At 57.9% G+C, this 60948-nt stretch overlaps 1 protein-coding gene and 1 pseudogene across 9 annotated transcripts; both read right to left on the bottom strand.

Moving 5' to 3' along the window:
- Positions 1–6240: 6240 nt before the first annotated feature.
- LOC122234592 lies at positions 6241–6841 on the bottom strand (annotated as a pseudogene).
- Positions 6241–37648, bottom strand: ELN (elastin). 9 transcript variants are annotated; one of them, XM_042971627.1, is made up of 33 exons: positions 37478–37648; positions 31760–31810; positions 30345–30374; positions 29827–29859; positions 28124–28153; positions 26129–26224; positions 25795–25854; positions 25643–25711; positions 24909–24956; positions 23889–23960; positions 23530–23559; positions 23022–23093; positions 22481–22522; positions 22011–22070; positions 21672–21719; positions 20045–20122; positions 19899–19961; positions 19148–19327; positions 18143–18196; positions 17479–17607; positions 17220–17282; positions 16760–16846; positions 15842–15898; positions 14711–14830; positions 14568–14627; positions 13906–14031; positions 13208–13246; positions 11735–11788; positions 11328–11387; positions 10995–11072; positions 10367–10405; positions 9698–9742; positions 6241–7278 (listed from the first exon to the last, which is right to left on the bottom strand). In XM_042971627.1, exons 1-33 carry the CDS (start codon positions 37557–37559, stop codon positions 7235–7237), a joined length of 2199 nt encoding a protein of 732 aa, XP_042827561.1. In that variant the 5' UTR covers positions 37560–37648; the 3' UTR covers positions 6241–7234. The 9 variants fall into 9 exon arrangements, with proteins under 9 accessions (XP_042827561.1, XP_042827562.1, XP_042827565.1 ...); XM_042971628.1 differs by having other exon boundaries at positions 17220–17279; XM_042971631.1 differs by lacking the exon at positions 9698–9742.
- Between the last annotated feature and the right edge of the window lie 23300 nt (positions 37649–60948).

Raw genomic sequence — 60948 nt, 5'->3', positions numbered from 1 at the left:
CAGATGCCCCTGTTTATCTCATCTTTAGATGAGTTTAGATAACTCTGCTTTTGCATGGTTATGTAATGAACATAGGTTATTTGGGAACAAATTAAGAGCTCTGGCTCGGATGTGTTATGTTTTAGGTGCCTGTTTGCCATCCGAGTGGCAAATATATATGTGATGTTTGCTCAAAAATATGTTACTTATGGGGTTCATGATAAAGATTTTCTAGATGAGGTGTCAGGAGCCCAGTGGGAAAGGCATATTTACTCCAGGGCAGTGATTAGGATTTGTCCAAACTTGCTAAATTGGTGCCTGGCTGAACACAAGCTGACGACAAACAAGAGACTCCATGGAGACACTGTCACAGGATGAGCCCAAGACTGTCACCCAGGGCAGGGGCCAGAGCTTGGACTGTCCTAGCTTGGGGACAAAAAGAGCTGGCATCACGGGATCCCTGTGGTCAGACACAGTCTGTCCCCTTCTCACCCACTCTGGGTGACCTCACCCAGACACGTGGCTTGGTGACTCCCTGTCCTGTCTTTGAACCGCGAGACATAAGGACCCAAGCGTCAGCCCAAAGTGGCACCTCCACTTTGACGGTAAATGGGCACCTCACACTTCATGTGTCCAGGCCAGAGCTCTTGATTTGTGCCTGGATCTGCTTTTCTGTGGGTGTTTCTCATCTCAGTAAGTGACACTGCCATCATCTAGCCGTTCAGGCCAAAATTTGCGGGTGGCTTTCTCTCACTCTGTCCTCCTGTTCCATGCACCTGATCCATCAGCAAATGCTCTTGACTTTCTGCACAAAATATGTCCAGAATTCCACCACTGCTCCCTCCCCCCTGGTCTAGCTGGGTGCAATAGCCCCTTCACCTTCAGAGCCTCCGAACATATTGCTTTTAAACCCAAAGCCCTTACTTCCGCCTTCACAGGACTTAGCCCCTGGCTACTTCTTTGCTTTTATTTCTTCTCCCCTTGCTCACTTTTTTTTAACCACAGGCACCTCTTCTGCAGTCCTAACTTCCCAAGCATGTGCTTACAAATCACGGGGACTTTGGAGGTCAGGTGTCCCCAGCCATCCCGAACCTAACATTCTTTGTCAGTATCTTCTCTCTCGGCTTTTATTAAAAAAAAATTTTTTTTTTTAATGTTTGTTTATTTTTGAGAGCGAGAGAGACAGAGGGCAAGCAGGGGCAGACAGAGAGAGAAGGAGACACAGAATCTGAAGCAGTCTCCAGGCTCTGAGCTGTCAGCACAGAGCCTGATGCGGGGCCTGAACTCACAAAACCGTGAGATCATGATCTGAGCCGATGTCAGATGCTCAACCAACTGAGTCACCCAGGTGCCCCTAAAAAAAGTTTTAAGAAAAAATTTTTAAAGTTTATTATTTTTTTTACTAATCTCTACACCCAACGTGGAGCTCGAACTCACAACCCTGAAATCAAGAGTCACATGCTCTTTGTGCTAAGCCAGCCAGGCACCCCCCTGTCCTGGCCTTTAATCCTCATGGCAGGGATTCACCCGACATTAGAATTAATCCTTTATTTCCAGTTGCCTGGGGCCGCCAGTAGCAAATTACCACAAACTCGGTGGCTTAAAACAACAGAAGTTAATGTTCTCACAGTGCTGGAGACCAGAAGTCCGAAACCAGTTTCACTGAGCCCAAAGCAAAGGCTGCATTCCCTCTGGAGGCTCTAGAGGAGAATCAGTTCCCTTCCTCTTCCAGCTTCTTCTGTTCTAAATTGCAGCAAGAACCCCCACATAATATAAATTTACCGTCCTCGCCATTTTTAAGTGTGCCTTTCAGTAGTGCTAAGTTAGTCAAGCTGTTGCGAAACAGATCTCCAAAACTTTTATAAATCTGAAACTCTGTAACCGTTAAACAGCAGCATGGTGGGGGCGGGGTCCTCTCCCTCTCGCCGAGTCCCCGGGGACCACCATTCTACCTTCTGTTTCTAGGAATTAGACCGCTTTAGATACCTCGTGTGAGTGGAATCATACAGTATTTGTCTTGTGACAGGCTTATTTCATGTAGCATCATGCTCTCCAGGCTCATCCATGTTGCAGACTGAATAATATTCCGTTGTATAGATATACACGTGTTTTTATCCACTCATCCGTCGATGGATTTCAGGGTTGCTTCCGCCTCTTGGCTGTTGTGAATAATGCGGCCATGACCATGGGTGTGCAATATCTCAGTCCCTGATTTCAGTTCTTTTGGATCTATATCCAGAGGTGGGAATGCTGGATCCTATGGTAGTTCTAATTTAAAAAATTTTTTTTTTAATGTTTATTTATTTTTGAGAGAGGGAGAGACAGAGAGCAAGCAGGGGAGGGGCAGAGCGAGAGGGAGACACAGAATCAGAAGTGGACTCCAGGGACGCCTGGGTGGCTCAGTCAGTTGAGCGTCTGACTTCGGCTCAGTTCATGGTCTCATGGTTTGTGAGTTCGAGCCCCGCGTCGGGCTCTGGGCTGACAGCTCAGAGCCTGGAGCCTGCTTCGGATTCTGTGTCTCCCTCTCTCTCTGCCCCTCCCCCACTCATTCTCTGTCTCTCTCTGTCTCAGAAATAAATAAACATAAAAAAAAAAAAAAAAAAAGAGGCGGGCTTCAGGCTCCAAGCTGTCTGCTCAGAGCCCAACCTGGGGCTTGAACCCACAAACTGTGAGATCATGACCTGAGCCGAAGTCGGATGCTTAACTGACTGAGCCACCCAGGCGCCCTTAGGATACTAGTGATGGCATTTAGGGCCAACCAGGGTAATCTGTCCACTTCATGACCCTTAACTGAATCACATCTGCAAAGACTCTTTTTTGCATATAAGGTAAATGTCATGGGCTGAATTATATCTCTGCAAAATTCATATGTTGAAGTCCTACCCCCAGTACCTCAGAATGTGACTGCATTTGGAGATAGAGCCTTTCAAGAGGCAATTAGGTTGAAATGAGGTTATTAGAATGGGCTCTGATCCAATCTGACTGGTGTCCTTATGAGAAGAGGCGATCACGAACACATAGGCCCAGAGCGAACACCGTGTGAAGACACAGGGAGGAGAACAAACAAAGAGAGAGGTCTCAGAAGAAGCCAGCCCTGCCGGCACCTTGATCTTGGACTTCCGGTCTCCAGAACCGTGAGAAAATACATTTCTGCTGTTTAGGCCACTTAGTCTGCAGTACTTGGCCATGGCAGCTTGAGCAGAGGAGGGCGGTGATATTCACAAGGGTCCAGGGATTAGGACCTGGATGTCTTTGGGGCTATGATCAGCCCGACACCTTCACTTGCCATCTCTCTACCTGGGTGTATAACTAATGAAAGCAAGGAGTTTATGTATTTTGTTCTTTTTTAAGTTTATGGATTTATTTTTTGACGAAGAGCGCAAGCGGGGGAGGGACAGAGAGAGGGGGAGAGACAGAATCCCAAGCAGGCTCCATGGTGTCAGTGCAGAGCCCCATGCAGGGGCTCGACCTCATGAACCATGAGATCATGACCTGAGCTGAAATCAAGAGTCGGTCGCTTAACTGACTGAGTCACCCGGGTGCTCCTGTATTTTGTTCTGAAAACAGTGTTTAAGGGGCGCCTGGGTGGCTCGGTCTGTTGAGCGTCCGACTTCGGCTCAGGTCATGATCTCACAGTTCTAGGATTCAAGCCCCGCGTCCGGGGCTGTGCCGACGGCTCAGAGCCTGGAGCCTGCTTCGGATTCTGTGTCTCCCTCTCTCTCTGCCCCTCCCCTGCTCGTGCTCTGGCTTTCTCTGTCTCTCAAACATAAATAAATAAACGTTAAAAGAAAAACCAGTGTGTATCCTCAGGGAGTTAACACGCTGGTGTGCGGAGTCAGGTAGTGAACAAAAGAAGTCAAATACATGGTCTGTCACACGGCGACGGGTGCTCTGGAGAAAAGGCAGGGACAGGTGAGGGAGGAGGATACCGTTTGTAATGTTAGAAACGGAGACTGAGGAGGACCTTCTGAGAAGGTGACACTGGGGTCACTGAGGGAGGCGAGGGAGCCAAGCACGTTGACAGCAGAGGGAAGAACGCTCCGGGCAGGAGAGACAGCAGATGTAGAGGCCTGCGGGGTGGGGGTGGGGGGGCGGGGGGCTGCTCCCTACAAGGGAGAGAGAGAGCCAGGGTAAGTGCATGGCCTGGCAGAGGGCCAGGTAGCAGGGCGCGTGGTCAGAACAGCCGGGACACTCCTGTGGGGACTCCTCGGCCATCAAAAGGTCTCTGGCTTTGGCCCTGCGTAAGCCGGGAGCCATGGCAGGGTTTTGAGCAGGTGCTTGACTTGTCTTGACGTATGTTTTAAAAGGATTGTTTTGGCTGCTGCGTGGAGAGAAGGCTGGGGGGGCGTCAGGGAGCTCAGTTAGGAAGCTGTGTCCAGGACGCCACCCCTGGAGGCCGTGAGAAGTGGCTGGAACCTGGGGTCTTCTGGCGGTCGTGCTGCAGGATCTGCTGGCCAGTCTGCTGTGGGGTGTGAGGAGAGAGGGGTCCCGGATGGCTGCGAAGCTGCTGGCCTGACTACCAGAGAGCCACCCGAGCTGCCATCTAGGTGGGCAAGGCGGGAGGGGGCAGGCTTTGGAAGGTGGGGGGGGGACTGGGCTCCAGCGGGGTGTCCATGGGACTCCCAGGTGGACGTGTTAAGAGTTGGATGTGTCAGCCCGGAGCCCAGGGGAGAGATCTGTGCTGAAGGTGTCACTCTGGGAGTCACCAGTGCACGGGTGGTGTTTAAAGCCATCAACTATGAGAAACCAAAGCAGGGAGACTGATGGGCTGAATGCTGGGACTGGCAGACTTTCAGAGGCCAGAGAGTGGAGAGGGGACCGGCAAGGGATATTGAGATTTTTTTGTTTTAAAGTTATTTATTTGTGTGTTTATTGGGATGGGGGGAGAGGGAAATCCCAAGCAGGCTCCACACCCAGCGCAGAGTCTGATACGGGGCTTGAACCCACAAATCACGAGACCATGACCTGAGGCCAGTGGGACGGCTAGTCAACTGAGCTACCCAGGCACCCCAGCAAGGGATATTTTTGTTGAACGAGTAAGTGAGTGAGTGAGTGAGTCTCCTTTGTCGCCACTCTTGGGTGAGCTGTGTCATCCCTCACGGACTGTCACAGCGGTCCCCTTGTGGGTCTCCATGAACCCACCCCTCCCCCCTTCTTCCCCCTCCCCGCTCCCTCCAGGCACTCCAGCTGTCCTGACCCTCCTCCCTGCTCTGCCTGCTGAATTGCTTTTTGCGCTCCTCTGTCCTCTGGGACATCCTCCCAGAGCATCACCCCACCGCCTTCTCTTTCCATCCGACCTCCTCCTGGCACTGCTGGCACAGACAACCACACCCCCAACAGACAGCTCCCTCGCCACCCTTCTGACCTAGGGGTATGCCCACCGGCCAGGGGGTTGGCTCTAGGACGGACGGAGGGAGGCCTGAAGCCACGTGGGCCCTGGGACGTGGAATTGGTGGTTTGGGGCGGAGATTCTGGAATCTGACACGCAGGGCGTGCTCCAAAGGGGAGTTGTGGGCTCCACGTGGGCGTGTTCCCGTGGGCCGTGTGGGTGAATGGCTCTTCCTTTGAGGGGATGTTTCAGAGGGAAACGCTTCTGGTTTTTCTTAGGTGGGGCCGTATCTCCCTTGTCTGCATGGCTGTTCACCAAGGCCGAGGGTTTGGTCTGGACACAGGGTCATTTTTGTTTTCTCCACCCCTTCGGCTGCACCCTCAGCATCTGGAGGCCACCCACTAGGCCCTGTGCTCCAGCTCTTGGGCCTAAGGGGGAGGCCTGGGGAAGGTGTGGCTGGGTGGGTGAGCCACCTCCTCAGGGGAGACCTCCGGGAGTGGGCATGTGTGGGGCCGGCTGGCCATGCTTCCCCTATAAAGGGGCTTTATTATTAAAAGGCAGATTGAAGATGGAGAAGGATGGATCTGCCAGGAGCCAAGGGCAGGTGATTTTGGTAAATAGCACTCCCAAATACACTTCGAAGAGTGGAAGTTCCTTCCGTCCCTGGGGCGGATGAGACCGTACAGAGGAGGCCATGATACCGTTTCCTTCAAAAGGTTTTCACTTATTAGGCTTTTCTGAAGCAGTTAATTCTCTTTTCTTGTTTAAAGGAAAAAAAATATATTTCATCCGGGGTTATACCCAAGTGATTAAAATGAATTTTCTGCTGGGGATATAGCTCCCCAGATCAGGAAAAAAAAAAAAATTGTTTTTTAATTAACCACGCAAATAAAACCAAGAGAGCATCAACAATCAAAAACAGTCCCCAAATATCCAGGACAAAAAATAAAATATTTATTGATCTATCACAGCGAGACACAAAGAGATGGGCGGGGCAGGGGCGGGAAATGCTCTGAAATACAGTGGCTCCAGGGAGGGCTGGGGGTTACAGTACTGCATGGGGGGGACCCAGGTTGGGGAGGAGATTCCTGCTGCCCCAGCTGGCACAGCTCCTCACACCCTGGGTGCTCAGGCCCCATCGTAGGGGGGTGGGGTGGGGAGTGGAGGGGTGGAGGCAGGGCACAGGCCGCCGGGACAGGTTAACCAGGTTGACGGTGGGGGCGCCCAGCCAGCTAGTGGTGCGGGGCGCTCAACTGGGGACAAGGATGGATGGACGGATGGACAGACGGGTGGATGGTTTCCACAAGAGCAAGAGGGCTATTCCCGATGGCGGGGGGCGGGGGCGGGGTGTTCCCATCCGAAGGGGTCCCAGTCACGGGGAATAGGTGGGAGACGAGGGGGCCAAGAGGTGGTATGACCGAATCCAGCTTGAGGCTTTTGGTGCTTGGGTACCAACTGGACCGCAGCCGAGGTGGGGGGAGAGGTTCTGGTGGGCAGGGGGAGATGGGGCTGCCCAGGAAGTGTCTGCACCATCTTCAGAGGAGCCCCGGGGAGTGGGTCCCCGAGGGGCTGCCCTTCCCTCCTCCCTCCCCCCCCAGGAAGATGAGAGCACCAGCACGTAGCACCAAGTTCCCCTGGAGATGGAGAGCGTATGGAGGGGGGAGCTCCTGGGTGGGAAGGGGGTGGGGGCAGGGGGCCGAGCCCACCCGCCCCTGGCCTCTGAAGTAAGGGGCTTCCTGGGGCCCACCTGGCCACCACTCTTGTGTCCTTGCTTTGCGGATTCCCGAGGCCACCCAGCCTGGCCTGTCCCCTCCCGGGGCGGGGACTGGGGAAGGGGAGTGGGGGAGGGATCACGAGGGGTTTACATTCTCCACCAAGCAGTAGCACCAACGTTGATGAGGTCGCGAGTCAGCGGTCCTGGGAAGCTCACTTTCTCTTCCGGCCACAGGATTTCCCCAGGCAGGCCCCACCTGGGTGGGAGGAGGCACGCGTGACCGTCCGGCCCCCTCTGGGTCCCGCTCAAGCCCCTGCCCGCTCGGACCAGCTCCGAGCTGTTCTTACACCCACATCACCGAAATGGGGAACAGAGGCTCCAAAGCCATGAGCAGCCTGGCCGCCACCTCCCGCCAGACTCTGAGCCGTCACATTGCACAAACTCCTTGTGGGCAGCTGGGTGGGAGCAGGGATAGTGATGCAATCAAGACTCAGAGAGGGGAAGGGACCTGGCCCGGACCAGGTCTCTATCTTCTGAGTCTACTGTATTTGAGAAGCCTTTAGCCAGCAGCTCTGAGCAGTCCCCATAAGGGAAAGGAGGGGAAGGGACAGCTGACAGAGTCTGGAGGAGACGGTCCTCCTAAACATGAAGGTGCAATCAGATGAACAGGCTCAGAGAAAGGGAGAACTCGTAGCGGCTGAGCTGGGACACACACTCAGGACTCCTGCCCCCTCCAGGGGACCGACTGATGGGCAAGCCTTGTTTTAAGCCACTGAGGCACCCACGGTCTGCCAGTAGGGCCTGGAGCTCGACGTGGCTCCTACCGCCACCTGGTGGCAGCGGGCAGCCGAGCGGGACCAGGACAGGCTTCCCTCTGTGAAGCTCACGCTGGGGGCTTAGAAAACGGTGTGACAGGGCCACAGGCATCAAATAGTGCCTGACGGAGAGCTGGGTACCCTGGACAGGGTCAGGCTGGTCTTGCCTCTGCCTCTTCCTGCCCTGGCCTCAGCTGCCTCCTCTGTGTAGGTGGGGATGCAGGGGAATGTGCAGCCTGAACGAACACGGGAGTGGAGCTGGGCTTCTCTGGGTCTCCTTTGGGCACTGCTGGGAGGTGCCTTTGGGGGTGCTGATCATGACCGCCCCCCGCACTCCCAGAGGCACGACTGCATCTTTGAGCGAGGGTGTGGCTCTGGGCCGGGTGATGGCCTCTGTACATCCTGCCCAGCTAGGGGCACCTTGGGTCCCCCACCCACCCCTCAAATTCCCTGACTCTAGGGTCTATTGTCCCGCTTTCTCTCTTTCCTTCCCTGTTCCTCTGAGTTCTTCCCTTCCCCACATCCCTTCTCTTTTCCTTGGCTCCTCCGGGTGGGGGTGGGCAGCAGGGAGCGAAAAACTGCCAGGGCTGGCTTGGGGTGAGCCCGGGGGATCCGGGCCCACTCTTAGCTCTGAGTGTGCATGTCGGAGGTAGACGCAGGGATGGGGGGTGGGCGTCCAGCTCCCCCCAGCCTCTCCATACCCTGCTAGGTCTAGTCCAAATGTGCTCCCCTCTCCTAGGCTGATGGACCCCAGCCCCCTGCCTCTGTCTGCCCCTCCCTACTCTGCCCTGTCCCCAGGGGCTGAGTCTCTACTCACCTTGGTATCCTAGGGCTCCCAGGGCCCCTCCAAAGGGCTTGGGAGGTTTGCCTGTGGAGGGGAGGGTGGGGGTTGGGGAGGGGGCCAGGCTTTCCTGCTTCTCCTAGAACCTTACGTTGTACCAGGCCTCCGCCCTGTCTCAGGAGGTTCTGAAGGCCTTCCTGCCCCCAGCCTGCCCTTCAGTCCCACCAGCCTGACCTGTGCTGTCCAGTTATGCTCCTTGTGGATGGCATCCCACCTGTGGAGGTCTGAGCAGCTAGGAGGGCGCCCCCGCCCTGAGTCAGACCCTGGCCATGCTGACTGCCCCATCTAACATGCCCTGGGCTTTGGCCTCCCTGACCACCTACTTGAACGGACCTTGTTTCTCCCCTTACACACTTCCTTTCCTTTTCTCTGGGACCTTGTCCGTCTCTCCAGTCACACCAGAGACGGGGTGGGGTGGGAGTGGGGGGTTGGCCAGGTCTCTGTCTCCCTCCCGGTGTCCCATCAAATGCCAGGCTGGGAGCCCCAGGAATGGGATCACTGCCCCCATTCTTACATCCCAGGGCTGAATTTTCTTGGCATCAGAGGGCCAGCCCGAGGCCGTGGCCACCATAGTATTGTACCCCGACTCCATGAAAGTAACTAGGGCCCCGCCTGAAGCGGGGCTCCTCCTTATTGCAGACTCACTGCCAATTCCCAGGCCCCCAGCTCCACCACCTGCTTCGGGGGAGCCCGCCAAGCCTTTCCGGACAGTGTGGGCCCCACCCGAGAGGGCCAAGTTCTGAGCCTGGGTGTCAGGAGCCCGGGGCTCTGCCTCCCTCGGTGTGTGACCTTGGACGAGTCCCTCCCACTGTCTGAACCTCAGTTTGCCTCATCTGGGACACGGGGCTTTGGAAAAGCTGATGCTCCCTGGCCCTTGCAAGGGAGGTGGAGAGGACTGAGGGGAGGCCCTGTTTCGTGTGATGGAGGTCATGGGTCTGCCCCCCGGGCCTGGCCCTTCTGAGCAGATGGCGTGGGGGAGTTGACAGGAAGGGGCCCGGGGACAGGGAGGCTGGGTGTACCTGGGTAAATGGGAGACAGTCCAAAGCCCGGTCTTGCCGCAACTCCTGTGGGAGGGGTTTGAGGTTGGTGTAGGGCAGGCCCTGCTCCAGCCGCTTGGCCTACTGCCTCTCTGCCCAGGACCACCCCCTCCCCCTGCGTGCCCCTCACTGGCTGAGCAGCTTTCTTTACAAACCTTGTCTCCAGCCCCGTAGCCCCAGCTCATCAGCCTGGTGTCTGTCACCCACAGTGTACCCCCTGACCCTGAGGCCTGCCCCTTTGCCCAGGATGTTCCCTTTCCTGGACTATCCTCCCTCTCTCTCTCTCCCTCCCCCCCCCCCCACCGTGTCTTTGTCCCCCGGCCGCTATCCAGACAGGCCTCCTCTAGGCCCTGGGCAGAGCTGAGGATTTCACAGAGAGATGGATGGCCCTTGCCTCCAACTGGGAATGGCCTGGTGGCCCCTAGGACACCTCCAAGGCCAGTGGCACCTGCAGGTGGACAGGGGTTAGGACCACACACGATTTAAGGGGTGCCGAGCACCCTCTCTGGGTTCTGGGGGCAAGAACAGGCCTTCAGGGCTATTGTGAGCAGGACTGAGGCCTGAGTTGGGGTGGGGACAGGGGACAGGGGTGGGGTGGGGTGCGAAGCAACCTCACACCTGGGCAGAGGAGAGGGCAGGAGAGAAACTCACCGTATTTGGCCGCTTTAGCAGCTGCAGCTGGGGACACACCTGGGGAGACACGGGGTATGTGGGCTCAGGAACAGCAGGGCACTCCCCGAGTCATGTCCCCTCCTGACCTGCTCGCCCCACTTACCATCTGCCCGCCGACTCATCCGCCCTGCCGCCCTCCCTTATCCATCCCTCTTCCCAAAAGTCTTTAGTAAGTTCTTCCTGTGTGTCCAGGCTGGAGCACGCAGGACGAGATTCAGGCCGGCTCGGATAGGGGGACACAACGGATGACCCACGGAAGAGGGAAATGTCAACACGAGGCCCGCCACGGTGGCAGAGATTTTGGGGAAAAAAAAATTCCCTCCTGACTTTGCTTTCCTTCTCTGGAAAATGGGCACAACCATCATTGTCTTGATGTACTCCCACTTAAAGTGGTCTGGGAGGCTGATGGAAGAGAGGGAGGGGAGGGGGCGCCCAACTGCAAGAGGGTGTTTGCTGAAGGTCCCCCAAATGCTGCAGGCCAGCCTGGGGCAGGTGCGTGGGGTGGGAAAGAAGGTCAGTCTCTGCGTGTCTCTCTCTCATACACACACACACACACACACACACACACACGACCCATGAACGCTCTGATTCCAGAGTAGCCACTCACCTCCAAAGCCCCCAACCCCTGGGATGGCTCCGCCGGCTCCGAGCCCCCCAACTCCCAGGGCTCCGGCTCCCCCGAGGCCTGTGGAGAGAGCCGCGTGTTCAAATCCCGATGGTGGGAATAGCTGGTCTGTCTGCAGACAGTGGGGTTCTCATCCTTGGACCCACGTGGAGCCTGAGCTCCTGGGGCCTCGAAGGGCTGGGCCCTGGGGAGACGATGCCTCTGAGGGCCCCGGGGGCGGGTCGGGGACTATGTGCTCCATGGTGCACGGTCAGAGGCCTCCCCGCCCCAAACCCCAGGGCCTGGGGGCCACCCCCACCTCCAACCAGCACTCACCAAACTGGGCAGCTTTGGCAGCGGCTTTGGCAGCAGCAGCTGAGGCAGCAGGTCCGGCTCCTGGGGACACAGGAGGAGCTCAGAGTGAGGGACGCTCCACTGGTCAGCATTCCTCCCTGCCCAGCCTTTCCTGGGCTTTATTTATTTATTTATTTATTTATTTTTTAATGTTTCTATTTAGTTTTGAAGGAGAGAGAGAGAGAGAGACAGACAGAGCATGAGTGGGGGAAGAGCAGAGAGAGAGGGAGACACAGAATTCGAAGCAGGCTCCAGGCTCTAAGCTGTCGGCACAGAGCCCGACGCGGGGCTCGAACTCACAAATGGTGAGATCATGACCTGAGCCGAAGTCGGACACTTAACCGACTGAGCCACCCAGGCGTCCCACCTGTCCTGGGCTTTTGACTCACCTACCACACCGCCTGGGACACCTACTCCACCAAGAGCCCCCACCCCTGCAGCTCCTGTGGAGAGATGATGGAAAGTCAGCACCCCAATTTCTGCAGGACGAGGTCTCCCTGCCCCGGGGATGCTAGGCAGAGCAGACGGGTGGCCAAAGTCACGTGACCCAGCGGAAGGAGCCTCGGTATGGGTCCTGGCTCTGTCCTGACCAATCGGGCAAGGGGGGGGACCCCTTTGAGCCTTGGCCCACCCATTTTGTCTCCTCCCCAGACAGCTGGTGTTGGGAGCCACAGGTGGCCACAGCGGTGGCTACGAGCTGCGGAGGGCAGAAGACGCGTCTCGGGTCCTGCCGATCCTGTGTTCAAATTCTGCTTTCTCACTATAGCTGTCGCCTCTCTGACCCCCAGAGCCCCATCTCCCTAACAGGGATGATGATCCTTACCCCACTCACACTACAGGTGTTTGGGGAGCGGACGTACTCTGAGTTCTGAACCTCCGTCCAGTACGGAGCTGCTGCGTATGGCCAGGGAACGCCTTATGCAACAGTCACGGTTCTCTGTGCTTTGCATGCGGTGGCCCGCTTATTATTCATTGCGACAGGGCAGGCAGGCACTATTATCGTCCCCATTGTGCAGATGAGAAAATTGAGGCCCGGCAGAGGCTACGCGGCGTCCTCAAGTTTCCGCGGGCAAGAAATGGGAGCCAGTGCCCTTAACTGCTTTGTTTCCCTGGCAACGTCTGTTAGACTCAGGCAGGCCAGCAGCCGGCAAGGAACAGGAGAGGGGCCTGTGGGCCACCAGGCCCGTGGGGGGTGGGGTGGGGGCCAAGGAAGCCGGGATTTTCCGAAGTGGAAACGGGCCCCAAGCGGACTGGCCGGGGCCGGTTGGCGGTTCCCTGGCAGAGGCCGAGTCCGGCTCCTAGGAGGCCAGGAATGCGGGGGCCACAGACAGTGTGGGTCTGTCCAGGCGGGCTGCCACGTCCTCCAGGCTCGTGGCAGGCACAGTCATGCTGACAGCGAGGCAGGCGGGAGGTGAGCCTAGACGAGGTGTCCTGGCTGTGCTGGAGAGGAGGCAGGAGCTGCCCGGCCGACAGTAGGCGGGGCCCCTGGCCTCGGGTCCCATGAAACTGTCAGGGCCAGAAGGGCCTTAGGGACCATGGTCCTCATCAAGGAACCGCCACCGGCGGGGGGGGGGGGGGCGGGGAGGAGGAGGGGGTTTGGAAATGTGAGGGGCGTTTCAAGTCGTCCCGGAGCTGGAAGCATGATAGGCATTTAGGGGGCAGGAGCCAGGTCTACTGAACCATCATTAATGTGTCCTAGAAACTGCCTTTTTCCACCCTGACCATCCCAGCCGTGCGCTGCAAGCTCCGGGCCCCGGGCCCTGGCCCCGTGGAGGAGCGAGGGGTGACCAGGTGTTCTCAGGGCTGATAGGGCGGCTAGCAAGCCACCCAAGGGGGGTGGGCAGTGGGCAGGGCGCACTCACCATATTTGGCTGCTTTAGCGGCAGCCAGGGGTCCAGGGACTGGGGGAAAAGGAAAAGAGGGCTGGTCAGCAGCTGAGCTCTGTGCCCAGAAGTTCTGCCTCCTCCAGGCAGCCCTCCCTGACTTCATCAGCCTTCATCGTTCGTCTCAAAGCCCTGGAACAGAGACTCCCGGCCCGGAGCTCACCCTGACAGGTACAGAGCTCCGGGATCTAACCGTGCCACTGCCAGTCTGGTCTGGGGCTGCTTGGAGGCTGAACTGTGCCTCCTTCTTCCAGTGTGATCTGCCTGAGGCTGGACGCAGAGCAGGGGCTAGGTGAAGAACTGGAGGTCCTAGTGGCCCTCTTGCCACAGTGCACTGCTGAATGGGAGCCAGACTGGCCCACTCATGCCCGCCGACCCCAGGGACCTCCACCCTCCTTTCCTGGGTTGTGGGCTCCTTTTCACTTCGGAACCCCGTCACTCCTCTACTGAGCAGGCAGAAACTCTGAAATCTAGCAGCCTGGGGGCACTCCCTTTGCCTGGCCTGCCCCCCATCTGTTACCCTAGTCGTCTCTGACTGCTCAGGAGGACCTGATGGGGAATTTACTACGATCCCCTGAGTAAGGCTCCCGGGAATGTGTGGCCAGGAAGAGAGGTCTCCCTCCTCCGAGCTCAGGGGGCAGTTTCCGCCCAGCCCCTAGAAGGCCCCTCACCCGCACCTGCCCCAAAGCCAGGAACGCCAACGCCAACTCCAAAGCCAGGAACCCCAGCACCAACTCCAAAGCCAGGAACGCCGGCACCAACTCCAAAGCCAGGAACACCAGCAGGAAGCCCAGCTGCAGCCCCTGGGGGAGATGGGCAGGGGTGCGGTGGCAGCAGGTAGGGAGCATGCGCCCCTGGGGGTGTCCCACCCAGGAAGCCGAGTCAGGCCCCAAGGGTGGGGCCCAGACCCATGCAGGGGTCTCCTTGCCCTTGACCTGCCCTCTGTACTCCTACCAGGAATGGTCTTCCTAAAACTCCCACCGACCACCAAGTCCAGCCTCTCCCAGTCTGGCATTCAGGGCCAGACGGTGGCTGTGGACACCACCGTCCTTTCTAGCCTGATTCCCCGCCCCCCTACCGGCTCCTTCCCTCTTGGATTAACTCACTTCTGACAACCATCTGCAACATTTGCCGTCGGCACCCGTGTGTCCCATATAAGGACAGGAAACTCGGGGGTTGCTTCGCTAGTGTGGGACCCAGGGCTTGAACCCAGGTCTCCCTCAGGCCCAGTCTATGCTTCCAACCCCTCTGGTGCTGAGGCTGCATATCGTGGCTTGGGTCACACTGGGCCAGCCCCAGGCTCGCAGGGGTGAGGGGAGAAAGGTGGTAGGGCACTCACGGTACTGGGCTTTGGCGGCCGCTTTAGCAGCGGCTTTGGCTGCAGCTGGGGTCCCCACTCCTGCAGGGGGAGGGAGGGGGGTTCAGAGATGGCACCCATGGAGGATTCAGAGGTCCCTCAGGCCCTCTTACTCAGTAGCTCACCTGTAACATCACCAGGGCCAATGCCAATGCCGGGGCCAATGCCAGGAGCCACGCCGGGAGCCACGCCGGGAGCCACGCCGGGAGCCACGCCGGGAGCCACGCCGATTCCAGGGCCTAAACCTGCAAGAACGGAAGAGCTAATTCTTCACCAGGTCCTGACCAAGGAAGACAGAGCTGCAGGCTGGAAGTCCAGAGCCTTGAGATCTTGTCCCAGCCCAGACACAGACTTGCTATGTGACCTTGGACAAGTTACTCTCCCTTGATGGGCCTGAGTTTCCTCATTCCTAAAATGAGACATGTGTGGGATCAGGAGCTCTTAACCTTTGGAGGACAGGGGCCCCTTTGAGACTTTCGGGGGTGATGGAGGCGGTTACACAGCAAAGGGAACTCTGCAAGACAGGTAGACCCGGGCTCACAGCTCAGCTCCGCCGCCATTTGGCTGTGTGAATGTGGACGTGTCTCTTAAGCTCTCAGAACCTCAGTTTCCCCATCGGTAAAATGGGAACGGTAGTACCAACTTCGCAAAGTCGGTGTAAGGATTGCCTCTGCAAACAGCAGCTTTGTATAAAAGGGGTTGTATGTCATATGTGAGTTTGGGGGTCAGCAGCCCCGACGTTGAGATGTTCTCTGGCCTAGACAGTGCTGAGTTGCGTGGTCTGAACCTTGATATCTGCAGGTCCCCAAATTGCCTCTTTGCCCCCGCCCTGGCCCAGGGCCTGGCTTACAGATGGGAATCTAGAAGGGCTGCTGTGGTTTGGCATATTCAGGAAGGTGCTGGTCAGGGAGCCAGAAATACCGGCCGTAGCTCAAGGAGATGGGAGTCCAGTGAGCCCAGCGTGAGGTGCCGAGGGGGGCAGGCCCCAGCTGGACTCGGAGGCGGCGAGGGATTTGGGAAGGATGGGGAGCCCGGTCCTGGAGGGCTCACCAGGGCCCGCTCTCACTTTGCTTTCCTGATCAGGACTTCACCCACACCCCTAAAAGTGGTCAGATAAGCCAACGATTGTGAGAAAGCCCAGGATGTGACAGCCCGAGGGCACTTGCCTCCTTGGGGGGAGTGGCGCCGCTAGACCCTAGAACAGGGAACATGAGAGAGCCGTGCTCCAGAATGGGGGGTTGGGGGGGGACACTTACCAAACTGGGCGGCTTTGGCAGCGGCTTTGGCGGCTGCGGCGGCCGGGGTCCCCACTCCTGGAGGGGTGAAGAACAGGGATCAGGGGGCAGTCCCTGGCACCCCTCCCCACATCCTCCCTTCCCCTTCCCCGATTTTGGAAAGACCACCCATAGGGAAATGTCCCCTCCCCCAGCAGACCCTCCCCACGCTGCCTCCTTGCCCCTGCAGACAGAGAGGGAAGCACATGGAGTCGGCCTGCGTCCCACTCCGAGGATGGCCCACTAGTCAACCTAGGCACGTCCCTTCCCTGGGAAGCGGCCCTGGGACTGTGACATTTTAGCTCTGGCTACGGCAGACCGGAGCCCAAAGCTGATGAATTGAAGCACAGACCCTCTCCTCATCCTCTAGAAGGCTTGTGCAGCTTTCTGCTGATGGTGGTGTTTATTTAAGAAAAAAAGAAGAAGAAGAAGAAAAAAAAAAGAGAAATTCCTAACAGTGCCCGTATCCCAAATGGGAGGAAACAGCCCATTTCTTAGGGGGAAACTCAGAAGGGAAATTTTCTCCCGGAAAGAAGGCACACAGAAGAGAAATCTGGTGGGGAAAAGCCACCGAGGACGTGAGCCCAACGGTGGTATAGACCTTCCCTCCTGATCAGGAACCAGAAAGGCCCCTGGAGTGAAGGAGGCCATCCAGCCCTGGCAGAGCACAGCTCGGCCATCTAGCTGGATGACGGCTGACTTCCCGAGCCCCCCCCACCCCGGCAAGCTGGGGTCCCCTGGAGGGTCTTCCCTCCAAAGGGGAATTCGCCCTCTCCCCTCCCCACCCCTGGGCTCCGTGAAGTCTTGCCATCTGCAAAGTGATGTACTTGACCCGGTCAACTCCAGGGCTCCTTTCGTGAGACAAAGCCACCCCTCCTCTGGGTTGGGGACGCAGCTCACCTGGCACCCCTCCTACGCCTGGCACGCCTGCTACTCCGTCTCCGATGCCTGGCACCAGCCCGCCCAAGCCTCCGACCCCTCCAGCACCTGGAAGAGGAAAGAGCGTCAGGCTCCTGGGAGAGGGAAGGGGAGATGGTGGAGTGGGGAACAGAATGGCTGCATGGGCACCTCCACCTGGCTGATGTGGGGTACAGCTGAGAAGCGGGGCTGATAACCATAGTGGTGAGCAACTGAAAAGGGCAGAAGAGGTCAGAGTGGCTTCGGAAGATGGGGTCGGGGGACTCCTGACCTTGACCCAGGCCATTCAGCCCCAGGGGCCTGAGGGTGGGGTTGCTCTGCCCTCTCGCTGGAGAACTGCTCTGAGCTTGGAGCCTGGGCCCCAGGGGAGAGCAGGGCTGGGGTGAGCAGGAGGGGAGGGCACCGCCCTGGGTGTGGGGACAGGCAGGGCAGGGGCACTTACCGTACTTGGCTGCCTTGGCGGCTGCTGCTGCCTGAGCTGCGGCTGCTGCCTGGGCAGCGGCTGCTGCGAGGAAAGAGAGAAAGTTTGGGGCATCTCAGTGGGGCTGGGCGAGCAGTGCTCATACCCAAAGTTGCTGGAGGCCGTCCTCGCGCGCGTTGAAGCCCAGTCTACGCTCCCTTGCGCCCCCCTGCCTCTCCCCCGCCCCCCCCTCCGCCAGCCCTACAAAAGAGAAGTTTCCCCAGATGGAACTAAGGCTCACCGGAAAGGTCAGCTCCAGGGACAGCTCCAGGGACAGCGCCCACTCCAGCTCCGACACCGTAACCAGGAAAGCCCCCGGCGCCGATCCCGAAAGTGGGAATGCCTCCAACTCCCACTCCCACTCTGGCCCCTGCAGAGGGAAGAGAGTTGGGTGGAAAAGCATGTCAGTGAGGGAGGCTGGGGAGGGCTCAGGGGGGTGCCGGTCAGCCGGAAAGACGATGCAAACCTCTCCCAAGTCTGATGAATGAAGGACCGGAAACCATAGAATGCACGGGCCTCCTGCCAGCCTCCTGCGGGGAGCATTTACGGACACCCTGCCCCCTCTACTCTCCAACCACTGTCTTCTCTGAAGGGCCCCTTTGTCGGCTATAGAGAGATTGTGGGCAGGTCCCGTATCCCCAGTCAGGCTTGGGCTCCTCTGAGAGGGCCCCGGCCAGGGCAGGGAGGCTCAGGGACGTGGTCTCCACTGGGAAGGCCGTACTGGGACTCTCCCATCACTCAGCCCCATGGCCTCGTGGTGGGAGACGACCAGAGGAGACATTGCCCTGGGGCCCAACAGTTCCAAGTCCCAGCTCTTGTCAGTGGCTTGTGATGTGACCTTGGGTAAGTCACTCCCCTTCTCTGGCCAGAACAGGATGGGGCAGAGCTAGCCACACAGCGCTCACCGTATTTGGCTGCTTTGGCGGCTGCTTTAGCGGCTGCAGCTGGTGACACAGCTCCTGGAGAGGCCAAGGGGGACACAAATGACTCAAAGTTCTACCTATCCGTTCACCCATGCATATCCGCATTTACTCCTCTGACCATCTGTCTACTTAACCACCCGTTCATCCACCCATCGACCTACCCACGTGTCTGTCCATTTGTTTGGCTATCCTTGGACTTCAGTCCACCCGCTCAACGACTTATCTCTCTGTCCCTCTGTGCACCTACCTATCCATCCACTTATTCACTCATCTGCCTATCTGGCCATTCATCGATCCATCCAATCATTCATTTTGCATTTGCCTTCCACACACCCATCTAGTCATTTGCTCACTGAACCATGTGCTTATCCATCCATCATGCATGATCCAGGCACCCATCTATCCAGCCATCCATCTTTCTAGCCACTTATCTAGGGCCCCATCTGCCCTTCCATCTGTCCTTCCATCCCCGCGTCATCTATCCATCCATCATTTTACCCATGTGTCTAGTCATCCATATATCTACATATCCTTGTTCTGTCCCTTCATCTACCCGTTCCCTCATCCATCAACTTGTCTACTCACCTACTCACTTGCCATTCACCTACATACCCAAGTGTCTGTCCATCCATCCATCCATCCATCCATCCACTTACCCACCATTTACTGAGCACTTATTCAGCTAAGGGCTGGGAACACAGAGATGAAAAAGAAAAGGCCACTGCCTCCAGGAGCACACTGACAGCCAGAGGATGAATTAGAGAAGATGACGCTGGCAGTGACTAATTAGGAGGTTGTTACAGCCCAAGGAGGAGAAGGTGAGGCATGGGCAGTCGTATGAAGAGAAGAGGATAGATGCGTGAGGTATTAGGGGGAATCTGAAAGTCTTAGCAACAGTTTCAATATTTCTCTCTTACCTGCGCGCATATGCACGCACACACAGCCCAGCTCACCTAGTCAACCCACAATTCCCCGGGCCCCCAGTACCTGGGACTCCAACACCTGGGACTCCAACACCTGGGACCCCAACACCTGGAACTCCAACACCTGGAACGCCAACACCTGGGACCCCAACACCTGGAACGCCAACACCTGGGACCCCGACACCTGGGACTCCAACTCCCGGGACAAAGCCTGGCCCACCAGGCACCACAGCTCCGGCAGCTCCTGTGGGAGGAAAAGATTGTTTTCCTGGCCGGACCCTGTGGGAATCTCAGAGGGCCCCCAAGGGCATGGCTCTGGTGATCTGTGGGAGAGGCAGGTCCTGAGTGCAGATCCCAGGCAGGCTGGCCTTGCCCCTGCGTGGATCCAACCCATCGGAGAGAAGGGGAGGCAGACGGAACCTGCACAGAGCTCTGCGGGTTTGGATCGGTGGACGGGAAGAGCCCGATCTGTGTCTAAAGTAAAGTCAGGTCTCTCCGCTGGGCGCCCAGGCAGTGGGTGCGGCAGGTGCGGGCAGCCCTGAAGGTAGGAAGGGAGAAGCCAGAGGCTCCGTGGGAGCCCCCTCACCCGCCACCAGCTGGGCCAATCAGTGGAAAGTAATGGCCTTCTGGGCAGAGTGGCCAGAACAGGCAAAGGCAAGGAGGTAGGGCCATCGCATGTTTGGGGCGGGGGCGGGGGTGGGGGCTAGAGGCTGCCATAGATGGATGGAGGTCTTGTAGGGCTGGGCTGTGCAAGGCCCATGCAGATGGAGGGTCTGGGGGCAGGCTGGGGCCCCGGGCCTGCTCAGGGCACTCACCGAATTTAGCTGCCTTAGCGGCGGCTTTAGCAGCAGCAGCAGCAGCAGCAGGAGTCCCTGCCCCTGAGAGACAGTCACAGAGGGTGAGGCCCTTTCCCGGGGACCCTCTCAAGGACACCCCCACCCCCCAGCGGTACAGACGCTACCTGCGATGCCTCCAATCCCAGGAATTGCGCCAGGAATGCCGCCACCTCCAACACCAGGGAGAACCCCGGCTCCAGCACCTGCCGGGATGGGGACAGTGATGTGGCTCCCAGGGCCCCGCCCCCGAGAGGCCCCGGCAGGAAGGCTCCTTGGATGCCGGCATTTTAACCAGCACAATCTCCACTGGGAACGAGGCCCAGGCATCTCCGGATGGGCCTGCTGGAGAAGGCCCCCACCCGACTGTTCCTTGACTCACCCCCAAAGTGTCCATTTCAACACGCTCATTAAGGGACTTGTATGTTTTCAGACAAATCCCATCCTGATCACTGCCACATACTGAGAAACCACAAGCGGCCGCTCCCCGGGCCAGAGGGGCCCCTGTAGGAATGTTCAAGGCTTCCTCTCCCTGTGTTCCAAAGCCTCGGCCAAGTTTGTAATCCAAGCGCCTGGCTGCCTGGCTCTGGCAGCCCCCCTCTGTCCCACTCTCCTGCTCCCACATTCCAGCCATCCCCTCCAGCCTTGGGGGCCTAGAGGGAGGGCCTGCGGGGCCTCCAGGGAGCAGGCCTCCCGCTCAGTACTCTGCCCCTCCCCCCCATCCTCCCACCTTGGGCCAGTGGGGAGATGTCCTCTGTCCCATCTCGGTACAGGAAGGGCTCCCCGGGAACTAGAGATGAAGCCAAGGGCTTCAGTCCCAGTAGACTGATTCTGAACTGGGGGATGATCTGGGGCAGGGGCATAGATGTTCACTCTGCCCACTACACGGGCGCAGGGAAGGCCTTGCCACCTTTGCTAGTCAAAGCATCACTGACTTGAGCGGGTTGGACGTTGTATAGCACACATTAACTTGATAGTGAACAACAACATTGTTTAAATGCTCAAGTATGCACCACCCAAAATGATCATTCCAACCACCATAGAAACCCATCCCCTCTGCCTGGGCTTCTCCTTCCTATATTCACCACATGGTAAACTCCAGAATCACACATGATTTTCCCTGAGAAGCCTTCCTGATTTTCCCCAGGTAGATATAATGTCTCCCTCTTCTTGACTCCCACCACAGTGCCTGCATTTTCCAGCAGGGCTCTTAGTTGACCCTGGTCTCTGAAATAGATGGAGGGAGGGAGAGAAGGGGAGAGGGAGGGATGGATGGATGGATGGGTGGATGGATGGATGGAGAGATGCAGGATGGAGGGATGGGAGAAGGAAGGGATTGGTGGAGACAGGGAGGGATGGATAGATGAAGGAGGGAGGGATGGAGTGAGGAATGGAGGGGAGACAGATGGGGGATGGATGGATGGATGGATGGATGGGTGGATGGATGAAGGGATGGGAAGAAGGAAGGATTGATGGGTAGATGGGAGGAGGAATGGATAGATGGAAGGAGGGATGAATGGATAATGGATGGATGAAGGGATGGAAGGAAGAATGGATAGATGGAAGGATGGAGTGATGGAAAGAAGGAAGGATTGATGGATGGATGGATGGATGGGAGAATGGATGATATTGAAAACACTGGATAAATGGTGGGTCAGAGGCTGCCTTTGTTTGTTCTCTGTGAGGCAGGCTCCCAGTGATAATAGGGCTGGGGGGCTGGACGGCTGGGGGCTGGGGGCTGGCAGGGGCACTCACCAAACTTAGCTGCTTTAGCTGCCGCTGCTGCAGCCTGGGGGCCAACCCCTAGGGAAGGGGAAGGAGAGAGAGACTCTGAAAACTGCCCTTGTGTCTCTGAGCCCACCCGTTCCAGCCCCACGAGAGCCAATCCTTTCGTGTGTGGGTGTGGGTGAGGGACTTCACAGCAAGCAGAGGCTGACGGAACTGCCCCCACCTGAGAATCTTCTCCAGGCTCAGACTGGGGTCTGGATGCACGGTGGGCTGGCCTGCATTCTCGAGAGACCCTGGCCAGCCCTGCGGCTCCGGAGCCTGGGTGACTAGTGCCCCTTGAGCTGACAGTTGGGTGAGATTCCTTACCTGTCCCTGTTGGGTACCCAGCCTTGCCCGCAGCGCCAGCCACTCCTCCTGGCCCATAGCCTGTGAAAGAGAGAGGCTCAGTGGGCATCTGTACAGATCTCACTGTGGCTGCCCTCCCTGCCCTGCCCTGCCCTTCAGGGGTCAGGCTGCCCGGAGTCTCCACCCTATCACTCCCAGCCAGAGTTAAAACAGATTCAAATGCGTGTGGGATGCTTCTTCCCGTTTTACAGATGAAAATACTGAGGCTCAGGGAAGAAACTGGTTTACCCAAGGCCTGGGGCTAAGTGTGAGGACCAGAATTGAGAACCAGGCTGCCTGAGTCCAAGATCTGTGTTCCCTTGTTAGGGAATTCCCTTTCCAAGACTTTGTTCCATCCCCAGGTGGCTGCTCTCCTAGTGGAATAGGTCCTTGCTAAGACCCTGCGGCTGGAAAGCACTACAAGCCCATCCGTTTAGGAGGGTCTTACTCACCATAGGGCAGTTTCCCAGTGCTGTAGGGCAGTCCGTAGCCACCTGAAGAGAGGGCAGGGTGGGCTTAGGGGCTGCTCCATGGCAGTCCTGTGCTGGGCCCCCACTGCCTGGGTAGACGGACCTACCCCCACAGGTACTGAGGCCTGAGACCTCCCTACGCGCACCAAAGGTCCTGCGCAGAGGCTCTCGGGAGTGCAGATGCCCTCGCTGGAGGAGGGAAAGGGATCCCTGCTCCAGGGAATGATGGAACAGCGCTCCCCCCACAGATCCAGGGCCTGCCATGGCCTTAGAATCCTAGTATCTTCCTGATTAGTAACCTCCCAACAGGAACCATCTCATTGTCTGAGCTGATTGCGGGGGCGGGGGCTGACATCGGAGGCGTCTTTCCATCGGAGGCTGTTTCTTTCCATCAACACAGATCGCTTCCCATCAGGGCTATGGGTCTCTGTACCTGTGCCCACGTGTGCACGTGTGTAAACATATGTGTGCATGTGAGTGAGGCCCAGTGAGTGGCACCTCTTGAATCGTCCTTCTGACTTACCTGGCAGCTTGGGAGCCTTGATGGGGTACCCCAGCGGGACTCCAGGCTGCTGGCCCCCAAAGGGTCCAACTCCTGTGGGAACAAGGAGAGCAGACTCAGGTCCCAGCAATGTGGGCCAGCCGGCCTGCTCAGCCCTCAGCCTCACACTTGACTTTCTGCTCCGTGGGAGCAGCTGATCAGTGGTCGGCTTAGTGCTGGGTCACTTCCTCCCGGGAAACTGCCGGGCGCTCTCCCTCCTGGGGCTCGAGCCATGAGTTGGGGCCTGCAGCTCTCACAGCATTTGGCACAGACTGGTGGGGTTTCTGGGCTCATCTGGCTGCTGCTTGGACGGAGGGGTTGGGTGGGGGGAGCAGCGTGCTGTGCCGAAGTTCGTCCGAGGCCTGGGGCAGGAGGCATGAGGGAAAGTGGACAGGCCTCCAGGGGATTCTGGGTGGCCCCGCCCCTCCCTGCCTGGCTGGTTCCTCTGCTGGCCTGCCCGCCCACCTGGGGACACCCAGTTTGGCCTCACCTGGGATTCCAGCAAAAGCTCCGCCTCCGCCTGCAACGACCAATGACAAGGAGCCGTCACTGGGGCCCTGACGCCATGGGGACCAGTAACCGGGGCCAGGAGGCACTGAGGGGCGGGCTGACCAGAGCACGGCCAGTTCTGCCCAGATCCCCCGTTCCAGGCTGCCCTCACACACACTGTGGGATTTCTGAGAGGAGTGCTACCCATCTTGGCCAGTTGTACCAGGACTGGAGCCCAGGAGGTGCCCGTCCAGAGGGCCCTGAGCCCAGGGTCCCCCTCCCCACCCCCACTCCTGGCCGGAGAGGCCTGAGGGTGGGTGGAGATTCCCACCATGGGCTCCCAGACCGCTGGCCGCATACCTGGGGTCTTGGCCTTGACTCCTGTTCCGGTGGGAACCCCGGGGAGCACCCCCACACCCGGGAACCGAGCTCCTATGGGGGCAAAGGGGGGGAGCTGGCGGTGAGGGTGGGAAGGCAGGCCTCGCAGACACCCACACCTCCCTCGGGTCACACAGCTGACCTTCTGTGCTGACTGTCAGCGACAGGCACGGCTCAGGTGGTGATAGGGGCACGTGGGGGTGGTGACTCTCCTTCCCCGTCTGACCCAAGGTCAGAAGACCTGAGTTTGCACCCCATTTCCTAGCCTCTTGAGCCCGCGCCTCAGTTATTGGAGTTAATTTCCAGCCAAGCAGCACATCGTCCCCAGAGAAGGCAGAGAGTTAAACCCTGCTCGAGGCAGCAAGCCTGCGCCCCTCGGGGGCTCTCGCTGGAGGTGCGGCCACACCAAACAGGAAGTGGCCATCTGCCGTGGCTGGGAACTCTCTGTTTGCCAGCATCTGGTGGTTCTACCACTCATGTCTCCACTGGGGCTGGGCCACCTCAGCCGGAGGGACAGGGGGAGGGCCACTCTGTCAGCAAATCCCTCCGAGCAGGCTGAATTTGGGCTTTTGGGGGAATTCAGGAGGTCACATGTTGGGTGGGGTGGCCAGGCCCTGGCAGGGAAAGGAGGGCGAGAGGGCAGCTCTGAGGGGTCTCCGGCGGGGCGGATGTGCTGGGCGGGCCCCCTGGTGACTCACAGCTTTTGGGAAACAGCTGGCCACACTGGGACTTGGTGTGTCCTCGGGGGGCCCTTCTCGGGCCGTGACGAGGGTCTGGGTTTGGGCCGAGGGTCAGGGTTTGGGGCGGGGTGGGGGTGTGTGTGTGACGCTGACCAGACTTTGTGGGGAAAGATGGCCAGGCCTGAGCTTTGACGCTTAGGGAGACAGGGCTGGTCCGGGCCCAGCCGGTGGCCCTGGCTTGTGGGGAGGTGACGGGCCACCTGGGAGGCTGCCAGAGGCTGCTCTCCTTGCTCTAGGGTCCCTTTCTTCGTCTTGCCCTCACCTGTGCCTGGGAGCACTCCACCTGGGTAGACACCTGGCAGGCCCACACCTGCGGCCAGAAGGGAAGGTTTGGGCCATGAGCAGCAGCCTGGCCTCTGGGGACCCCTCCCCGCTCCTTCTCTCCCAAGTGGCTCCGGGGCTCCGGGACCAGCCTCCCAGGGCCCAGAGGGCATAGCCAGGGACACATGTGCAGCGGCCGCAGCTCTCCCACGAGTTTCGGAAATCATCCGCAAACCCTTCTGCGTGTGGATTCATCTTGTCTCCTGGAGCCTGTTTACATGGCCGGCTCAGCCCACCTCCGGGCTAACAGCTTCCAGATGTTCCCTCCCTGCTGTGTGGACTCAGGCAGCCTTTTGTTCAACCTGAAGTCACTTCCTCAAGGGCTTGGGGCAGAGGAACGAGCACCAGATGGGGAGTCCGAGTGCCTGGGGCTCAGCCCTGCTCTGCCGTGACAGGTCCTTCTGAGCGGACTGTCCCTCCTGAGCCCCGGTGCCCCAGCTGTCATCTGAATGCCTGCCACAGAGCCTGTCTCTGAGGTCTCCTGCTCTAAGAGCTGGAAGAACGGCCCGGAAGGCGGGCCAGGGCCCGTCTCCCAGGTTTCGGACGAGGCACCAGACGCGGGCCTAGCTGGTTTCCCCACCTACTGCGGCCCTTCCTGTGCGGTGTGCAGGTGGGGGCCTCTGCCCTCCCCGCCCTCTGCCCCCCCAGGGACAGCCCCGGGGACAGCACACTGACCGGGCACTTTCCCAGGCTTCCCTCCGACTCCGACTCCGACTCCGGCTCCGGGCTGAGGCACCACTGCACCTGGCATGGGACGGGCCGCATCACAGTGGGCTCCCCCCAGGCCTGCGGCCCTCACCTGGCCGACTCAGGGCTCACCGCCATACCTGTAGACACTCCTAAGCCGCCGACCCCGCCGATGCCACCGACGCCGCCAAGCCCAGCGCCTACGGAGCCGGGACAGGGGGAGGCAAGGGGTCATGCAAGGAATAGTGGGACGCGGGAGGGCCCCGGGCTGCCAGCGGAACGCCCCCCATTACGGTCTGGCCCTGCCTCCGCCTCACTTGGGGACTTGGGCACAGCCGGCTGCCTCCCCGAGCCCCAGTGGATTGGAGGTGAGAATTCCGCCCTCCCGCCTGCCTTCCAGGAAAGGTGCTTTGCAAAGTTGTGAGCCCACAGAGGCCAGAGGGCCTGAGGCGCGTCCCCAGGAGTGACACTCACCAGCCTTGGCAGCTGCTTTATAGGCCGCGGCAGCTCCTGCCACTCCGCCTGGCACCAGAGCCCCCGGGTAGGTGCCTGCAGGAAAGGCCCCGAGCCCTGCCGAGGGGAGGACCTGGTGAGGCCCTGAGCCCCAGCGCACCGGGCCCTGTCCCTCCTGGGAGGCACATTTGAGGCGGTTTTCTGCTCTCTGCAGGACTTTCACGCCAAGCGGTGGCCCCTGGGCCAGGACCAGGTTCGGCGTCGGAGAACGACATATGCCCAGGCTGCTCTGCTCAGCCTTGCGAAATTATGGGGATCTTGTTGGGTCAAACCGCCATCCTCCCCTCCTCCAGAAAGCCTTCCTGGAGCCCTTCCGAGTTGAACGACTCCTCTGGGCTCCATTGGCCCCTGGGGCTTCTGTCCTGCTCTCACCCAGCACCCAGCTGTGACCCACTCGTGCCCTGGACAGACGCTCAGCACAGGTGGTCTCACCCTCCCCCCTCATGCTAGCACCCAGGATAGGCCTGGCCTGCGTCCCCGGACCCCAACGGCCCTCCACGCCGAACAGACGCCCTGGGCTTGGCTCTGGCCCCCAGATGCGCACATTGCCTGGATGTCAACGCTCACCTGCCCCGGGGCCAGCTCCCGCAAGCCCGCCAGCCCTTGCAGGGGGAGAAGGAGACAGAGCGAGGTGAGGAGAGGAGAGGCTGGTGTGCGGGCATTCCCGGGCCCGGCGTGGGAAGGGTCTCGTGGAGGGTGATTGGGAACCAGGCAGTGCTGTGGTCAGTGTGGGGCGCTCAGGCCCCTAAGCTGGACCCAAGCAGGGCTTATGACAGGTCCCCCATGGCAAGTACCAAGCGTTGGGACTTGGGGACCGATCCTGATAAAATGGCAGCTACCGTTCAGTGACCAGCTACTATCTGCCATGTAGGCACGATTGTACTGACCCCCCATAACACCCGTAAGCCACACCGTGCTTCCCCTAAAAGGCCTGCCAGATAAAGGGGCGCCCAGCAGGGCTTTTGGGCCGGGGCGGGGGGGCTGGGGCTGAGCAGTCTGCCAGCAGGACCCCACCCGGGCCAGGCCCTGCTCTGTTCCTACCATCAGCCCCCGACCCCAGGCCTGTACTGCTTCCTTGCAGGGAGTCCCCTGGCTCAGCCCAATCGTCCTGCCCTGTATCTGGAACCCCTTCTGTCTCCCACCATCTGTATATCTGTCCATCCAGCCGCCCCTGCTGTCCAGGAGCCTCCTTGCTTGTAGACGGATGCTAAAATGTTTATGAGAAGCCGAATGGGTCCCTTTGGCTCTCTCCTTCCCACATCTGGGCCCAATTGGTCCTTCTCCCCCTCCAGGAGACATTCCATGGCTTTGGCCAGGACCGATGGGCAATCAGGTTGGAGTTCACAACCGTGCCAGGTTTGTTTCCAATTCTGTGAGAATCTTTCCTGCAAGCTCCAGTCTTGGCTATCCTGAGCCCAGGGGCAGCCTTCTCTGGGGACAGACCCCAGACATGGGGGGCTGCTGAGCCCCGGAGGGTCTACCTGGCTTTCATGGGGTGTGGTCTCCCCTTTCCCCCATCTCCTCCTTGTGTGAGCTGACCGTGCCTGAGACGCAGCCGGCCCCTCTGTAAGGTGGGTCTCTAACTGCGGCCCCTCTCCCTTCCGGGCAGGTGCGGTGTGGGTCAGGGCGGGCCTGGGGTGTTCTGGGTTCACTTCCCAGGACTGCAGGCCCTGCCCCTCCCCAGGTCTGTCAGGGGCCTCTCTCAAGCTGGGCCCGTTTCCTGAGCTCCAATAGGGCAGGGAACACGCTCAGGCTTTTCCAGACCACAGAAGGGCTGGGAAGAGAAGATGGGGACCCAACAGGAAGTGGGAAGGAGCTGGGGCCTGTGAGGGTGGCCTGGCAACCTCTGGGCAGCCATCTGTCCTTTTCCCAGGCTCCCCCGCCAGCTGCCTGATCCCAGGGCCACCTCAGCACGACCAGCCCCACCCCTGCTGGCCCTCCTTGCTGTAGACTCACCTGGTCCAAACGCCCCCAGGAGTCCGGCCCCTGGAAAGGAGGAAATTGGTGAGGAGCTGACCGTAGGCGGCAGCCAAGGGGCCTGGCCGGCCCAACCCTGTCTCTTCCAGAGTCAAAGAGCCCCGGCCTCAAACTCTGCTGCCCCCACCTACTCTGTGTGTGAGGAAGCAAGTCACCTCACCTCTCGGAGACTATAGAATGGCCAGTGTGTCCCCGACCTTCCTGGGGCCAGTGGGCTGGTGAGCAGAAAGCACCTAGTGTGTGCAACCTGCCAGGGCACCCAGTGGGTGTCCCCCAGCCCCTTCTCGTCAGAGGGAGATATCCTGACTCCCCTTTTGGTCTTACTCCTTTGCCCTGAGCTGGAGGTTCTTTCAGAGTCCCCACTAAGTCTCATCCATGCCTCACTCCAGCACCCATCCATTATGGGACCCTGTATGCAGCCCCCCCTGTCTTCCCTCTGGTCGTGCTGACACTGGGGTCAGCCCATCCCCCTTGCCCCTCCAGCTTTGCTGTCACGACCCCCACTGCTTGGGTTTTCCGGGCTGAGCCAAGTCCTGCGTCCACGCCTTTGTGTCCTCTCTGCCACCGGAGACCCTGTGAAGGTCGCCCCTCCAAGGGAGACAGGACACGGGTTCTGGCCGGATAAGCAGCGAAGCGCAAAGTCTCCCGGACTCGCAGACCCTTCCAGACCCCAGGACACCCCTTGCCCAAGATTCCTGCTGTCCTGCCTCTCTCTCGCCTGGCCCGGCCCTGGAATTTCACAACCCAGATGGGCTTGCAGGGAAGAGGGATCTGGGTCCCGTAGATTCATTTGCACTTGGATCATTGAGCATCAGGATTTCGTAAGAGTCGTTGGACATCCAAACTGTCCCGGAGCCTCCGGCTTCAGAGCCAGGGAGACGCGGAGCCGGGGGCGCCAAGGCCACATGTGGAGAATCTCATGCCGACGGCGCCACAAATCTGGACCGAGACACCGCTTCCTCCACCTGCTCCTTGTCTAAGGGCTTCCCGGAGGGACCCTCCCTCCCCCTTTCCTGGGGGTGTATTGTTTGAGCTGACGGTGGACCTCGGTGGCAGATCCGGGCCCCCCGGGCAAGGCCTGGACAGATCTGACCAGATCCTCTTACTGGAAACCTCCAAGGTCTAGACACCGCCGGAAGGGGCCTGGTCGGGAAGGGAGCTCATCTGGGGCTTAGGGTCGGGGTTCGGTCTGGGGTTAAGCCCAGACCTCGGTCTCGGGTCAGGGTTCAGCCTGTGGTCAGATAAGGACTCCGATTGTCACGGAGGTCAGAAATGTCTAGGGTCTTGGCCTGGCGTTAGAGAAAGCTCCGTCTGGGGTCAGGGGACCATCCAGATGGAGTCTGGAGCCTACCATTTGTATCTGAGCGCCAGACTGACATTCACAGGCTTGGTGGCCCCTGGAACATCAGTCCCTACCTTTGCCCCTGGGGCTGTTTCTGAGACCCTGTGCCGAGGGGACTCTCCAGGCAGCTGGGCACACAGGCGTTTTGCCGGGTAGATGCGAGGCACTCCTCACACGGGGGAGACCTCGAGCGGCAGCCAGCCGCCTGCTCCTTAGAAGCCCCGGGGGTCTGGCCCCAGCCTGCTTATCTCCCTCCCGCCTCACTGGGTCCACCACTCTGTGGGCCCTCCCCTCCCGTGCTCCCAGCCCTCTCGCCATGCCCCGAGGCCTCGGGTCTTACCTGGCTTGGGTGGTTTGCCTCCTGGCCCCAGAGCTGCAGAGGGAAGAGGTGATAATGTATAGAGAGCCCCACGCCACCATTTATCTACGGTTTATCTTCCCCGGGGCACTGGGGCTTCTCACTCCCCAGGTTCTAGAAGGGCTGCCAGGGGATGGTCCCCCCACCCTTTGGACAGGGAGCTGCTGGGAGCCCGGTGTCTGGATGTGTGGGTAGGAAGCTCACCGGATTCATGGCGTACCCTCTCTCAGACTCAGTTTCTCAGCCCCAGAAGGGAAAGGTGATACCCACCCGGTAGGCCTTGCGGGGGTGTTACGGAAGATCAAAAGAACCAGGAAAGAGGGCGGGGGGGGGGCCCGGGAGGCTGGTGGGCTCTCTCTCCCAACACTGGACACTCCGTCCATAAACTGAGGGGCCCTTGATGCTGAGGCCTTCTGGGGTTCTGGGGCCTGGGGACCCGGTTGGGCCAGAGTCACAGCCAGACCCCATCAGTGAGAACCAAGTTTGGTTTCTGAGCTTACCTCCTCCTCCCAGACCTCCGAGACCAGCCCCTGCATTGAGAGGGGGAGAGAGAGAGAGAGAGAGAGAGAGAGAGAGACAGAACGAACCATCAGAATGCCAACGGCATTCTCACTCATGGAGCGCTCTCTTTTTAGCCAGCCAGAAAGCTGCCCACTGACCCACAGTCAAGTCCCTCGCTGCCTAGCCACACGATGGCGGGCCAGCCTTAAGCTCCGTGAGCCTCAGTTCCCCACTGGGCCAACAGCCTGGTGCCCGCCAGTGTCTGGGAGTGTCCGCGGCTGCCCTCACCTTCATAGCAGTTCTGAGCACTCAACTGCCTTTTTTTTTTTCCCCCACTAGATCTCTAGTTTATTATAAAAGGACGTAACCCAGGAACAGCGAGATGGAAGAGGGCAAGGTGTGGGGGAAGGGTACTGGGCTTCCCCATCCTTTCCGGGCACCTCTCTTCCTACACCTCCAGGCGTGCACCTCCCAGAAGCGCGTCTCAAATTACTTTTTCAGTATTGAAAGCGTTACCTTCGGTTTTTCAATCTACTTTAAAGCATGATGCCTTTTTCCAAATTAAAAGAAAACGCGCCCCCTCACCCCCACCACCCCATGCCACAGCTGCAACACGTTCTGCTCATTATCTTTTGGGGGCGTTCCCAGTCTCCAACGCTGCTTTTCTGTTGTTTGCACTTGAAGAACATTTCGCCGTACGGTTGTGCAGGTAGCGCACTCATACTTTTGAGTAGCTGGGTGTTATTTCAGAGTGTCCTTGATCACTCCCTTCAGTGAGGTGGGCTTATGGTTTTACGTCTTTGCAAATAACCCTCCGATGGACCTTCTTCGGGATCTCTCGCTGCTTTTCAGTTATTTCCCTTGCGTGGCTTCCCAAGACCGGGGTTAAGGGTTTGAAAGGCAGGGGTGCCTGAAGGCGCCCACTTTCCTACAGCCTCGCAAGCATCGTCTTTCAACTTTCAGAAAATTTATGCTCTGAGTGCTTGTGAAAGTGTCACGCGGACTGCTTTTGAAAGTAGGAGGGGGGGGGCGCCTGGGTGGCTCAGTCGGTTGGACGTCCGACTTCAGCTCAGGTCACGATCTCGCGGTCCGTGAGTTCGAGCCCCGCGTCGGGCTCTGGGCTGACGGCTCGGAGCCTGGAGCCTGTTTCCGATTCTGTGTCTCCCTCTCTCTCTGCCCCTCCCCCGTTCATGCTCTGTCTCTCTCTGTCTCCAAAATAAATAAACGTTAAAAAATTAAAAAAAAAAAAAAAAGTATAAACCTCTTTAAAAAAAAAAAAAAGTAGGAGGGGCTTGTGGGTCCACTTTGCTAGGCGTGCCAATGTCTCCCCTTCCACATTGTCACACCGTGCGTTTCTTACGAACTAATCAGGACCTTGCCTTCCCCGAGCGCGCGGAAGTCTCCTGTACGTTACCTGGGTAGAAGACGCCTCCGGGAACTCCTCCGGGAACAGCCCCTGGGACCCCTGGAAGTGAGTAGGTAGAACCCTCCATCAGCCAGAACCAATGAAAGCACAGTAACAATAATAATGCAGATGATAATGATGATGTTGCACATCTACAAAGAAAGATATGCTGGCCGAAGCAATTTATGTTGACAAAGCATTTTCTCATTCATGCTTCTCAGAATGGCCCCCGGGAGGTTGGAAGGGCAGAGATTACGATTTTCATTTCAACAGATGTGCAATCGGGCTCAGAGAGGTTAAGAGGTGCGCCCAGGGACACACAGCTGGGAAGAGTGGCGTCTGGGCTTAAAGCCAGGCCTTCCCTCTGAGCACGGTGTTTTGCACGGGGTCACCTGCTTCTTCTCCCCTCCGCCCCCAGAGAGGGTCCGGCCCGGGGCGGGGGGCTGTCCGCCTTCTGCTGGGCGGTCAACCCTCTCCAGCCGTAAGCAGCTTGAGCAGGGCCCAGAGCTGTGGGAGGGCAGGCTGGGCCACGACAGTGAGCCCTAAGGAGATGTGGCTGCTGCTAGCAAAAAGGCAGCCATTCCCACACTGATAGGATGGCGTGAGGTCAGCGTCCTCAGCCACTGGGCAGCGACGGCTGGGTGGGGTTCTGGCCGTCTGACACCGGGCTGTCTTGGGAGGCGCCGGGGCCCAGAGGGGGACACCATGAATGAGCAAAGTGAATAGTTTCCTAAGGAAAAGTTAATTCACCGGCCAGGCCAGGGGCTGTCTGCCCGGCCAAGATCACGAGTTCACTCCCCACGGACCCGCGAAGCTCTCGCTGGGGAATGCCGTGGCGCTGGGCCCCAGACCGGGCCCGAGCGTGGTCATGGCAACAGACGATCCCGGGGCAGACCGGGCCCTGACTCCACCACCACAGTGGCCTCAGCTTCGTGAGCTGCCTGGCCGATGCCCCAGCCGGGGCCCCGGCACCACCCTGCTGAAAGGGGCACGGGCGGGGTCGGGGGACGGTGTGTCCAGAGGCCTCACGGCAGATGTCTGGCCTCCGTGGCCTGACGATGCTGCACGCTGGGCTTGTTGGCCCCGCAGCCCCGTCACCCCCAGCGACAGCCCAGCAGGGTGGGGGATGCCAGCCTGTCATGGTCATAGGTGCCGAAGCCCCAGAGCCACACCCCTCCCCCTCCTCCCCTTTCTCTCCTTGTCTCTCCCTCCTGACCCTGCCTCTCTCCCTACCTCTTTGCGCTCCAGCTCCAGGACAGAGGGCAGGAGCAGCGTGGGGGTGGGGGGTGGCGGACAGAGCACGGGGCTCGGGACAGACCCATCTGGCCTCGGGCTGTGCCACTGCTTCCCGTCTGTGTGCCCTTGGGCCAGTCACTTAACCCCTCTGAGCCCGAGTTTCCTTTAAAGAAATGAGGGGCTGATAACCTCTGCCCTGCAAGGCTGTTGCAAATTGTCAAATTGTCAAATGTCAAGTGGTTCAAATAAGAGACGTGTCCTGCCCTGGCTCTGGGCTACAGTAATTGCAAAAAAAAAAAAAAAAAAAAAGGAAAAGATGGTCAGCCTTTGTCTCTGCTTTGCTGCACCGTACCTGGCCTGTGGCCAGGTATGCAGTAGGTATTTAATAAAACATGGGGGAATTAGGTTGAGGGGAGGATGCTGCCTGTGGGTTTCAGTCCAGCCTATTCCATCCCCAACCAGCCCGGGAGCCTCCCTACCTCGTCCCGGCTGAACCCCTACTTCCTCTGCCCAGGATCTGCTCCCCCTCCCATCCTCTGCCTCCTCTCTCCCCAGCACCTGCCCGTCTCCCTGCAGCCCTCCTGGCCCTCCCCAGTTCTCCCCCGTCCCCCACCCCCAGGATTCAGATCCCAACAGCGCCAAGCTCTGTGCCTGGACCACGATGGCCTGGAAGGGGCTAGAGATTTGGACCGTCATTTTGAGCTGAGGAAATAGAGAAGGTTCAGGGGGGTGCGAAGGATCCCCACCCTGCCCGCTCCGGGCAAGTGCAGGGGAGGTGAGAACAGATGACGACAGGAGTCGGTCAGGGGCCTTCAAAAAGGCAGTGGCCTCATTTCGTGCTCCAGCTGGTCACCCTCCTTCTTACCTCCTTGGCGAGAGCGCATCCTCCTGCCAGGATGCCTCTCTGCTCCCCAGTCCTGCCCTTCCTCCAAGACTGAGCTCAAATTCTTCCCTTCCTGCCTTCTCTGGGCCTGTGGCTCTCACTGCTCAGCTGGCCCAAAGCAGCTGGCTTGGAGCATATGCTTGTCTTGTTTTATGTGGGTTTGGCTTGTTTCGCGGGCTAGCCCAGGGTGGAACTTGTCTCTTGCGTCTTAGAATCCGGATCCTAGACTCTCCGAGATCGTAACAGTCTTCTTGGCCTGGGTGGAAACTCCTTCCGCAAACATCCCTCCCTCCCCCGCCTCCCGGGCTTCTGCTCACACGCCTCCAGTGACAGGAAAGTCACCCCCTCCCTGCAGAGAGGTCTTCTTTCTGCTGAGATAGAATTTGCCCCTCCGTCTCTCCAATTCTGCCTCTCAGGGCACCCTGGGCCCAGGCTCATCTCTCATCCACAGTCAGCCCCTCAAACACTGACCTTTCTTTCAAGGTCTAACTCAAAGGCCTCTTCTGCTATGAAGCCTTCCTGGATTTCCTGGGACTCTTCCGGGCCTTCCCCGCCCCGTTCCTAGCTGCTTCCTCCATCACTCACCCCTGCTGTGCCCAGGAGACAGAACGTGGGGGTGAGTAGCGAGAGGGAAAGTTAAACCTTAAAACCGGGCACTGATTATAAAAGTCAATCAGCCCGAATAAGTGCGTCCGAACACGAAGATCTATCGTTTTAGCAATTCGCATCCCCACAGTCCCCTTATTTGATGTTTGCAGATGTTCCGTGGCTGACGCCTCCCACTGTGCCTAGGAGATAAATGCAGCAGGAATGTTTTCCCTCATTTTACAGCCAGGGAAATCAAGCGCCAGGGAGATGAGGCGCCTGGCCCGGGACCCACAGCTGACCCCAGTCACACGCAGGGCCTTCTGCCTGGGCCCCCGGGCTTCAGGTTCAGAGATGTGGAGAAGGCTGTTCCGGAATGAGCATGGGGCCAGCAGGCCTTGGCAAGGGGCTCTGCCAAGCCCAAGTCCAGGGGGCTGGCAGGGGAGCGGATCAGTCCGCACGAAGCTGTTTATTGTTTGCGTGGAGAAAGCCTGCCAAGGGCTTTTCAAAAACAATCCGTCCTCTAGTGTGGGACTCTGTCCCCTCCCTTCCCTGGGCACGTCTGACCTCCTGCCTTGGCCCCAGCAAATGCGGAGAGCAGGATTAGCTCAGCCGGAGGTCCTTGGCCCCAGAGGCTCATCGGAGTTACCTGGACAGTTTTTACAAAACCTCCACGTCCAGTTTCCTCCTCAGACCAAAGAAAGCAGGAATTCTTGGGTGGGACCCTGGCATTCGAATTGTTTAAAGTTCCCCAGTTAAGTCTAATATTCAGCCAGGGGCTGACAAGCCCTGTACTAAATCATCCTTAGTTCCGAAATCAGAAAAAGAAAAGGCTGATATTATTTCTGGGTCCTGGGAGACAGAACTCTGTCTGATTTAATTCCTCCCTCTCTCTCTCCGTTTATAAATGGCATAGGGGTTTGGGACAGCTGGTCCTCAAAGCTACTTTGGAGCTATCCTGAGTGCGTCTAGACACCCCTTGCCACCAGTTTTTCTGGGGAGCCCCCTCCTCTGACAATATGGTTCTTTGGGGGCTGGGGAACTCGTGGGGGTGATATCTTCTCAATGGAGGGCGGGGGGAAGCTGGGCTCCCCAGGAGAGCCAGGAGGGCGGTTCTGTGTGTGTGTAGACGTACGGCCCTTTCCACACCCCTTTCCACACCCCGACCTCTTTAGATTTTGGTAGTCCCTGGGCAAAACCCCCAACAGATGGCATGGATTCACGTCCTCCTTCCTGGGACCCAGCTGGTCTACCACGTGGACCAGAGCTGAGACTTATGTGCAAGAAAAGAAGCAGGGCGGTCGAGGCTTGGTAGTGTCACTGAGGGCACCTGCTCTAGGGTGTGCCCACTCTAGAGGACTCAGTCTCGGGCGTGGGCTTTCCTAAGCGTCGCCCGGTGCCCTGCATCCACCCTGTCACCCTTTGGCAGAGAACTGGCTGGTGTTAACCCCCTTTGGCCGGTGTTAACCCCCTCAGAGCTGCCTTTGGCTGTCTGAGCTCCCATTTCCCTATTTGTAAAAGAAGGTCATAGGCTCAACTCTTAGGGTTTTTGAGGGGATTAATTGCCACGCTACATAGCTGGTGGAACTGTCTGGAGAGACGGGTGTTCGGGGGCCACACCTGCGGGAGCCGGGAGGAGGCTCAGGAGGCCCCAGAGCTGCTGCTCTCGGCGCTGGGGTGGCTGGTCCTCTGGGATTGTCTCGCTCCCCCTGCGGGGCCCAACCGATGGTGTGCGTGTTCCCCCCTGCCCGCCTCCCAATCCAGGCCTGGGAGCTGACCTCTGTGCAGGAAGCCTCTGCTCTCTGGGGTCCTGTCTGGCCGGTCAATCTCACGGAAACAGTTCCTGCAGCCCCAGCCCCTTACTCCGGCCCTCTGGCCTGGCCCTGTTCCATCCTGTGCCCCCCGACACCGGCCCCACTGAGGGTCTGGTTCCTAAGGCAAGGAGGACTCCCACGGAAAGCGGACCCCACCCAGGCCACCCCACCACATGGCTTAAGTGTCTGCACTCCTCTCTTCCTGTGGCCAGAAGCACCTTCAGGGGCCCCCTGGGAGCCATTCCCAGGGTCCTTCGAGGTGTGCAGTGGCCCCACAGAGGGCACTCTTGTGGCCTGCAACAGAGAGCACGTACAGGACTGCTCCGAGGTCCCCTCTAGCCTCTGCTACTGGCCACCCTCCCTCTGCCAGGTGAATACCTTCCCCAGCTTCCCTGATCCTCATTTGTGTTCTGTACCACACACACACACACACACACACACACACACACACACACACAGAGTCACATGCACAGTGACAATCCACACCTGGAGACCATATTTCCCACGTGTACATGCCTGTCAGGTGGCAGACTTTTGCACATGCTAACAGGCACTGTCACATACCCTTCAACTCTCACCTCAACACACCACACACACACACACACACACAGATGCTCAGATGTCCCAGCCCTCCTCACCAGGGACAGACCACAGCAGAGGCTTTCCAACTCACAGCCCCGTAATCAACTTGACTCTGACCTTCCTCAGAGGGGGGTCCTGGCTTCCCAGGGGACAAGGAACCTGTTGAGGTCACACAGCTCACTGCGGCTGAGCTGGCCTCCAACCCAGGTCCCCTGCCCTCAGGGCATGTGCGCACCCCCGCTGGGTTCACAGGTGTGCAAATCGCCAGTGCCCCACGACCCACCGGGACCCCCCACTGGCCCTTCCCCAGTGTGTGCTCCAGACCCCCCCACCCCCCCACCCCCCACACTGGCGGAGCTCCCAGGACAGAGCAGGGGGGTCCCCAGCCCTGTCGGAGCGGCAGAACCTGGACACGGTTGGGACCATCCTGAGTCTCGGGGTGTCTGTGTGACAGGTTCCTCCTCTGCACGGGCTGGCTCCCGGGAGGGGCCGTTCTGAGGATCCAGTGGCTGAGGGACCCCCTGGAGGACGGCGGGGTGAAGGGCGCCCTCTGGTCTGTCAGTCCGGCCACCTGGCCGGGAGGCCCTCGGGCTGCCGGCGAGCCCCGGGGGGCAGGGTGAGGCCTACCTCCAGGCTGCGAGGGGTGGACGATGGACAGCAGGAGCAGGAGGACTCCGGGCCGCAGGGCTGCAGTTCTCAGACCCGCCATCTCGGGGAGAAATGCCCCAGCCCGCTCTCTGCGCCTCGTTTTATCCCCAAAGCGTAATTGCTGCCTCGTCGGCTGAGAGGGAAGGAGGGAGGGAGAGAGGGCGGGCGGGAGGGCGGGAGAAGGGGGAGGCCTGGGGGAGGGGGCCGCGGGGAGGGGGGCAATTACGAAAGGCCCGGCTCACAAGCCTCCCAGGCTGGGTCTGACTGGACTGGACTGTGGGCTTTTTTCCTTAAAAACACACTCACGAGCACACACACACACACACACACACACACACACAGAGTTCCTTCATCTCTCTCCTGCTTTCCCTCTGTAGCTGTTCCCTCACTGCTGGCCCTGTTCCCGCCAGAAAGTGCGAGGGGGGCCTCTGCCAGGACAGCCCTCGGGAGAGGAAGCGGGAGGGAGGGCCCTGCAGCCCAGCCAAAAATCCGGCCCCAGCCAAGGCCCGAGTGGCCAGGCCCCCGCCCCTCCGGCTGGGCCCCGGGCCCAGTGTGGGGACACAGGCCAGCTGTCCCGCGCCTCTGTCTCCACCCTGGCCCTCCAGACTCCCCTCAACACCCCCAGGTCTGGTCAGAGACGGTCCCTGCCCAAAGCTGGGGAGGTGGGGTGTTGGGCAGGTCTGGGGTCCGAGGCCTGGGGCCCAGGTCTCCAGAGGTTGAGGGGCTATGAGCACAATGGCCTGGAAGGTGAGATCGCTGTCCCCCCGGGGCATCTGGGGAAAGGAAGGAGGACCCTGACACATTATAGGGCTCCACTCTTATTGGGTAAGGGCACACTCCCCTGCCTGGCCGCTGGGGAAGGGGTGCTGCGCAGGTCCGGGATCCGTATCTACGAGAGCAGATGGGCTGCACCAGGGGAATGGCCGCCCGGGAACGAAGACCATGCTGGTGTTGTCCCCTGGGACATCTGAGGGACATGTGGGGGATCCTGACACACCACAGGGATTCCATTGGTCACAGATCAAGGTCGCAGTCCCACACGCAGGCCTGTGTAGGCCACGGTGTCTGCTGAAGTTCAGGCAGGGTCCCCAGGTGCTCTATGGGGGACCGGGGAGTTGGGGACCTCACCCACACTGACAGGTGGCCCAGCCCCCCTTTTATCACCCAGCCCCTATCTGTCTCAACGCTGAGCGCTGTTAGCATGCAGACCAGACTCAGAGTCCCCAGACTGCCTGTTCTCCCCAGGCCCCGGGGAGAACGCCCGGGGGGCTGACATTCCTCTGGTGGCCAGGAGGGGGCAGCCCTGCGCCAAAACAGCCGCGACCAGCATTTCCAGAAGGACTCAGGTGGTCCCAGCCTGCCTGACACAGGATGAGGACCTCGGGGATTTTTCTGGGGTGGGGTAGGTCATGCCTCCCCAGCCTCTGAAAGTGGGGGATAAATTTGGGAGCTCGGGGATGGAAGAGGGAAACTGACGCTTGCCTTCATCAGAGGCTCCGAGGGGAAAAAGTCGAGGCCACAAGTTCTGTGAGCTTTCCCCTGTTCCCAGATGGGGAGTGAGGGGGAGAGGCCACCCCAGCTCTGAGCAAAAGAGCCAAAGGACCCCACCTCCAGCCAGGAGCACTGTGGCAGCCTGGAGGTCTCGCAAGGCCACGCACTGGCCTCGGGCGAACCTACCGCTGACTTCCAACTCTAGCACTTTCTACTGGGGTAGCCTCTTCACAGATCTTCAGATTCGTCATCCGTCAGAGGGTGATAAATATCCCTGCCTAGGAGGGTTATTGCAAAGATAAATAAAATGTGGTCATATATTTCTGTGCCGTGCCTGCCAGATCCCAAATGCTCTCTCCTCGTTTTCTGCAGGAACCACCACTCTAGTGTTACTCTTGGTATCGCTCATGCTGCAAGCCCACTGCTGTGTTTAGGGTGACTGTTAGGTTTGGCTGTCTGCTGGGCCACCTCGGGACCCTGGGCCATCCCTACCTCTCCCTGGTCTCAGACAGCAGCTGCGCCCGGAGTTTGGAAGAAGGTGGGTGCATGAGGAGAACTGGCTTGAAGCCGTCTACCCAGTAAGTGTGCAAGGCTCTTACTTCCAGTGCGTGTTGTTTGGGGATACTTTGGGGTAGCTGAAAGAGGTCAGGAGCCCGAACTAGCCTTTGCTGGTGGGGGTAGGGGCTGCTCCGGGGCCGGGGTCTTGAGGCTCAGTGCCCAGGATGAGCTAGCACGTGGGTAGGGGAGTCTATGGGGTGCATCTGCGTGCCCCCCCCAACTCCTGGGAAGGGGGAAGGGAGGGGGTGCTGGGGAGGAGATGGGCCCCACTCTTCTCAGGGCAGTGACGTGGGCAGGAACCGGCTTTCAGACTTGCAAACCGCAGTCTGTTCAGAGTCTTTATTAATTCCAGGACTGGAGAGAGGCTGGAGCCAGCAGGAGAGTGCTTGCTGCCTGAGATCCAGGAGAGGTGTGGAGGGGCGCTTGCAGGGATAGACTCGGGGCTGCTGGGCCACACCTCTCCCCGCAGGGCCAGGCCCTGTGCGTCACCCCTACCCGGGGCCCCCTTCTTCTTAGCATCCGGTGCTCACTTATAGCAAGTCCAATAATGTATCCAACGAGGCTCCGTATGCCTCGAAAGGGGCTTCGATCCAGAATCAAACCCATCGGTGCAATTTAGCCCAATGCATCTAGTACATAATGTAAGGACTGGGGGTTACAGTTATTAGCCAACATTCGTTCGTTCATTCACGCATACATTCAAGAAACCTAGCAGTCCTCAGTTGCTCTGTGCCCACCTCCCCGCATAGCTGCATAGATTAAATAAGGTCATGAACGTAGCACTGTCCACAGGGGGCTGCATAGTGTGCTGCGTCCTGGGTGAGCTTGGCTTGGCTGTTAACGTTGACAAGCCTCACCCGCCCGCTCGCTGCTGGGCATCCCGGGGCGGGGAGGGGGGGGCACAGACAGGTCCCCTCTATCTGTCTTCCACGTGCACCCAGTTTAGAAAGGCCAGAGCGGCCAGCCCCACACAGCTCTGAGCCTCTCATTGCTTTGCTCAGAAACCCTCAGCCGCCTTCCGGAGAAAGTCCAGACTTCTGAGTATGGCCTTCAAGGCCCTGCATGACCCAGCTCAACTAGAGAGTCGAGTGACGCTCTCCTTCCTCTTGGCGGGCCTCCCTTCTGGCGCTAGAGCTGGACCCTAGCTCCGAGACTTGTCCTGGAAGGCTGGACGTTGGGCCTTTGTTGGCAAGGCCCCCTAGTCTCAGCTTCTGTCCCTGCGGGTCTGTGCCCTCTGCATCCCCACCCCCAGCCTCTCTGAGGGTCCTTGGTGGGAGCCTTCTTGGTTGGGCTTGGTGCTTCCTCTTATGGCCCCTCTGGTCTGGCTGTCCTTGAAGGTCGTCTGAGGATGGGCCCATTTCTGTCTCCCCTGTCGTCCAAGAGTGGGATAAAAGCACAGTTGTGCCCTCCAGGAGATAGGTGCAGAGGCTGCTGACATGAACTGACCCCCAGAGTCCGGGTGTGGTTTCTATTTTCTCCTTGTCTACACATGGTCCTTTTATCTGTTGACTATAGGATGTGCTGTCTGTGTGGGACCTGGAACCAGAGGGAGAGAAAGAGATAGAGAAAGAGAGAGCATTTGCTGCAGAGCTAGCCCGGGGACAGCTTGGTGTTAGTGGGACCCACAAGCCCTGCTGTGCCCCCTCCTACTGCCTGGGTCCCCTGCTGTCTGTCATTTCCACCTCCCTGTGGGTATGGCTCCTTTCAGCTAATCCCGTGGGTTAAAATAAGGTCAAGGTTACACGGGCAGGGGAGCCTGAATTTCTCATATGGACCCAAGTGAGGTTTGGGAGGGAACAGAATGCTGGCTGGGAGGTTGGGTTCGAGTGTAGGCACTTCTGGAGAGAATCCGCAACAAGGCGGAACGAAACACCCCTTCCCCCGGCCTGATCTATCCCCGCTCATCGGAGAGACCCAGCTGCAGACATTAAGGCCAGAACCTGCCCCTGATTTTAGATTTTCTAATAGCCCCATAAAATAAAGAAAAAGGAAGTAAAAATAGATTTTAATGATACGCTGTATCTCTATATTTTACATTATTTTTTTTTTCTAAGTCTTGAAACTGGGGTGTACAACTCAATTCCACTTCTGGGTGTGTATCCGAAGGAAACAAAGATGTTAATTGTAAAGGACATCTGTTGGGCGCCCGGGTGGCTCAGCTGGTTGGGCATCTGACCCTTGGTCTCAGATCAGGTCATGATCTCGTGGTTCGTGAGATCGAGCCCTGTGTCGGGCTCTGTGCTGACAGCGTGGAGCCTGCTTAAGAGTCTCTCTCTCTCTCTCTCTCTCTCTCTCTCTCTCCCTCTCAAAAATAAGTAAACATTTCAAAAAATTAAAAAAAAAAGACATCTGCACCCCATGTTCATTGAAGCATTATTTACAATCGCTAGAACATGGAAGCAACCTGAGTATCCACCAACGATGAAGGGACAAAGAAAAAAATATATACATACATACAATGGAATGTTATTTGGCCATAAGAAAGAATTTCTGCCATTTACAATAACATATGGACCTTGAGGGTATCATGCTTAGTGTAATAAGTCAGACAGAGAAAGACAAATACTGTATGACCTCACTTATATGAGAAATCTAATAAATAAATAAATAAATAAATAACCCCCAACTCGCAGATACAGGGAATGGGTTGGGGGTTGCAGGGTGGGTGGAATGGGAAAGGTGGTCAAAAGGTATAAACTTACAGTTATAAGATAAATCAGCCCCGTGGCTGTAACGTGCAGAATGGAGACTATAGCTAACAATGTCATATAGGGACGCCTGGGTGGCTCAGTCGTTAAAACGGCCGACTTCCGCTCACGTCATGATCTCACGGCTGGTGAGTTCGAGTCCCTCATCAGGCTCTGTGCTGACCGCTCAGAGCCTGGAGCCTGCTTCAGAGTCTGTGTCTCCCTCTCTCTCTGCCCCTCCCCTGATCATGCTCTGTCCGTCTCTTGCTCAAAAATAAATAAACATTCAAAAATGCTGTATTATATATCTGAGAATGGCTAAGAGAGCAGATCTTAAAAGTTCTCATCCCAAGAAAAATGGTTGTAACTATATCTGGTGATGGATGTTACCCGGACTTATTGTGGTGATCATTTCACAATATATACAAATACGGGGGCTCCTGGGTGGCTCAGCCAGTTAGGCATCCGGCTCTTGATTTCGGCTCAGGTCACGATTTCGCGGTTTGTGAGTTCGCGCTCCGTGTCAGCCTCTGTGCTGACAATGCGGAGCCTGCTTAGGATTCTCTCTCTCCCTGTCTCTCAAAGTAAATAAAATAAACACTAAAAAACCCAAATATATACAAATATCAAGTTATCATGTTGTACCCCTGAAACAAATGTTATACGTCAATTACACTCAACTAAAAAAAAAAAAAAACTGGCGTGGAGGTTACATTTAGAGCATCTCTCAGTTTGGACTAGTTGCATTTAGTTTTATTTATTTATTTTTTTGGAAGACTAGTCGCATTTAAAGCGCTCAGTAGCCATGTGTGGCCAAGGGCCATCGGACTAGGCAACACAGGTGGAGGTCACGAGGGGGACTGGTGAGGATGAGCCTGAGGGGTTCCCGCTATTCAAAGGCTACAGGGCATGATGGGGAGGGCGAGGCCTGGGGCGCAACCTTGGCAGGCAGCCCCAGAGGAGAGGTCCTGCCTCATGCTGGTGACCCAGCCAGAGCAGGTGAGGCACGAGACAGCACCTCGAACTGACACTTTGGCTGGAAAACGAGAAAGGCCTTTGGTGGCCCGTCCCTGCCCAGAGGCAGCCAGGGACCTCTCCGACTATGGGCCAGCAAAGGGAGGGAACTGCCAACGGGGCAGATGTCAGACTTTGCTGGGCATAAAGGGTCTGCAGTTAAAAACGGGGACCCGGGGGTGCGGATCATCACGCAGGATTAGCCTGAGGGAGGAACAGGCGGTTCTCAGAGGCGGTCTGGAAGTTGGGGAGGGGGCTGGGATTCCAGCACAGGGTGTTTCTGCTTCTCTCAGGCTGCAGGCTGCAGGTGCAGAGGGACCCGGTGGTCGTCACTGATAAGCACGTGAGCTTGGACAGATCACCGAGTAATACCCAATAGTGGTGACATCGATGCTAATGAATTAACCCCCAGAAACCCCAGTTTCCTCTTATGGACACAGGGGTCTTCTTTGTAAGCCTTTGAGGTTGAAAACTCATGTCTGTAAGCATCATGTATACAGCAAGTGCTCAGACGCACGATGGGCTCCATGACACCACTGAGGCAACCAGGGCCGATGGCTGAGGTTGGAGGGAGGGGAGGGAGGCCCAGGGAGAGGCCCCCTCCCCACGAGTGCCACCTCCACCCGTCCTACCGCCCCCACGCCCCGGCTCCTGAGCCCCTCATCTCTGATCCAGCAGCCTCTGTGCGACGCCTCGCCTCTGCCCAGGCCTGGGTGTTTGTGTGTCTGAGTCATTTGTCAGTCTGGGTCCTTGGCCGATGCGCGCTGGGGGGTGGGTGTCCCGGACAGGCCGTGCTGTTCTGCCCCGTGCTGTTCCCACATCGCCTCCTGAGCCGTCTGCTGCTGTCTGTGGGGGAACATTGCTGGCTGGGCAGACTCTGCACCCCCCCCACCCCCCCCGCCTCCCCAGGGACCTAGGACGGATGAGTCCAGAACACGCCTTTCGTTTGTTTGACACTTGACAGTTTACAAAGCACATCTCCATTTGCGATTGGGGATATTATTATCCCAAGTATAAACACAGGGGTTAGGAGCCCTGTCTGCGAGCTCGGACAGCCAGGAAGAGCACTCTTTGTATCTCCTTCAGATCTTTTTAATTTTAACTCGGAGCCCCTGTCACATGGCCAGACAGCAGTAAATTCCTTCCCAGTAACTGGGTCTCTCTGTCCCCACCCTCCGTCCCCAACCCAAATCCAGGTGTCTGGTGAATGGCCCCTGGCCTCGCTGATCTTACCGGAGCCTCGGTGCCTTTGCGTACCCCGGGGACTGTGATCGGACTGGGGAACACAGGGCCTGGGCCATCTCTTGGGATGCTTGGCAGTAGTAACATGCTCCTGGACCCCCAGGGGTCTCTCCCATCCCCGGGCTCCAGGCCTCCTGCCCCTCTAGTATACTCACTCCCAGAGAAGAAGTCTTCTGGCCGCTTTGGCTTGCAGCCCGGTGAGCTGCAGGAGGGACGGGACACACGATGGACACACACAGGTATTCCCGGCTCCATAAACCAACCCGCTACCCAGGTGAGGAAACGGAGTCTTTCGGAGGTGCACAAGGTCACCCAAAGGCATTATGGCCTGGAACTGAGGCTTCTGGAGTATTTTACCCTGGCAGCTACCCCCCTCTCTGACGGGGTGATGGCCGTAGCTTTGGGGTACACTCAACATCTGGAGAGCAGGGCCCTCTCTTCCCTGGGCAGGGCACCCCAGTTCTTCCCGTGCTGGCTCTGGGAGCTGGTGGGCAGAGCTGTCTACGCCTTCCCTGCCCGGCCCGTGCTCCCTTTGCCTGGATCAGGGCGATGCTCCCTCCTGCGCGCCCTTATCGGCTCACCTCCTCCAGCCCATCGTGCCCAGGAGCCCTTCCAAGAGCCTGAGCCGGGAACACTGTTGGGCGGGGAGCTCTCTTCCTCCTGGGTTCTGCCGGTCTCCATCCCTACACCACGTTTGGCCACTCCCTGCCTTGGGCAGACCCCTCCACCCATGCCCGGAACCCTCAGCTGGCCTGATCCCTGTGGCGCCAGGCGGGTCCCACGGGGCGGACAGGGCAGCTGCCAGGATGCAGGGTGGGAGGCAAGCGAGGCTGGGCCAGGGGCTCCCGCTGGGCCCGGGTTATCTCCTCCCTCGTTCCTTCTGGTCTCCACATTCCTGAGCTGCCTGCTTTGGCTGGGCCTTGGTCTTGGGAGGGGTGGGGACAGACGGGACACCAGCACCTGCAGTCTTGGGAAAGGAGATGTAATCAGGAAGGCTTCCTGGAGGAGATGATACCAGAGTTGAACCTGTTCCTTTCTCTCCCAGGGAGATGTGTTCCGGGTAGTGTATGCAAAGGCAGGAAGACTGAAGGCCCTGGCCTTTGCCCTTCAGCCCACCCACGGGCTGCCTGCCTGTCTGCCTGCCGGGGAGCTTCCGGAAACACAATCCCAGCTGTCCCGCCCTGGGTAAAACCCGCCAGTAACTGACCTTGGGAGGATGCTGGCCCTTCCTGCTCAGCCTTCACACTCTACCAGCACTTTTCAAATTGTAGGCTGTGACCCCATCGATGGGTGTGAAATTGATTTAGTGGCTCAGAAACGGCATTTTATTTTATTTACTTATTAAAAAAATTGGTTTTCGGGGCACCTGGGTGGCTCAGTCGGTTAAGCGTCCGACTTCAGCTCGGGTCTGATCTCACCGTTTGTGAGTTCGAGCCCCGCATCAGGCTCTGTGCTGACAGCTCGGAGCCTGGAGCCTGTTTCAGATTCTGTGTCTCCCTCTCTCTCTCTGCCCTCCCCTGCTCACCATCTGTCTGTCTCAAAAATAAATAAACATTAAAAAAAATAATAATAATAAAATAAAGAATTTTTTTTCATGTTTATTTTTGAGAGAACTAGAGAGAGAGAGAGAGAGAAAGAGAGAGAGAACATGAGCTGGGGAGGGCCGAGAAGGAGACAGAGAATCGGAAGCAGGCTCCAGGCTCCGAGCTGTCAGCACAGAGCCCGACGCAGGGCTCGAACCCACAAGCCGCGAGATTATGACCTGAGCCGGAGTTGGACGCTTAACTGACTGAGCCACCCAGAAGCCCCCAGGAACAACATTTTAAGATGCAGAGAACAGGGTGGAATGGAATGGATGAAGGGTAATACTTGTGACCGGATCAGCCTTGCTGTCTTCAATCTTTTGTCTGAGTTACATGTGTTTGCGTGCGAGCCCTGGATTCTTGTCCTGCATGTCACGGTCAGAAAGTCTGCAAGATGCTGTTGCAATCCCTATTTACGAGTTGTCCGTGTACATGCGGGGAGACTCTCACAGTAAATGTATCAGTGAACAGGTGGGGGCAGGAAAACCTCCCCCCTTTGACACACCTCGTTGACCCCCATGGCTTGGCTACACATCAGGGTCTTGCCAAGCTGATAAGAACTGGGGTCTTGGCCCCCAAGCTTGGGTCACATTGTTCTTGCGGTGTGGACTATGCGTGCTCCTGGCCCCAAAGCCCTCCAGACTCCTGAGGGTCGCCTCCCCGTGCCGCCCCGGGGAGGACATCATGAGTTAGGACTTCGCTCCCGAAGACAGAGGTGGGGTCGCCGGGTGGGCATGACTCCTGGCCCCACGCAACAAATACCAAGGCAGACACGGTTTTGTGTGGTTTATATACTGGGGCTCTGAGTAACATTTCATTTGAAGGAGGGCTTTGGGGGCGTGGAAATTCTGGAAAAGGCCACTCTGGTGGGAAGGCAGGGTCCCTGCCCATCCATTCCCTGACCCGCCCCAGTTGCTGTGTGACCCTGGGTAACACCTCCCCGCTCAGGCTCGGACCCCCCTCTGAACAATGGCTGTGCAGAGCGGAGAAGGTGCCGTCCTCTAGCTGTACGTCAGAACCCGTGGGGGTTTCTAAGTCTCACTGCCCAGGCCGCACCCCGGATCACAATCTCTGGTCTAGGGCCCGAGTGTTGGGGTTTTCCCAAGACCTTCTGATGCACAGCAGAGCTTGCAAAACATTGGGGCCAGATGGCCCATCTCTGCAAGTGACTCTCCCACAGGGGACTCCGGCTGTCTGGCCCGCGGTTCTCAGGGTTTAACGAGCACGAAAATCGTTGGTTCTCAAAGTGCGGTCCCCGGACCAGCAGTGGCATCAACACCACAGGGTACGAAACTTGTTAGCAACGCAGATTCCCAGGCCCCGCCCCAATCTTCGGACTCGGACACATGGTGGGGGGACCAGCGATCCGTGCTATAATGAGCCCACCAGATGATGTGTGAGCACCTTCAAACATGAGAACCACGGGCCTAACCTTGACCATCAGACCCCTCTGTGTGAAGGTCACCTGTATCTTCCACCCTTCCACAGCTGCTGCTTCTGGAAAGAAGGAAGAGCCACCAGAGGGTGTACTAGTCAGCCATAAACAAAGGACTACAGACTGGGGGGAGGGGGGCTCAGACAGTAGGAACTTATTGTCTCGCTGTTCTGGAGGCTGACACTCGAGATGAAGGGTTGGTTTCTCCCGAGGCCTCTCTCCTTGGCTAGCACATAAGATGGCCGCCTTCTTGCCGTGTCCTGTGTGGTCATCCCTCTGTGTATGTCTGTGGCCTAATCTCCACTTCTTACAAGGGCACCCATTCTCCTTCAATGACCTCATTTTGACTTAATTAGCCTCTGTGAAGACCCTAGTCTCCTCCTTCCTTCCAGGCCCCAAGTGCAGCGAAGGAACATTCTGGAACTAAGCCCTCCGGACGCTCTGATTCCTTCCCTGACCATCCACACGTCCGTTGCACCTTCTCCCGAGAGCAGACCCTTTGGTTCTGATTCTTGCCTAGAAGGACAGAATACCCCGCACCCACTCTGACCTCTCTGAGGGGTCTTTCCCAGTCACACGGTGGCACCAGATGGTCCGAGTATCCAGGCAGGGGGATATCATTGTTTTCATTCATTTCTTTAAAAATACTCTCCGATTCCAGCTGAACTGCCCCCTCTTCTCCCAACGGCCCGGACGAATGAGACCGCTGGCCCCCAGAACCATGCGTGCGAGAGCTCGCTGATGTAGAAAAAGGGCATCTGAGGGTGTTAAGGGGAGGCCTGGGAGGGGGGATCTGGCAGAAGGGGTGCCAGGTGGGGGGCCCGTTGAGGAAGGCTTCCCCGAGGAGGTGAGATGTGGCTTTGGAGGCTAGCCTCTGCCGAGCTTCTGCCACCTGTCAGCGCCATTCTGGGAACTTCCGTGACACTAGCTGGTTTAATGTCTTAACAAAGGTGGGGGCGCTGTTATTCCCTTGTATTAATCATATCTTTTTATTCTGCGGTTTTGGTGCCTTGATGTCTTGGGGCTGCGTTGACCCTGGAGGGGCCACCCCTCCGAGGGCGAGCTAATTCCTGGCGACAGCAAACTGCCTGTCTGGGGCCATGCTTTTCATGGATGAACCAACCCATCCAGAGCCTACACCTCAACCCCCAGCTTTATGGGGCTCTCACTCTCCAGGCCAGTACCCACTGGCCCTAATCACGCCATGGCCAGGCATCAGACAATTGGGGGCCATCTCTACACCCAAAAGCCCACCTAACTTATTCAGAGTAGCCAACTCTGAGTCCGCTTATCCTGACTCACCCGCTCCTTCCCACGGCAACCACAGCAAAGGGTCCTGTCCGCATTCCTTCCCCCATGGCCTTCTGACCAGCCCTGGGGCTTCCCCGTGTGGCTCTGCCTAGCTAGCCCCTCTCTCTTGGGATCTGCGAGTAACAAACTATCTTTCCTTTTCTTTTTTAAGTGTTTATTTATTTTTGAGCAGGGAGGGGCAGAGAGAGAGGGCGAGAGAATCCTAAGCAGGCTCTGAGCTACCGGCACGGAGCCCCATGTGGGGCTCGATCTCATGAACCAGGTGAGATCATGACCTGAGTCGAAATCAAGAGTCGGATGTTTAACCGACTGAGCCCCCCAGGCGCCCCTTGGATCATCTTTTCAATGGCGATCCTCTCCTGATCTGTTGGCCTCACCATACCCGACCTGTATTTTGAAACATTCTCCTGCCATTATCAAAAGAACAAACCGAGGCCCAGGGAGGTTAAGCGACTTGCCCAAGGCCCCACAACCAGTCATGGCAGATGGATCTGAGCCTTCATTCAAGTCCAGCGTCTCTCCCCAGCCCCTGTCCTCAGACAGAGCAAGGCCTGGGAGGGATCGGAGGGGAAGAGCAGGGTGTTGGGAGGGGGGCTGATGCACATCTCCTGGAGCCGGCCCTTTGCCCTGGGGGTCCTCCCCTGCCTGGCCCATGCCCTCCCCAGGCTGGCCTATCACTTACTCTGCTTTTGGGATCCGTCTCATCTCTGGATTCTTGAAGGAGGTGTGGAGAGAGGGGGATGAAACACCGGCTCTCTCGGGAAGAGGGGCAGACCTGACTTAAAGTCTGGCCCCACTCCCTCTGGATGTCAGGAATTTATTTCACCGCCGGGAGCTCCTTGGGAGATGGCTCTAGTCTCGACCCCTCTGCGTCCCCAGCACCCATCTTGACCTGAGCCAGAACTCAGACCCAGAAGGGGGTAAGTAAATGGGTGGATGTCTCCTGCTGTCTGTCCCTTTCTCTCTATCTCTTGATCTGTGTCTCTCTGCCTGCATATCTCTCCTTCCAGTCTCTGTGTTCCTGTGTCTTTCTCTGCCTCTGGGGGCGGGGGTTCACTTCTGCAGGGCCTGAGCATTTCAAGTCCCCGGGTTTGCATTTAAGTAGTTTATGCTATGCAGACTCGGCTGCTTGAACTTTCCTTCCAGGCCCCAGGGGAGGAAGTGTGCCCCGTGGGGTGGTCTCTGTGGCCCTGGGCATGGGTGGTGGCTTTCAGGTTTGGGGCAGATACATCCCGTCTCTGCCTCATGGTCCACTTGAAATCACCAGGGCGGCCTGGTCAGCCCTCTTGCCGACCCCTGCTGATTGTACAGGACGACACCAAGGCCTGGGGGAGGTGTCCATGAGAGTGAGTGGGCCTGCATGTGTCAGTCTTACGTGGGTGTTACCTCAATTCCACAAGAGCATTTCCTTCCTTCTTTCTATCTTTCTTTCTTTCTTTCTTTCTTTCTTTCTTTCTTCCTCTTTCTTTCTTTACCTCTCTTTCTTTCTTTCTTTCTTCCTTTCTCTTTCTTTCTTTACCTCTCTTCTTTCTTTCTTTCTTTCTTTCTTTCTTTCTTTCTCTCTCCTTCCTATTTTTTTTTAATGTTTATTTATTTATATTTGACATACAGAGAGAGACAGCATGAGTAAGGAAGGGGCAGAGAGACAGAAGGAGACAAAGAATCCCAGGCAAGGCTCCACGCTGTCAGTGCAGAGTCCAAAGCGGGGCTCAAACTCGCGAACCGTGAGATCATGACCTGAGCTGAAAGCAAGAGTCCGGCGCTTAAACGGCTGAGCCACCCAGGCTCCCCCCACAAGGGCATTTTAAAGTGGGAATAGCACACGCAAAGTGCACAAAGCTTAGATGGGCAGCTCGAGGAGTTTTGCATGTGTATATACCCTATCACCACCCCCCACATCAACGTACAGACCATTTCCAGCCCAGCAGACTCCTCTATGTCTCTTCCAAGCAGTACCCGCCGGAGATCACCGCTCGAGCTAGTGTCTGTCACCATAGATTAGTGGTGCCTGTTCTTGGACTTTGTAGTGGGGTGAGTTGTGTCCCCCCAAAAGATACATTCAAGTCCTAATCCCTGGTGCCTGTGAATGTGACCTTATTTGGAAATATGGTCTTTGCAGATATAATCAAATTAAGATGAGGTCATACTGGATTAGTGTAGGCCCTAAATACAGTGACTGGTGTTTTCATAAGAAGGCCATCTGAAGACATAAGGACATAGAGACACAGGGGGAAGACGGCCAGGGGAAGACACAGGGACACACAGACACACAGGGAGGAAGACAGGCACGTGAAGACAGAGGCAGAGATGAGAACGGAGCACCTGGAAGCCGAGGAAGGCTGACAGTGGCTATCAATGACCAGAAGCCGGGGACAGGCAAGGAAGTTCTTCCCCAGCGCCTTCCAACACCTTGATTTTGGACTCCTGGCTCCAGAGCTGTGAGAGAACACATTTTCGTTGTTCCAACACACCGCGTTCGTTACGGCAGCCCCAGGAGACTCACGCAGACTTCATATGAAAGGAACGTCACAGTCTGTGTTCGGTGTCTGATTTCCCGCGCTGTTACTGCGTCTGTGGGATTTGTCTGTGTCGTTGTGTGTATAACAATAGCACATTCGTTTTCGTCGCTCGTGGCATTTCATTTTATCAGTTTACCACAGTTTATTTACCCACGCTGATGGCAATGTACAGTTGGGCTGTTCCCACGGTTTTGCTGTCACAAATAATGTCGCCGGGAACATTCTTGACACTTTGCGGAGACATGTCCTCATTTCTCGTGGGTACAGGGCTAGGAGCGCAATTGCTGAAGTTTATGGTGATCGTATGTATAATTTTTGAGGAACTTCCAGACAGCTACAAAGTGGTTGTACGGGGGGCGCCTGGCCGGCTCAGTTGGTGGAGAGTGCAACTCTTGGTCTTGGGGTCATGAGTTCGAGTCTCACCTTAGGTGCAGAGGTTACTTAAAAATAAAATCTAAAAAAAAGGGGGGGTGCAGTGGTTGGCCCATTTAATATTCCCATCAGCAATGTCTGAGTGCCAGTTGTTCCTCATCCTGCCAACACTTAGAATTGTCAACTTTTTAAATTTTAGCCATTCTGGTGGGTGTATAGGGGTATCTCATTGTGATTTTAACTTTTGTTTCCCTGATGAGTAATGATGGCGAACACTTTCCCACATGCCTTTGGGCTTTTGAACATCCTTGTTTGTGAAGTGTCTGTTCAAGTCCTGTCCACTTAAAAAAAATTTTTTTTTTTACATTTACTTATTTTTGATAGAGAGAGACAGAGCACAAGTGGGGGAGGGGCAGAGAGAGAAGGAGACAGAATCGGAAGCAGGCTCCAGGCTCCAAGCTGTTAGCACAGAGCCCGATGCGGGGCTCGAACTCACAGACTGTGAGATCTTGACCTGAGCCGAAGTCGGACACTTAACCGACTGAGCCACCCAGGTGCCTCTCCATTTTTGAAAATTGGGTCATTTACTGTTTTGCTATTGAGTTGTAGGCGTTCTTTTTATATGCTGATATAATTCTGTGATTGGTTATATGTATTTGAAGGATCTTCTCCTACTCTGTGGCTTGCCTTTCTTTTAATGTTGCCTTTTGGTGAGTAGAAGTTCTTGATTTTAACAAAGTCAATTTTATCAATCTTTTCTCTAGTGGTTGATGCTTTTTCTGTCCTGTTGGGAAATCTTTGCTTACCCAAATGTCATGTAGTTATTCTCCTAGGTTTTCTTTTAGAAGCTTTACAGTTTTACCTTTAGCTTTTATTTTTATTGTTATTTTTTTTAATGTTTATTTATTTTTGAGAGAGAGAGAGAGAGAGACAGAGTGTGAGCAAGGGAGGGGCAGCGAGAGAGAGTGAGAGCGAGAGACAGAAGCTGAAGCAGACTCCAGGCTCCAAGATGTCAGCACAGAGCCCAGTGTGGGGCTCGAACCCACGAACCGCAAGATCAAGACCTGAGCCGAAGTTGGACGCTTAACCGACTGAGCCACCCAGGTGCCCCTACCTTTAGCTTTTAACGTTGACCCAGAGAATTTTAAATCTCAGAGAGCCAGGCCTCAGCCTGCCCCCACATCCCCTCCCCGAGCTTGGTGGCCCCGGTGTCTGGGAAAACTCCCTTCCTCCTGGGTCACTGGCCTACTGCCGCTTTCCCTGGCCCCCGTTCTTCCTCCAGGCCCTGGAATTAATAAAAGCTCTGAGCTGCCTGTGGTTTTTGGAATGAGTGTTTGTTCCGTCAGGATTCAGGCAGCGAGTGGGGTCCCCCATCCCCTCTCCATCCGCACTGTTTTTTCCCATCTGGTGCAGGACAGGCTCACCGGTCCACACAGCTCGGTCTGAGGGTCCCCAGACTGAATCTCCAGGAAGCCTCCTCACCTGATCTTTTCTTCCTCTTTCCTAAACCCACCCGACCACCTGGACCTTCCTGGTCACTTCTCTCCACTCGTTCATAGATTCAAGGCCAGGGGAGCTCATCCCCTCTCAGGATGGCAACTAGCTTCCATCACCAACCATGTTTGCCTGGCAACGGTGGCCTGAAATGGGGTTAAGAAGGATTCTGCGGATATCCCGGTTTAGCGGGGGAGAACCATGCAGTTGCTTGGTAATGCCTGCCTGGGAGCAAGCGGCAGGGGTTGTGCTTTTCATGCCTCTGATCTAGTCTGAGTCCCCATTCCCCATTAGGACTAATCCAAAGTAGAGGTCAGATGCTTAACCAACTGAGCCACCCAGTGCTCCCTCCCGCCCTTTTAAAAGTTAATTTATTTATTTTGAGAGAGAGAGAGAGAGAGCATGTGGAGGAGGGGCAGAGAGAGAAGGAGAGAAAGAGAATCCCAAGCAGGCTCTGCCCTGTCAGCACAGAGCTTGATGACGGGCTCGATCCCACGAACCGTGAGATCGTGACCTGAGCTGAAATCAAGAGTCGGATGCTTAACCCACTGAGCCACCCAGGCGCCCCTCCCGTGATTTTCTTGATGCCAATATTCGAGATATAGAATGAATGCATCCGGGGTTTCACGTGATGGTCACCTGCCCACTTCCTCCACCCTCCAGCCCCAGTCATTTTAAAAAGAATGGAACTTGGTGGCTGACTGTGGGTCCCCCTTTGAAATAGTTCTCTCCAGGCGACTTTCAGGAAAGGCATCCACAAACAAGGCGGGTAAACACAAAGGTGTGAAAACCCTAAGTGCTGATGAAAAGCACGGGGGCCTCTGGGGTGTCTAAAATAGTCCTTGGGGACTGCTCCGGCACCTTCTGTGACAAACCCACCCGTCTCGACCTGCTGCACCACCCTTTCCCGCTCTGAGCTGGCCTCGGGATCCTCCACCCTTCTCCAGACGTGATACACACTTAACGGCACGCACACACGCGCGTGCACACACACGTACACACGGGGACGTGAACACAGACAGTGTCTCTCTCTCTTTCTCTTTCCCACTCACATGGCAGTTAAGAGCCAAGGTTCTGGGCTCACGTATCTCAGGTTCAAGTCCCCACCGTCCCATTTTGAGCTGTTTGACTCTGGGTGAGTCACCCTCCCCGAGCCTCAGTTTCCCCTGTGGTGAGGAGTCAAGGAGCACGTTGCACACATCGGCTGTGGGGTAGCCGCTCGGCAGACAGTAGCTGCAGCCTCCTTGCAGCCCTACTGGGATCCCTGGTGCAGGAAACTGGGGCAGTGAGAGGGGTGTGGCCCCCCCAGGGGCTCTGCAGAAAATTCGTCTCCATGCCCCCTGCCCAGAGCTCGGCACTGGACCGGGGACATAGTAGAGGCTCAGTCAAGCCCTGTCGCGGGAGGGAGGGCGGGCAGGAGGACCAGGATTTTGCTCTCAATCTTGGGGTTGTTTTCCCTCCGCGAAAGACTTAATTTGTTTCAGAGGCATAAAGGGGCATAAATTCTGCCTGTTTCTGGACCAGCTAAGCTGGGAGAAGGCCGCTGCGGCCTCCGCTGGACGAGAGGGGCCCCGGGAGGCGAGCCCCACCCTGCTGCTCGGTCTCACTGCCCTCCTGGGCCCCATGTTCTGTGCCTTCTGTCATGTCCGCCACCCCAGCTGGGCCCCGGCCAAGCCCTTGCTCGCTGGTGAGGGCCAAGCCGCGGCCGTGCCAGGCTTAGCGGAGGCCCTTGGCCAAGAACAGCCGAGCCGTTCTCAGGAAAGCTGGGGGATTAAGCCGCGGGCCAGCGGGGACTCAGGTATCCGCCTCTTGCCGCAGCTTGGGGATGAGGGGCACGGCGACCTCCCAGCTGCCAAGGCTGTGAATGCGCGGGGACCGGCGCGAGCCGCCCACCCGGGGACATGGGGACACAGTGCTGCCTGGGCCAGCTCGCTTGGGGACGGCCTTCGGGAAGGAGCCGAGGCCACATGGCTCCTGCCTCCTGTCTCAAATAGTCCTAGGTCCCGGGGCCTGGAGCACTGTCCCCCCCTCCCCGGCCCAGAGCCGGACTGGAGCCTGGATGACAGCAGCCTAGTTCCTGTCCCTGATGCTCCAGACGTGGGCTCTCAACTCCTTGGAGTCTCCTGGGGTTGGGTACGAGGATACGGATGGCTCACGGCAGGTGGTCGCTTCTGCTGGGGCCACCTCTCTGCCCAGCCAGCGTGATGTGGAGTCAACAGCCTGGCCTCGCTGCGGGCGGTGGTGTGACGGGAGGGTTCTCGCACCTGTCCCGGGCTGTGGAGGGGCCCACCTTGCTGGGGTGTGGGTCCGAGCTCTCCTCCTCACCTCCCTTCTAGAGCGTGCCTCTCCAGTCCTGTCCTGTCCAGATCCAACCCATCCTTCCTTCAGGACTTGCTTGCCTCCGGGAGACTTCTTTGACCTCGGGCTGGATTGAGGTCTCCTTTGCCTCCCTCCCTCCCCCGCCCCCCCTCCGCCCCCCGGGGCCCTATGGCGTGACATCAACCACCTGGACTGCCACCACCATCTGCAGTCACCTCTGTCTCCCTTAGACAGGAGGCCCTTAGAGGTCACCCTTCCTGCCTCGACTCCCCGGACTCTCTCTCATGACCCTAATGTTCCCGTTGCCCTCTGGGCTGTGCCTGCCACTGGCTGGGCCCCATCAGAGCAGGTGGCCGCCTGACCTGGCCTGGTCCTCTGTCTGGGCCTCCTCTAAGGCCCCTCCCTGTGGGCTCAGGCGGGTGGGGGTGTCTGCAGGGACGCTGACTCAGATGTTATTTTGGGCTCCCCTTGGGCCCGGCATGCTCTGGGCCCTCAGGCCTGTTTAGACGGCTGGGCCGGATGTGACCAACTCCAGGCACTTGGTTCTCTGCAAGGCTGGGTGAGAGGCAGGCCAAGGCAAATGCCGGCTGGGGGTGGGGGGGGGGGGCGTCGGGCAGGAAGGACAGGCCTGGCAGGTCAAGGGACCCAAGGAGTGACCGAGGCCCTGCTCACCTCAGGCTTTGTTCTTAGCTCCAGGGGTCCTAGCAGAGGCCCTGAGCTGGGGGACAGGTGCACTCGGCCTTGAGAGGTCATTGTCTGGTAGATCCATGGTCTCAGAATCTCAAATTAGAATGCCGGTCAGAGGGGTCAGACCTCAGAGGGCATGGTCTCGACGGCCCTCACACAGACATAACACCTGTGCCCCTGGGGCAGGGGCCTGAGGCCCATCTCGACCTGGGTCTCTGACTGTCCCCCTCTCCCACGCCCCACTTTAGAGCTGTCGTCTCAAAAGTCGCTCAGCCAGAAGCCAAGAGGCAGGTGTCCTGTGGGCCCTGGGCAAGCTTCTTCTCCCGGTGGGCCTCAGATTCTTTGCCTGTGGAAAGAGGTATTTGGTTCCAACACCCTTTGGACCCTGGTGCCCTGTTCACCTGTGGGCCAGGACAACCCCGGTTCTGCTGTTCTGATGTGGCCCTTCCAGATGGGGGCTGGTCGTGCCTGACTCTCTCTCCCTGAAGTCGTGTGTCCTGAGCCTCTGCCCCAGGCCCTAGCCAGGAAGAGTCTAAGGAAATGTGAACATCTTTGCGCTCTGTCCACCACGTCCAAATTGAAAGCAGAAGAGGCCAGAGCCTTTGCTGTTAGCTCCTGCAGAGCAGGTGACCAGCCTAGGGCTGCGGCCGGACGCCCAGGTGCACCCCGGGGGCTGACGCCTGTGCAGGGTCCGTCACCGCCACCAGCTACCTCGGTGGGAGGTCTTTCTGAGGGAGGGTGGGGCTGGGGCACTGACACTCTCTCCAGCCGCCCTGGGGGACCAGGGAAGCACACCCATCCCAGAAATGTTCCGGAGCCACCTGAGTGCTGTGCGTGTGGACAGCACTCCCCACCACCGCCACCTTGCTTGGTCACCCGCAGCACAAGGCCAGGAACCAAGGTGAGATGAGACAGAAGGCCGAAGGGGAAGGAGAAGCAGGGCATGTGGTCAGAGGAGGTGTCCCAGGGAAGGCCCTGTGGCTGGCTTCTGAGCTCAGAGCAGGAAAAAGGAGGAAAAGCGGTTGCAGGCATCCACGGGAACAAAGCCTGATGTGTCCCTGTCGCCATGAGGTGAGGGTGTGGGGATACGGGTGGGCCCCTTCCTATGCTCCTGTCTAGGTGGAGACTCAAAAGTTTCTACCTCTAGACCCCTTGGAGTTAGAAGGCCTCGAGGGAGCCCCTTGTATGGAGGGTAAGACTGAGGCTCAGAGAGGGGCACGGCTTGCCCAGAGTCAAGGCCCGTGGCCAGTAGGGGAACAGGCATCCAGGTCTCTGTCTCCCACGTTCAAAGACAGTGCTTGACCAAGAGGAGCCTGGGCGTGGGTGGGGGGGCAATAGACCTCCATTCCCAGCAAACTGCTCCCCCCCCACTCCAACCTGATCCCAAACCCAGAGATATTCCCACCAGGTCTCCCGGGCAGGTGGTGGAGAAGGGTGGCCTTCCAGGGCCCGGGCCCCTTTGGACTGAGGACATGGTTGGCCCGGGAAGCCCAGCGTTCAGGCAGCCGCCCAAGTATGTGGACGGCAGTGTGGACAGCATTCTCGCCACGTTCCCAGAGCACGCACCAAGGAAAACATGGAATGTTTCTTGGATGACACAGTCTCCATCCAAAGTCATGCATTCCTGTGGGAGGGCAGTGAGGAGGGGTCGTGGCTGTCTGCAGACGTGGGTCCCCAGGTTGTGCCCAGAGCCAAGGGAATCTGTGTTGGATGCATCACCTGGTGGCTGTGCCATTGGCTCGTGGCTGCAGTGCCTGGGCAGCGTGTCAGCAGACGCTGGCCTTGTGCGGACGGCCGACGCCCTGGTTCTCTTTCCTCCCCGGGGCGCTCAACTAGGACATCTCCCGACTAGCCTGCCCTGGCCCATGTGTATCTCCAGCCCCGAGCAGGCAACAGGTGCAGCCCTCGACCTTGTACACATTGACCTTCCCTTGTTCATGTGTCCTGCCTGGGCACCAACTGGTAGGTCCCGTGCCCTCTACTTAGAGGGGGGCGTGTCCTCAACCTGGTCTGGACACAGGGTCACTTAAGGCAGTTGACCAGCTTGGGCTCTACCACCGTTTGAGTTTGGCTTGAATAATACGTCCTCTCCCCACCTCTAGCCTCAGTTTCTCCCTCTCCTAGCAGTCCTGGCCATTGCCTTCACAGCGGTCACTGTGATCAGGATGGAGGGCAATGGGCCAGGGCTGGGCTGGGGGGGGCGGCGACAGAGTGAACATGTGAGGGCGTGGTGTGGAGGCCCCATCCTTTTGGTGTCTCAGTGATGGCCTTTTTGTAAAAGGAGGGAGCTTCTGGCTTTGAACTTGGAGATTCTGAGTCCTGGACAGTCCGAGGTGGAAGTTGGGGACCCAGAGAGGGCACACCTGAGGCTTCCGGCCTAGACGAGCCCAGTCAAAGGGGGTACAGTCTGGGAAGAGTGCTGAATTCTCTGACCAAGAAGGCTGGGTTAACACTGGGGGGCAGTGGGAGCTGAGGGCTCCCTTCCCTCTACCTTCGAGAGGCCACGATGACTCTGGAAGAGCGGACCTGGGAGATGGGTTTTGAAGGTTGAATAGGAGTTTGCCAGCAGATCAGAGCAGAGAAGGATTTGGGAGCCAAGGCATCATGTGTGCAAAGGCCCCAGCGTGTCAAGAAGTGTGGGCACATCCAGGGACGTGCGGGAGGTCAGGAAGGCTGAGCGTGAGAAGGGCCATGAGGAGCCACGAGGGACGGACCTGGCCTGGGGGCGGTGATGAAGGGGAGCCTGAAGTCAGGGAAAATTCTGCAGCAGGTCTGCCTTGAGAGTGGATGCAGAGTTGGGCAGCGTTCAGTGATGAAGCAGAATCTGAGCGGGAGGGATGGGGATGGTCTGAGCAGTGGCACAGAGGCGGCAGCATGGGGAAGAATGAGGGGTCCAGGACGGCTGGTGAGGGAATCGAGGCCTGGCCCTGGAAGGCCCTGGAAGGTCCTGAGGCCTCCTTCTGTCCAAGATGGCTGCCTCGTCCTGCTCTGGTCTAGGTGTCTCTGGCTGGTACGGAGAAACCGCAGTGCTCACCCCACTATGGTTTACATCGCTTGCATACCTCTGGGATCTTATCTCCAAGGGTCTGTCGTGCGTGCCCACCTTGCCAAGTGGTCCCGTCGCTACTTGCCTCATAAATCAGGCCTGTCTCTCTCCACCACCTCCCCGCTCCTGCCACACCCTCCTGGTGCTGCCTGGCCTCACCCCGAGTTCCACCCAGCTGGGGAGGCAGAGAGGGGCCCGGAAGCAAGCCCAGGCCCCGCCCGGGAGCTCCGGAGCTGCAGGGAGGATGTCCTGGCTGACCTGGTTTTCAGGAAGTATTCCCAAAGATCTCCAAGGATGGCTCCTTGGGGGGGGGGGGGGTCAAGCCTGCCCCTTCCTGCTGTGGCCTGACCTAGGGTGGGGTCAGGAGCGGGCAGATCCTAGTTGCCATTCTCAGGAGGCTGGACACCAGCCCTCTTCGAAACTCACAGGCCTGTGTCTATACTCCATGTGAATTACAGCCACCACTGCTCTTCCAGGCCTCGCGTCCCTTGTCTGGAAAATGGGCGCATTCACTCATTCATTCAACAAACACGTACTCTGTGTTTGTCCCTGTGCCAGGCCCCAGCATGGAGATAAATCGAACAGAGCCTCCTTTCTTAGAAAGAGGCAGAAGAGAGTTGGGATCTCCCACCCTGCCTAGGCTGCGCCCCATCCACACCGGCTCAGTTCAGCTCACCCTGCAGGACCGCCTCCGACAGGACCACGGCTCAGGAGGCTCTTCCGGGCCAGAAGGCGGCTCTTTGCCTCCAGCACCCATCTTGCTTTCCCACTGGGCGTTTCTGGAAAGGGCCAGGGAAGGCTTGGGGCCCAACCCTCTGGTCTCATTCCTGGCTGCCCACATCAAAGGCATCCGCCTGGGAGCTCGGCGGATGCCCCTGAGGCCTCCCCGGACTCTGGGAGGACCTGAGCTCGAGGCATTTATTCTCTGGAAAAATCTCCTTCTAGGCTCTTCTTCCCCAGCAGTGGGCTCCTGAGAACTCAGGTGGGGTGGGGGGAGAATGAGGGTGGTGTGGGCTGTTGCCTCCAACGAGCCCACCAAAAGCCACCCGTTGTCAAGCACTGGGCTCAGCCTCGCTGAATCTCAGACACGAAAGCAGGCGAGCTGGAGGATTCTACCTCTGTCAAGTTCAGAAACGGCCAAAGTAGTCGCTGGTGGGAGACGTCAGAGAGGGCTTCTCCTTGCCGGGGCAGGGGCCCGGAGGGGCGGGGGGGGGAAAGAGCTGTGACTGGAAGGGGGTATCAGGCGGCTTTGGGGGGGCTTGACCGAGTTCTGTAGGTTGACGGGGGCTCTCAACTCAAGTGTGAATTTTCACACACTGAACGCATTGGTTCAAAAAGGAGTTGCGGTATTTTACGATATGTGTATGTATATGTACGTGTGTGCATGTGTGTGTGTGCAAATCTCTCCCTCTCTCTCTCTCTCTGTCAATAACAGCAGCCACTTAGCTCTATATTTGGGACAATCTGGCTAATGCTCTCTCTCCACGCGATTGGGTTCAATGCTGGGGAGGTGGGTGGGTGGAGGGAGGTAGGGACTATAGGTCCTGCCCTCTGACCCTGGACTGGCACCCTGGGGATGGGGAAGGGCCCCTGGGGCCCCATCCAGCTGCAGGGACCAGCGGCGCTGGCCAGAGTGGACAACTGTAGCCCCCTCCCGTCCCTGCTAACTGGCAAAAGGGGGCTGCCCGGGCT

This window comes from Panthera tigris, chromosome E3 (assembly GCF_018350195.1).
Source record: "Panthera tigris isolate Pti1 chromosome E3, P.tigris_Pti1_mat1.1, whole genome shotgun sequence".
NCBI classification, from domain to species: domain Eukaryota; kingdom Metazoa; phylum Chordata; class Mammalia; order Carnivora; family Felidae; genus Panthera; species Panthera tigris.
The sequence above is the reverse complement of the archived record's forward strand: the minus strand, read 5'-3'. Positions and strand labels throughout refer to the sequence as shown.

Excerpts from the sequence above, each read along its gene's own strand:
- ELN (XM_042971627.1), bottom strand. The coding sequence starts at position 37,559 with ATGGCGGGTCTGAGAACTGCAGCCCTGCGGCCCGGAGTCCTCCTGCTC. Across the intron at positions 19,962-20,044 it reads TGGGATTGGAGGCATCGCAG|GGGCAGGGACTCCTGCTGCT; the intron begins GTAGCGTCTGTA and ends ACTGTCTCTCAG. Across the intron at positions 14,628-14,710 it reads TGGCCCTGGTGATGTTACAG|GAGTGGGGACCCCAGCTGCA; the intron begins GTGAGCTACTGA and ends CTCCCCCTGCAG.